The sequence below is a fragment of the Oncorhynchus kisutch genome, unplaced genomic scaffold (genome assembly GCF_002021735.2).
Source record: "Oncorhynchus kisutch isolate 150728-3 unplaced genomic scaffold, Okis_V2 Okis07a-Okis12b_hom, whole genome shotgun sequence".
In the NCBI taxonomy this organism is placed as follows: domain Eukaryota; kingdom Metazoa; phylum Chordata; class Actinopteri; order Salmoniformes; family Salmonidae; genus Oncorhynchus; species Oncorhynchus kisutch.
In genome coordinates, this window is record NW_022261984.1 from 5,313,538 (window position 1) to 5,384,664 (window position 71,127).

General features: G+C 43.9%; 2 protein-coding genes across 3 annotated transcripts; one reads left to right on the forward strand and one right to left on the reverse strand.

The window, feature by feature from the left end:
• Positions 1-10,750: 10,750 nt before the first annotated feature.
• Positions 10,751-39,665, reverse strand: LOC109876204 (von Willebrand factor A domain-containing protein 7). Of its 2 annotated transcripts, XM_031815024.1 has the most exons (19): positions 39,581-39,665; positions 36,161-36,350; positions 35,824-35,960; positions 34,333-34,477; positions 28,327-28,420; positions 25,173-25,304; positions 24,890-25,076; positions 24,514-24,683; positions 24,258-24,370; positions 23,321-23,437; positions 22,912-23,100; positions 21,646-21,745; positions 20,975-21,007; positions 19,967-20,119; positions 18,868-18,960; positions 15,744-16,012; positions 15,426-15,559; positions 15,057-15,216; positions 10,751-13,816 (listed from the first exon to the last, which is right to left on the reverse strand). In XM_031815024.1, exons 2-19 carry the CDS (start codon positions 36,344-36,346, stop codon positions 13,415-13,417), a joined length of 2,814 nt encoding a protein of 937 aa, XP_031670884.1. In that variant the 5' UTR covers positions 36,347-36,350; positions 39,581-39,665; the 3' UTR covers positions 10,751-13,414. The 2 variants fall into 2 exon arrangements, with proteins under 2 accessions (XP_031670884.1, XP_031670885.1); XM_031815025.1 differs by lacking the exon at positions 20,975-21,007 and having other exon boundaries at positions 21,613-21,745.
• Positions 39,666-40,693: 1,028 nt separating this feature from the next.
• LOC116360171 (prostaglandin D2 receptor 2-like) lies at positions 40,694-58,971 on the forward strand. Its single transcript, XM_031814984.1, has 5 exons — positions 40,694-40,916; positions 52,968-53,194; positions 54,922-55,034; positions 56,824-56,972; positions 57,685-58,971. Exons 2-5 carry the CDS (start codon positions 53,016-53,018, stop codon positions 58,615-58,617), a joined length of 1,374 nt encoding a protein of 457 aa, XP_031670844.1. The 5' UTR covers positions 40,694-40,916; positions 52,968-53,015; the 3' UTR covers positions 58,618-58,971.
• The last annotated feature ends 12,156 nt before the right edge of the window (positions 58,972-71,127 follow it).

Consider the following 71,127-nt stretch of genomic DNA (forward strand, 5'->3'; position numbering starts at 1 on the left):
TACAATTGGACCAAACAGAGCAGCATGACCGACACTTAGACGTACACGGAGAGCCAGCATTGATAATACACATGTCCATCTCTCCTGGCACATGGTGGAGTAGAGATGAACTGCACCGCCTTTGTGAGAGGTATTGACAGGATGAAATCATAAGCTGTCTATTTAAGCGACTAGCGCTCAGCTCAAACACCCATACATACCCCACAATACATGCCACCAGAGTTCTCCAAGTCCAAATAATAATGTGTTGTATTATATTATTGCATTTAATTGTGATTGGACCCCAGGAAGAGTAGATGGGGCCTTGGCAACAGCCAATGGGGATCCATAATAAATACAAATACACACACAAAATACTGTATTCAGTCTTTGCTGGAGGGATTATCCAAGCAGAATCATTAAATATCTTTCTTTATTGTAAAATCAGTAATGAGGTTTGAAAGAATTCTGAATGGTTTTATGGTACTAGTTTCACAGGAAGTCTGAAGAGATGACTATTGATGTTAAAGAAGGTGATTACTTTGAAAGGAAACTTATTAAAGATGTTTTTTCATTTTTTCCTCTCAGCTGGTAACATGAATCTTCATGGTTCAGGACAGGCAGTGGTTCAGGACAGGCAGTGGTTCAGGACAGGCAGTGGTTCAGGACAGGCTGTGGTTCAGGACAGGCAGTGGTTCAGGACAGGCAGTGGTTCAGGACAGGCTGTGGTTCAGGACAGGCTGTAGTTCAGGACAGGCTGTGGTTCAGGACAGGCAGTGGTTCAGGACAGGCAGTGGTTCAGGACAGGCTGTGGTTCAGGACAGGCTGTGGTTCAGGACAGGCTGTGGTTCAGGACAGGCAGTGGTTCAGGACAGGCAGTGGTTCAGGACAGGCAGTGGTTCAGGACAGGCTGTGGTTCAGGACAGGCAATGGTTCAGGACAGGCAGTGGTTCAGGACAGGCAGTGGTTCAGGACAGGCAGTGGTTCAGGACAGGCAGTGGTTCAGGACAGGCAGTGGAGACTGATGACTAGAGAGAGGACGGCAGTAACTTTAGGGTGGATACTTTACGGTATGATGATATTATTTCACAAGGCATGCAGACAGGTGATTGCTATTTGGCGTCGATAAAGGTAATCAGTGTTTATTACCGTTCGTCACAGATAACCAACTGGACGCACACTGGTTGAATCAACATGCTTTCCACTTCATTTGTATGAAATTACGTTGAAACAACGTGGAATAGAAGTTGAATTGACATCTGTGTCCAGTGGGTTGTCTGGAATTTTCTGAAGAGTTGTTTTGATAACCAGCGCAAGAAGCGCCTGCCATCAGACTCATTGACCCATTAGCTCACGTAACAGTTTCCATGGCAACATCCTATGTTCACAGGCTACATGTGGGAATATGCTTGTGTTTTAATATGTGTGTGTGTTTTAATATGGGCTATAGTGTATTTACAAGTTCACAGTCTCACAGTTCTGCTTAGCTGGGCAGCTCAGCCCAGTTTTATAACAGTAGTTAGAGGGCGAAGCCCCTTATGACGTCCCTAGGAAACCCTGTCCTGTCACTGCCCTGATCACAGATTACCAACCCATATTCACCTCTTTGACTCTGACCCCAGTCTGCGCACACACACACACACACACACACACACACACACACACACACACACACACACACACACACACACACACACACACACACACACACACACACACACACACACACACACACACACACACACACACACACACAGTACCTGCTGTACCCCTGGGAGTGGAGGGGGCAGGAGACAGAGGGGAGGGGACAGTGACAGTATCAGATGGTTCTGCCAAGGCCCCCTTGGTGAGGTGTGTATCTGTTCTGTTGTCATGGTAACGTGATATGACTCTGAAGGGTTAATAAGGGTTTGTGTTGGACAGGTCACAGAGTCAGTGATAGCAGCTGATAACTGATGTATGTTCAGTTGATACAGTGAAGATCATGAGAATCACCACTAGATGGAGTCAGAGAGGGCGTGTTTCTTAATCATGATAATTGACATTTGTTTGGTAAAAACAGCAGGATAAATACACACGTAGGTAGAGTCCAATCTGTGTTTGTGTTTTGTGTTTGAATTCTTTATTATTTCTAAATGAAACATCTATAAAATATGAATAAAAAAATGACAATGCATTAAACCGATAATAAACACTTCCTGCATGTATCGTGGTGGTGTGGGGGCTGTGCTTTGGCAAAGTGGGTGGGGTTATATCCTTCCTGTTTGGCCCTGTCCGGGGGTGTCCTCGGATGGGGCCACAGTGTCTCCTGACCCCTCCTGTCTCAGCCTCCAGTATTTATGCTGCAGTAGTTTATGTGTCGGGGGGCTGGGGTCAGTTTGTTATATCTGGAGTACTTCTCCTGTCCTATTCGGTGTCCTGTGTGAATCTAAGTGTGCGTTCTCTAATTCTCTCCTTCTCTCTTTCTTTCTCTCTCTCGGAGGACCTGAGCCCTAGGACCATGCCCCAGGACTACCTGACATGATGACTCCTTGCTGTCCCCAGTCCACCTGGCCATGCTGCTGTTCCAGTTTCAACTGACCTGAGCCCTAGGACCATGCCCCAGGACTACCTGACATGATGACTCCTTGCTGTCCCCAGTCTACCTGGCCATGCTGCTGCTCCAGTTTCAACTTCCACCTGACTGTGCTGCTGCTCTAGTTTCAACTGTTCTGCCTTATTATTATTCGACCATGCTGGTCATTTATGAACATTGAACATCTTGACCATGTTCTGTTATAATCTCCACCCGGCACAGCCAGAAGAGGACTGGCCACCCCACATAGCCTGGTTCCTCTCTAGGTTTCTTCCTAGGTATTGGCCTTTCTAGGGAGTTTTTCCTAGCCACCGTGCTTCTCCACCTGCATTGCTTGCTGTTTGGGGTTTTAGGCTGGGTTTCTGTACAGCACTTTGAGATATCAGCTGATGTACGAAGGGCTATATAAATAAATTTGATTTGATTTGATTTGATCGTCATGTGTTTTAATGTTCCATCTCCTTGATCCTCATATAATCTGTTCATTATATTAACCATACATGAGTTCTGCTAATTTCCCATCCTTATTACAATAACAGTGGACGTATGGACTTCGTTACTGTTCACCATAATGTAAAAGCTGGGAACGTTGAAGAGGGGATTAAAAATAAAGTTTGAAGCTACAGTCTGCGATTGGTACATACATTTTTGGACTTGTAAATTAATGACATATGTTTTTTTTATTTTTATCACAGACCCCCCCGGCTGCCCTCATAAACTGGTTATTAACAGCATATAACCGTGTTGTAATGAGAACCATGTTTATATTAAATAACATAATCATACATGCTGTTTAGCAGACACTTTTATCCAAAGCAACTTACAGTCACGTGTGCAAACATTTCACATGTGTCCCAGGATCCTGGCGTTGCAAACACTATGCTCTACAAACCAAGATACAGAGGACCACACTACACTATGTACAGGGCTGTATTCCGTCATCTGTAGTTTACTAAGGCCGACAGGCTAGGATAAGTGCTGCAGACTGGGTGGAATTATAGTAGTCAATCAGGAATTAGAAAATATTTTATGAGGCAAGAATGCTACATTTAGTGAATGTCTATTGGTTAAAGACATTGGTATTTTGGACTCCATGACATGGCCCTTATCAATTAGTGGTGTCCCTTCAGTGGAGCCAGGTGGGGGATTGGCCAGAGTAGTGATGTCATGTTGTTCCAGAGTGGTGATGTCATGTTGTTCCAGAGTGGTGATGTCATGTTGTTCCAGAGTGGTGATGTCATGTTGTTCCAGAGTGGTGATGTCATATTGTACAAGAGTGGTGATGTCATGTTGTTCCAGATGTGTGATGTCATATTGTTCCAGAGTGGTGATGTCATGTTGTTCCAGTGGTGATGTCATGTTGTTCCAGTGGTGATGTCATATTGTACAAGAGTGGTGATGTCATGTTGTTCCAGATGTGTGATGTCATATTGTTCCAGAGTGGTGATGTCATGTTGTTCCAGTGGTGATGTCATGTTGTTCCAGTGGTGATGTCATGTTCTTCCAGTGGTGATGTCATGTTGTTCCAGAGTGGTGATGTCATATTGTTCCAGACTGGTGATGTCATGTTGTTCCAGAGTGGTGATGTCATGTTGTTCCAGAGTGGTGAAGTCATGTTGTTCCAGAGTGGTGATGTCATATTGTTCCAGAGTGGAGATGTCATGTTGTTCCAGAGTGGTGATGTCATGTTGTTCCAGGGTGGTGATGTCATGTTGTTCCAGTGGTGATGTCATGTTGTTCCAGAGTGGTGATGTCATGTTGTTCCAGTGGTGATGTCATGTTGTTCCAGTGTGGTGATGTCATGTTGTTCCAGAGTGGTGATGTCATGTTGTTCCAGAGTGGTGGTGTCATATTGTTCCAGAGTGGTGATGTCATGTTGGTCAAGAGTGGTGATGTCATGTTGTTCCAGAGTGGTGATGTCATGTTGTTCCAGAGTGGTGATGTCATATTGTTCCAGAGTGGTGATGTCATGTTGTTCCAGAGTGGTGATGTCATGTTGTTCCAGAGTGGTGATGTCATGTTGTTCCAGAGTGGTGATGTCATGTTTTTCTAGTGGTGATGTCATGTTGTTCCAGAGTGGTGATGTCATGTTGTTCCAGTGGTGATGTCATGTTGTTCCAGAGTGGTGATGTCATGTTGTTCCAGAGTGGTGATGTCATGTTGTTCCAGAGTGGTGATGTCATATTGTTCAAGAGTGGTGATGTCATGTTGTTCCAGAGTGGTGATGTCATGTTGTTCCAGAGTGGTGATGTCATCTTGTTCCAGATTGGTGATGTCATGTTGTTCCAGAGTGGTGATGTCATGTTGTTCCAGAGTGGTGATGTCATGTTGTTCCAGAGTGGTGATGTCATGTTGTTCCAGAGTGGTGATGTCATGTTGTTCCAGTGGTGATGTCATGTTGTTCCAGAGTGGTGATGTCATGTTGTTCCAGAGTGGTTATGTCATGTTGTTCCAGAGTGGTGATGTCATCTTGTTCAAGAGTGGTGATGTCATGTTGTTCCAGAGTGGTGATGTCATGTTGTTCCAGAGTGGTGATGTCATCTTGTTCCAGATTGGTGATGTCATGTTGTTCCAGAGTGGTGATGTCATGTTGTTCCAGAGTGGTGATGTCATGTTGTTCCAGAGTGGTGATGTCATGTTTTTCCAGTGGCGATGTCATGTTGTTCCAGAGTGGTGATGTCATGTTGTTCCAGAGTGGTGATGTCATGTTGTTCCAGAGTGGTGATGTCATGTTGTTCCAGAGTGGTGATGTCATATTGTACAAGAGTGGTGATGTCATGTTGTTCCAGATGTGTGATGTCATATTGTTCCAGAGTGGTGATGTCATGTTGTTCCAGTGGTGATGTCATGTTGTTCCAGTGGTGATGTCATATTGTACAAGAGTGGTGATGTCATGTTGTTCCAGATGTGTGATGTCATATTGTTCCAGAGTGGTGATGTCATGTTGTTCCAGTGGTGATGTCATGTTGTTCCAGTGGTGATGTCATGTTCTTCCAGTGGTGATGTCATGTTGTTCCAGTGGTGATGTCATGTTGTTCCAGAGTGGTGATGTCATGTTGTTCCAGTGGTGATGTCATGTTGTTCCAGTGTGGTGATGTCATGTTGTTCCAGAGTGGTGATGTCATGTTGTTCCAGAGTGGTGGTGTCATATTGTTCCAGAGTGGTGATGTCATGTTGGTCAAGAGTGGTGATGTCATGTTGTTCCAGAGTGGTGATGTCATGTTGTTCCAGAGTGGTGATGTCATATTGTTCCAGAGTGGTGATGTCATGTTGTTCCAGAGTGGTGATGTCATGTTGTTCCAGAGTGGTGATGTCATGTTGTTCCAGAGTGGTGATGTCATGTTTTTCTAGTGGTGATGTCATGTTGTTCCAGAGTGGTGATGTCATGTTGTTCCAGTGGTGATGTCATGTTGTTCCAGAGTGGTGATGTCATGTTGTTCCAGAGTGGTGATGTCATGTTGTTCCAGAGTGGTGATGTCATGTTGTTCCAGAGTGGTGATGTCATATTGTTCAAGAGTGGTGATGTCATGTTGTTCCAGAGTGGTGATGTCATGTTGTTCCAGAGTGGTGATGTCATCTTGTTCCAGATTGGTGATGTCATGTTGTTCCAGAGTGGTGATGTCATGTTGTTCCAGAGTGGTGATGTCATGTTGTTCCAGAGTGGTGATGTCATGTTGTTCCAGAGTGGTGATGTCATGTTGTTCCAGTGGTGATGTCATGTTGTTCCAGAGTGGTGATGTCATGTTGTTCCAGAGTGGTTATGTCATGTTGTTCCAGAGTGGTGATGTCATCTTGTTCAAGAGTGGTGATGTCATGTTGTTCCAGAGTGGTGATGTCATGTTGTTCCAGAGTGGTGATGTCATCTTGTTCCAGATTGGTGATGTCATGTTGTTCCAGAGTGGTGATGTCATGTTGTTCCAGAGTGGTGATGTCATGTTGTTCCAGAGTGGTGATGTCATGTTTTTCCAGTGGCGATGTCATGTTGTTCCAGAGTGGTGATGTCATCTTGTTCCAGTGGTGATGTCATGTTGTTCCAGAATGGTGATGTCATGTTGTTCCAGAGTGGTGATGTCATCTTGTTCCAGATTGGTGATGTCATGTTGTTCCAGAGTGGTGATGTCATGTTGTTCCAGAGTGGTGATGTCATGTTGTTCCAGAGTGGTGATGTCATATTGTTCCAGAGTGGTGATATCAAGTTGTTCCAGAGTGGTGATGTCATGTTGTTCCAGAGTGGTGATGTCATATTGTTCAAGAGTGGTGATGTCATGTTGTTCCAGAGTGGTGATGTCATTTTGTTCCAGAGTGGTGATGTCATGCTGTTCCAGAGTGGTGATGTCATGTTGTTCCAGAGTGGTGATGTCATGTTGTTCCAGAGTGGTGATGTCATATTGTTCCAGAGTGGTGATGTCATGTTGTTCCAGAGTGGTGATATCATGTTGTTCCAATGGTGATGTCATGTTGTTCCAGAGTGGTGATGTCATGTTGTTCCAGAGTGGTGATGTCATGTTTTTCTAGTGGTGATGTCATGTTGTTCCAGAGTGGTGATGTCATGTTGTTCCAATGGTGATGTCATGTTGTTCCAGAGTGGTGATGTCATGTTGTTCCAGAGTGGTGATGTCATGTTGTTCCAGAGTGGTGATGTCATGTTATTCCAGAGTGGTGATGTCATATTGTTCAAGAGTGGTGATGTCATGTTGTTCCAGAGTGGTGATGTCATGTTGTTCCAGAGTGGTGATGTCATGTTGTTACAGATTGGTGATGTCATGTTGTTCCAGAGTGGTGATGTCATGTTGTTCCAGTGTGGTGATGTCATGTTGTTCCAGAGTGGTGATGTCATGTTGTTCCAGAGTGGCGATGTCATATTGTTCCAGAGTGGTGATGTCATGTTGTTCCAGAGTGGTTATGTCATATTGTTCCAGAGTGGTGATGTCATGTTGTTCCAGAGTGGTGATGTCATGTTGTTCCAGAGTGGTGATGTCATATTGTTCCAGAGTGGTGATGTCATGTTGTTCCAGAGTGGTGATGTCATGTTGTTCCAGAGTGGTGATGTCATGTTGTTCCAGAGTGGTGATGTCATATTGTTCCAGAGTGGAGATGTCATGTTGTTCCAGAGTGGTGATGTCATGTTGTTCCAGGGTGGTGATGTCATGTTGTTCCAGTGGTGATGTCATGTTGTTCCAGAGTGGTGATGTCATGTTGTTCCAGTGGTGATGTCATATTGTTCCAGAGTGGTGATGTCATGTTGGTCAAGAGGGGTGATGTCATGTTGTTCCAGAGTGGTGATGTCATGTTGTTCCAGAGTGGTGATGTCATGTTGTTCCAGAGTGGTGATGTCATGTTGTTCCAGAGTGGTGATGTCATGTTGTTCCAGGGTGGTGATGTCATGTTGTTCCAGAGTGGTGATGTCATATTGTTCAAGAGTGGTGATGTCATGTTGTTCCAGAGTGGTGATGTCATTTTGTTCCAGAGTGGTGATGTCATGCTGTTCCAGAGTGGTGATGTCATGTTGTTCCAGAGTGGTGATGTCATGTTGTTCCAGAGTGGTGATGTCATATTGTTCCAGAGTGGTGATGTCATGTTGTTCCAGAGTGGTGATATCATGTTGTTCCAATGGTGATGTCATGTTGTTCCAGAGTGGTGATGTCATGTTGTTCCAGAGTGGTGATGTCATGTTTTTCTAGTGGTGATGTCATGTTGTTCCAGAGTGGTGATGTCATGTTGTTCCAATGGTGATGTCATGTTGTTCCAGAGTGGTGATGTCATGTTGTTCCAGAGTGGTGATGTCATGTTGTTCCAGAGTGGTGATGTCATGTTATTCCAGAGTGGTGATGTCATATTGTTCAAGAGTGGTGATGTCATGTTGTTCCAGAGTGGTGATGTCATGTTGTTCCAGAGTGGTGATGTCATGTTGTTACAGATTGGTGATGTCATGTTGTTCCAGAGTGGTGATGTCATGTTGTTCCAGTGTGGTGATGTCATGTTGTTCCAGAGTGGTGATGTCATGTTGTTCCAGAGTGGCGATGTCATATTGTTCCAGAGTGGTGATGTGATGTTGTTCCAGAGTGGTTATGTCATATTGTTCCAGAGTGGTGATGTCATGTTGTTCCAGAGTGGTGATGTCATGTTGTTCCAGAGTGGTGATGTCATATTGTTCCAGAGTGGTGATGTCATGTTGTTCCAGAGTGGTGATGTCATGTTGTTCCAGAGTGGTGATGTCATGTTGTTCCAGAGTGGTGATGTCATATTGTTCCAGAGTGGAGATGTCATGTTGTTCCAGAGTGGTGATGTCATGTTGTTCCAGGGTGGTGATGTCATGTTGTTCCAGTGGTGATGTCATGTTGTTCCAGAGTGGTGATGTCATGTTGTTCCAGTGGTGATGTCATGTTGTTCCAGTGTGGTGATGTCATGTTGTTCCAGAGTGGTGATGTCATGTTGTTCCAGAGTGGTGATGTCATATTGTTCCAGAGTGGTGATGTCATGTTGGTCAAGAGGGGTGATGTCATGTTGTTCCAGAGTGGTGATGTCATGTTGTTCCAGAGTGGTGATGTCATGTTGTTCCAGAGTGGTGATGTCATGTTGTTCCAGAGTGGTGATGTCATGTTGTTCCAGAGTGGTGATGTCATGTTGTTCCAGAGTGGTGATGTCATGTTTTTCTAGTGGTGATGTCATGTTGTTCCAGAGTGGTGATGTCATGTTGTTCCAGTGGTGATGTCATGTTGTTCCAGAGTGGTGATGTCATGTTGTTCCAGAGTGGTGATGTCATGTTGTTCCAGAGTGGTGATGTCATATTGTTCAAGAGTGATGATGTCATGTTGTTCCAGAGTGGTGATGTCATGTTGTTCCAGAGTGGTGATGTCATCTTGTTCCAGATTGGTGATGTCATGTTGTTCCAGAGTGGTGATGTCATGTTGTTCCAGTGTGGTGATGTCATGTTGTTCCAGAGTGGTGATGTCATGTTGTTCCAGAGTGGTGATGTCATATTGTTCCAGAGTGGTGATGTCATGTTGTTCCAGAGTGGTGATGTCATGTTGTTCCAGAGTGGTGATGTCATGTTGTTCCAGAGTGGTGATGTCATGTTGTTCCAGAGTGGTGATGTCATCTTGTTCCAGGGTGGTGATGTCATGTTGTTCCAGAGTGGTGATGTCATGTTGTTCCAGAGTGGTGATGTCATCTTGTTCCAGGGTGGTGATGTCATGTTGTTCCAGAGTGGTGATGTCATGTTGTGCCAGACTGGTGATGTCATGTTGTTCCAGAGTTGTGATGTCATATTGTTCCAGAGTGGTGATATCATGTTGTTCCAGAGTGGTGATGTCATGTTGTTCCAGAGTGGTGATGTCATATTGTTCAAGAGTGGTGATGTCATGCTGTTCCAGAGTGGTGATTTCAAGTTGTTCCAGAGTGGTGATGTCATGTTGTTCCAGAGTGGTGATGTCATGTTGTTCCAGAGTGGTGATGTCATATTGTTCCAGAGTGGTGATGTCATATTGTTCCAGAGTGGAGATGTCATGTTGTTCCAGAGTGGTGATGTCATGTTGTTCCAGGGTGGTGATGTCATGTTGTTCCAGCGGGGATGTCATGTTGTTCCAGAGTGGTGATGTCATGTTGTTCCAGTGGTGATGTCATGTTGTTCCAGAGTGGTGATGTCATGTTGTTCCAGAGTGGGGATGTGATGTTACAGATTTGGTACATCGTTGCGCAAGTTAGGCTACACATAATGAAATATGAGACAAATGACAGACAGTAGTGTAGGCTACAAGTATCAAAATAGATTGAACATGAATATATGATTGAAATATGCCTATTACCTAATGTATTTATATTTGAATGCAGTCATCTTTGTATTTGTAGTCAACTTTGTTCTGAAGTTTTCGGCACTCACAGAGAAATTGACAAAACACGTGATTCTATGTTTAGCAGGCATCATCGCTGTATGAAGTGACACGGGAGAGCAACAAAACATTTAACGAAGCACTTAGCTGTTCTACGTGAGGTCCGAGGCAGTGCTTCAGAGTGTTTTCAAGTGCACCGTTAATAACCACGGTTTGGGGAAACAGCTCGGATTTAACGATGTTCCTACAAAGTTTCTGAAGATGAATTTAGCCTTAAGATTACTTTGGGAAACCGGGCCCAGGCTAGTTTCACACGGCTACTAAACTCCCTCCGTATCATAACAAAACAAATAACACGAGTCACCAGTGCAGCAGGACAGCAGAGCTTTTTATTCACGCCAGAGAGTTAAACTGGAGACAAACATTAAAACATCAATATTACAGTGCAAGTAACATGTTGAGAAATTGCCTTGAGAGAAGCTGCTGGCTCTTTTCTACACGAGAAACATTCATTTTCATGGTGGCCTTGGGTACGTTCCCAGATGAAAACTTTGCAGATGCCTGGCCTTGGGTACGTTCCCAGATGAAAACTTTGCAGATGCCTGGCCTTGGGTACGTTCCCAGATGAAAACTTTGCAGATGCCTGGCCTTGGGTACGTTCCCAGATGAAAACTTTGCAGATGCCTGGCCTTGGGTACGTTCCCAGATGAAAACTTTGCAGATGCCTGGCCTTGGGTACGTTCCCAGATGAAAACTTTGCAGATGCCTGCCAGATCTAACAACACCTGGATAGGTGTTAATAAACATATTAGCTTTCCTTATCATATCATACAGTAACCTGATGCCCAATTGCGCCATCACTAGCTATGTTTCCATTAACTTGCCCGGTGATGTTTTGTAGACATTTAGAAAGTGACCTGCTACTGCGCGTTTCCACTGATAAAAACAGATGGACGTAATGACATCACACCTATAGGGTTGAATAAAAACGTTGTGGTTGAAGTGTTTCCATTAACCATTTAGGCAAATTGGCAATTAATACATAGGTGATAGTCTGTCTGCCCTCCAACCGATCTGTTTCACGTCTCAGGCAAAAGCCAGCATGAATAGAATGCAAGACTTGACTGATATTAGTCATATTCTAATAATAATCATCACGTGCCAACGTATCGCCACGGTGCCACAGTGAAACTTGAACTCTAATAGATCTGAAATAATTGGATGTTGAAACTTGTATCCAGCCAATCAGAAAATCAAGGCGAAGCAATTCGGGGATTCTGGAAAGTCAGGACAAGGATCCTGCAAAGAAACATTGTGTTTATAGTTGAGAAATAGCTTTAGCAAGCAGTAGGCATTTAGAATCACGTGTAGAGGGGAGCTTTATGGTTAAGTGATAACATCACGTGTAGAGGGGAGCTTTATGGTTAAGTGATGTCATCACGTGTAAAGGGGAGCTTTATGGTTAAGTGATGACATCACATGGAGAGGGGAACTTTATGGTTAAGTGATGTCATCACGTGTAGAGGGGAGCTTTATGGTTAAGTGATGTCATCACGTGTAGAGGGGAGCTTTATGGTTAAGTGATGTCATCACGTGTAGAGGGGAGCTTTATGGTTAAGTGATGTCATCACGTGTAGAGGGGAGCTTTATGGTTAAGTGATAACATCACGTGTAGAGGGGAGCTTTATAGTTAAGTGATAACATCACGTGTAGAGGGGAGCTTTATGGTTAAGTGATGTCATCACGTGTAGAGGGGAGCTTTATGGTTAAGTGATGTCATCACGCCCCGTATACCGTCAACATTATTCGGCAATCATCATTTATATAAAAAGAAAAAAACATTTTCATCATCGTTTGATAAAATAAAGAAAGTTTAAAGAAAGACAAAATCCCCTCCTGTCGAAAGGATAAAACGTTGTTGATCTTTAGAAAGTTAAGGCAAAGCACCCGATATAGGAGGGGAAACGTCTCGAGTGTCGAAAGGATAAAACGTTGTTGATCTTTAGAAAGTTAAGGCAAAGCACCCGATATAGGAGGGGAAACGTCTCGAGTGTCGAAAGGATAAAACGTTGTTGATCTTTAGAAAGTTAAGGCAAAGCACCCGATATAGGAGGGGAAACGTCTCGAGTGTCGAAAGGATAAAACGTTGTTGATCTTTAGAAAGTTAAGGCAAAGCACCCGATATAGGAGGGGAAACGTCTCGAGTGTCGAAAGGATAAAATGTTGTTGATCTTCAGAAAGTTAAGGCAAAGCACCCGATATAGGAGGGGAAACGTCTCGAGTGGCGAAAGGATAAAACGTTGTTGATCTTTAGAAAGTTAAGGCAAAGCACCCGATATAGGAGGGGAAACGTCTCGAGTGGCGAAAGGATAAAACGTTGTTGATCTTCAGAAAGTTAAGGCAAAGCACCCGATATAGGAGGGGAAACGTCTCGAGTGGCGAAAGGATAAAACGTTGTTGATCTTTAGAAAGTTAAGGCAAAGCACCCGATATAGGAGGGGAAACGTCTCGAGTGGCGAAAGGATAAAACGTTGTTGATCTTCAGAAAGTTAAGGCAAAGCACCCGATATAGGAGGGGAAACGTCTCGAGTGGCGAAAGGATAAAACGTTGTTGATCTTCAGAAAGTTAAGCCAAAGCACCCGATATAGGAGGGGAAACGTCTCGAGTGGCGAAAAAAAGGAATATAATATTGCGGATAAAGTTCTGAAAGGCACAATTTCATGTGTACAACATCTAAAGACCTGCACCACTATACTGAGAGCTTTGCCGTTTCTAAAAGGACATATCTGGGTGTTTTTGGAGCCTAATGTTCATGTTTTTTCAGAGCCTCATACTACACAACGAGGATGAGGAAGTCATTTGCTATTTGGGATAAGTTCTCAAAAACAGGTGAAATCACAAAACAGGTATTCTGAACCCTTCTATAACATGCCATTTACATCAAAAATAGAAATTTGGTTGAGAAATGTATCTTCTTTAAGTTTAAGAGGTAGTATCGGGTTGGCAGTCAGTCCGTCCATGAGGTTAAAATCAGATAAGTAAGTCAGTGAAGGACGTAGTGAAGAGGGCAGAGACCAGCAGACAGACCAACAGTGGGAGGGACAGAGCGATGGAGGGCGGTCCCGCGTTGCGGACGATGGAAAACCGACAGGTGCCGACATTCATGGCTTTGTCCACCGCCACCAGCTCCACTGTCAGAGAGCAGCATGAAGCATTGAACGCTGCTGCAACAACCGTCTGCTTCAGGTCCGTGTGGGTGAGGCTGCCTGCTCCCTGGCGGTGTTTGAGGCTGGTGATGCCCGTGCCATTGACACCGTCGGTCAGGTTGGCAGAGAGCTGCCAGAAGGCGGAGCTGCAGGCTGCTGAGTCAGCTGGGCAGTCGACCGACGAGGCGATAACCATCTCACACTGGGGAGGGGTGAAATCTGTCACCTGTAGAGAAAGAGAGAGAAAGAGAGAGAGAGAGAGAGAGAGAGAGAGAGAGAGAGAGAGAGAGAGACACCGCAATCATCATGATGAAGGAGAAGTGGAGACAGCCAACATAGTGGAGACAGCCAACATAGTGGAGACAGCCCACATAGTGGAGAGAGCCCATATAGTGGAGACAGCTCATATAGTGGAGACAGCTCATATGGTGGACAAAGCTCATATAGTAGAGATAGCCCATAGAGTGGAGACAGCCCATATAGTAGAGACAGCTCACATAGTGGAGACAGCTCATATAGTAGAGATAACCCTTATGGTGGACAAAGCTCATATAGTAGAGATAGCCCATAGAGTGGAGACGGCCCATATAGTAGAGACAGCTCATATAGTGGAGACAGCTCATATAGTGGAGACAGCTCATATAGTGGAGACAGCTCATATAGTGGAGACAGCTCATATAGTAGAGATAGCCCATAGAGTGGAGACGGCCCATATAGTAGAGACAGCTCATATAGTGGAGACAACTCATATAGTGGAGACAGCTCATATAGTGGAGACAGCTCATATAGTAGAGATAGCCCAAAGAGTGGAGACGGCCCATATAGTGGAGATAGCTCATATAGTGGAGACAGCTCATATGGTGGACAAAGCTCATATAGTAGAGATAGCCCATAGAGTGGAGACAGCCCATATAGTAGAGACAGCTCACATAGTGGAGACAGCTCATATAGTAGAGATAACCCTTATGGTGGACAAAGCTCATATAGTAGAGATAGCCCATAGAGTGGAGACGGCCCATATAGTAGAGACAGCTCATATAGTGGAGACAGCTCATATAGTGGAGACAGCTCATATAGTGGAGACAGCTCATATAGTAGAGATAGCCCATAGAGTGGAGACGGCCCATATAGTAGAGACAGCTCATATAGTGGAGACAACTCATATAGTAGAGACAGCTCATATAGTGGAGACAGCTCATACAGTAGAGATAGCCCATAGAGTGGAGGCAGCCCATATGGTGGACAAAGCTCATATAGTGGAGACAGCTCATATAGTAGAGACAGCTCATATAGTAGAGATAGCCCATATAGTGGAGACGGCTCATATAGTGGAGACGACCCATTTAGTGGAGAGAGCCCATATGATGGACAAAGCTCATATAGGCCTCTCAGGTCTCTAGTGTATCTTTATCTATACCTCCACTCTCTAGCATATCTGCTATATCTGTATATATATCTGAGGTTACCTTGGTGACGACAGAGAGGCGCAGGACTGCGTAGTTGGAGTCGGACGCCCCGGGGGCCACAGCCTCGATGGTCACGGTGACGTCTGTTCCTGAGGGGGTGTTGGCGGGCACCGTGATGGTCAGTTCACCGGTGGCATTTCCTCCGGTGGTCACAGCGATGCTGATAAGATAGCATTAATTGTCAATACAAATTATGCCAAGAGAGGACAATATTTATTAAGGTTTTGCCAGCATAGAGCTGATTTTGAACATATCTGTTTTGGTCCCTAATCTGTTTATGCTGAAATTGCTCCTATGGCCAATGTGTACAAACAGATCTGGAATCAGTCTCAGGCTTTGATATTCCAAAGCTTGAAGGGTGATCCCTACCTGCCGGGGACGTTCATTTTGAAGTCTCGGTCATTTCTGGCACTGATTTTGTAGCTGCCTCCAGTGGCATTGGTCATGACGGTGAAGGGAAGGGTGAAGGGTTTACCAGGCTCCATGCTTCTGTCCACCACGGCCTGAGAAGACAAGAACATCAAGAAAGATGAATTGTTGAGGAGCTGTTGTGAGGTCCACTTTTGAAAATGTCTATGACCATGGTTTTTGTCTAACACTATCCCAATATGCAATATGAACTCCTTCACGATTTACAAATGAAATCCGATTTTCAATGTAAACAGGAAGTGTGTCAGCATCACTTACCTTGATGGTAACCTTGGAGACAGACATCTGAGTGGTGGACTGTCTCTGGAACACGGTGGAGGAGACCACGTCTGTCCCGTTCAACAGCACCACAAACTCCCCCGCAGGGACCTTGGTTACCGTAACTAGGAACTTCCCGTTGCCCATGTCTTCCAGGGCCCCGCCTACGACCTCTGACCCTGACACTGTCACCAAGGCAATGTCAGCCACCTTGACAGAGGCTGGGCCCTTTCTGCCCAACACGGATACCAACAACATGGCAGGCATGCCTGAGAGGAGAGGAGGAACGGAGGGAAAGCGAGAGGAGGAAGAGTATAAGGATAGGGAGATAAAAGAGGAAGAGAGAGAGGAGGAAACAGGAAACATGCTCTTGAAGGGTGTGGCTATGTAACTGTTCTAGGGTCAGATACATTATGACAAATTCTAATTAATTACATTTTATGACTGATTATAGGGAGTAATGATGTTTTGTGACTGATAAGTAGTCATGATGTTTTGTAACCGATTAAAGGTAGTAATGATGTTTTGTGACTGATTATAAGTAGTAATGACATTTTGTCACTGATTATAAGTAGTAATGACGTTTTGTGACTGATTATAGGTAGTAATGACGTTTTGTGACTGATTATAAGTAGTAATGACATTTTGTGCCTGATTATAGGTAGTAATGACGTTTTGTGACTGATTATAGGTAGTAATGACGTTTTGTGACTGATTATAGGTAGTAATGACGTTTTGTGACTGATTATAAGTAGTAATGACGTTTTGTGACTGATTATAGGTAGTAATGACGTTTTGTGACTGATTATAAGTAGTAATGACGTTTTGTGACTGATTATAGGTAGTAATGACGTTTTGTGACAGATTATAGGTAGTAATGACGTTTTGTGACTGATTATAAGTAGTAATGACGTTTTGTGACTGATTATAGGTAGTAATGACGTTTTGTGACTGATTATAAGTAGTAATGACGTTTTGTGACTGATTATAGGTAGTAATGACGTTTTGTGACTGATTATAGGTAGTAATGACGTTTTGTGACTGATTATAAGTAGTAATGACGTTTTGTAACCGATTATAAGTAGTAATGACGTTTTGTGACTGATTATAAGTAGTAACGACGTTTTGTGACTGATTATAAGTAGTCATGACGTTTTGTAACCGATTATAAGTAGTAATGACGTTTTGTGACTGATTATATAAGGTAAAGGTCTCTTTTACTACAAGGGATCCCTGCATGACCACAATTGCACAATCAAGGCAGCATGGGAGCATAGGAGATACACTAACAAATACAAAACATGAATCATGAAAAACAACCACTTTGCTCAGTAGAGTTCCTCAACCAACAATCTGAGTTGCCCGAAGGGCACCACTGCATCCATCTGTACAGTGTTCTGAAGATTGAAGGAAGGAATTTCAAGAGTTATCAAGAGCAGGTCGTACAGTACCTGTGATATGTCTATAGGTAAATGCAGTTTTTGCAAATTGACTTTATAAATGAACAGGATCCAATGTTTTGACCTACAAAACATCAAAAAGGACCAGCCTACCTTCCGATAGAGAAAGCAGTGAACCAGAACTTGTGGCCCTGTGGTAAAACCATGTGCGCTTGGGTATAACTGCATCTAACGGCTTTAACACACACACAAAAATCTGTTTGCATCTTCAGCACCATGCATCCCACTGTTGCCATTGGCAGTGACCAGAAGAAGAATACGGAGACATTGACAGATTACAATCGCCAAAGGTTTGTATCTCTTCCATTTACAGATAGCCAAACACCAAATATGATATTACATTCATATTATTGTTATTGTTAGTATAATTATTATAATATAATTCTAACATTTTCTATTCTATTTTATTTAATGCAATAAGTTGGTGTGTATGCACTCGACCAGATGGCAAGACTGTACTCTGTAAAAGGAGGTACCCGACCAGATGGCAAGACTGTACTCTGTAAAAGGAGGTACTCGACCAGATGGCAAGACTGTACTCTGTAAAAGGAGGTACCCGACCAGATGGCAAGACTGTACTCTGTAAAAGGAGGTACTCGACCAGATGGCAAGAGTGTACTCTGTAAAAGGAGGTACTCGACCAGATGGCAAGACTGTACTCTGTAAAAGGAGGTACTCGACCAGATGGCAAGACTGTACTCTGTAAAAGGAGGTACTCGACCAGATGGCAAGACTGTACTCTGTAAAAGGAGGTACTCGACCAGAAGGCAAGACTGTACTCTGTAAAAGGAGGTACTCGACCAGATGGCAAGACTGTACTTTGTAAAAGGAGGTACCCGACCAGATGGCAAGACTGTACTCTGTAAAAGGAGGTACCCGACCAGATGGCAAGACTGTACTCTGTAAAAGGAGGTACCCGACCAGATGGCAAGACTGTACTCTGTAAAAGGAGGTACCCAACCAGAAGGCAAGACTGTACTCTGTAAAAGGAGGTACTCTCCGCTGGCCAGTTGAGGTGTTCTACAACGTGCTCAACATGACCGCTATCAACGCGCACGTGTTGTACAAACAATGCCTGGACAAGACAGTCAGCGAGAGAGATTTCATCATGGATCTGGCACGTGTGCTTCGTGAGAACGACATGAACGCTAAGTAGGAAGCTACAGCCGCCTAGCAGGCTTCCAAGGCCGCAGCGTGTCCTGCTCTCCCTCTTCCCCAAGCACCCCAGCTCCCACTGGGAAAAAGAAGACACGCTGTCAAGGCCGCAGCGTGTCCTGCTCTCCCTCTTCCCCAAGCAACCCAGCTCCCACTGGGAAAAAGAAGACACACTGTCAAGGCCGCAGCGTGTCCTGCTCTCCCTCTTTCCCAAGCACCCCAGCTCCCACTGGGAAAAAGAAGACGCTGTCAAGGCCGCAGCGTGTCCTGCTCTCCCTCAACCCCAAGCACCCCAGCTCCCACTGGGAAAAAGAGGACACACTGTCAAGTCGGCAGGTGCACACAAAACAAGGCCAGGCGATTCTGAAAGGCCAGGCGGTTCTAGTGTTTTAAGTCGCAGCTGCATTCAAGTAGAATATGTTGCCATGACATCGCCATAGTAAAATGATGATTGACAGATTAGCTGCTTGATATGATAATGATTTTAAGAGGATGTTGTAGTGGTTTACCTGCTTGTGGACGGCCAGAGATGAGGGCGTATCCTGGATGAGGTCCCTCGAAGGTCTCCACAAAGTCATAAATGAAGGCAATGGTACTCTGACCTGGAGACAAACACACGGACGCTTGAACACACATCGACCTGGTCTCACAATGTTGTATTATTCTGGAAGTAAATCCGAGACTCTCCATTTAGTGTTATATGTTATGTTTCATATGTTATGCATTAATTAGTGGATGTCCATCATCCATTTCGGATGATATGTTACAAATTGCAATTGGTACAATATGTTACGAATTGTAAATATGTTTACGAATTTGGGAAACAAACAATACATTGACAGAAAACATAGTGCTTTACTTTCTCTTGTACATTAAAGGCCCGGGGAAGAGTCACAGGGGAGATGAGAAGAATGTGTCTATTTGAAAGCTATATAAAAATGTTGTAGCTTGTGACATTTTTTGTTTTTGTTTAAGTAGCTCTCATACTAGAAAAGTTTGGAGACCCCTGGATTAGGGTTAAGGTTAGGAGTTAGGTCAAATAGCTAAGGTTAGGGTTAGGGGAAGAGTTAGTTAAAAGGGTTAAGGTTCGGGTTAGGTTTAGCTAACATGCTAAGTAGTAGCAAAGTTGCTAATTAGCTAAAATGCTAAAGTTTTCCATGGTGAGATTCGAACACATAACATGTGGGTTGTTAGACAATTTGCATTATACACCCACCTATCCACCCTCTTTTTGTTTTGCCTTAAGAAACCTTCTGTCTTATGTAACCATACCAAACATAACATATCATACTAACTTGAGTTTCCAAGATTTACTTTTACTATGTTACATCTAGTCTATGAGACCAGGCTGCAGACAGACACAATGAGTGAGGGCTGTATTCTCTCCCTTCTCTATATGGCTCTTCCAGACCTGGGTTCAAATTGTTAAATCATTTTGACATGGTTTTAAATAGTATTTTAAAGTATTCTAAATGATTTCAAACCGTTTTTGAACCCAGGTCTGGGTGCTGTATGTATCATGGCTGCATTCTAGTGTTGAGCATGAGCGTAACACACATAATTAAAATTAAAATTAAACAGGATATGCGTATCTCTATGGTAACTCACCAGTGACCTTCAGTGTGTAGGGCTGGTTGGAGTTCATGCTGATTTCCCATAATCCTGTCTGTTTGTTGGAGGCCAGACGGACCCGGAAGAGGTTGCCCACCGTCTGGACAGTCCCCAGTTCCCCGTTGACCTCATTCTGTTTCTGGGTCACACCTGTAGGGGCAAGGAGGGTGAAATGGGATTATTGCAGGATGCCAGTCAAACATACCTGGCCACACCTGGTGGAACACATTCAAGCATGGTTGTCTCACACACAGGGGTGTAAAGTACTTAAGTAAGTCGTTTTTTGGGGGGTTTCTGTACTTTACTTTACTATTTATATTTTTGATTACTTTTACTTTTACTCCACTACATTCCTAAAATAAATAATGTACTTTTTACTCCATACCTTTTCCCTGCAGTTAAAAGTACTCGTTACATTTAGAATGCTCAAGCAGGACAGAATTATGGCACCTATCAATATAATGCTTTGCCATCCCTACTGCCTGTGATCTGACGGACACACAAAACACTAACATTGTCTTAGTGTTGGGGTGTGTCCCTGTCTGTCCGTCTGGTTTGCTTAATATCAGGAATTTGATGTATAGCATTTACTTTTACTTTGTACTTTTACTCAAGTATGACTATTGATGACTTTTTCTCCTACTGTCCTTAAGTACATTTAAAAACAGATACTTTTAGACTATTACTCAATTTACTGGATAACTTTCACTTTTAATTGAGTCATTTTCTGGTAAGGTTTCTTTACTTTTACTCAAGTATGACAATTGAGTCATTTTTTCCACCACTGCTCACACATCCCCATCACACCGGCTGGCTATAGGGCAGCAACCAAGATTCTCCACTTCTGACCTTAGATCAGTGTCCAGAGGAAACGTCATCCTACTCTGTGAGGTGAACTCTTACCTAAAACCTTACCTTAGATCTGTCTATGTGTTTAAGGTTCTTACGTGCAGGGTTCATCAAGGTGAAGGTGAGGGACTATCCAGTGATGTTTGAGGTTCTTACCTGCAGGGTTCTTCAGGGTGAAGGTGAGGGACTGTCCAGTGATGTTTGAGGTTCTTACCTGCAGGGATCTTCAGGGTGAAGGTGAGGGTCTTTCCAGTGATGTTTGAGGTTCTTACCTGCAGGGATCTTCAGGGTGAAGGTGAGGGACTATCCATTGATGTTTGAGATTCTTACCTGCAGGGTTCTTCAGGGTGAAGGTGAGGGACTATCCAGTGATGTTTGAGGTCCTTACCTGCAGGGATCTTCAGGGTGAAGGTGAGGGACTATCCAGTGATGTTTGAGGTTCTTACCTGCAGGAATCTTCAGGGTGAAGGTGAGGGACTATCCAGTGATTGTTGATGTTCTTACCTGCAGGGATCTTCAGGGTGAAGGGGAGGGACTATCCAGTGATGTTTGAGATTCTTACCTGCAGGGTTCTTCAGGGTGAAGGTGAGGGACTATCCAGTGATGTTTGAGGTTCTTACCTGCAGGGATCTTCAGGGTGAAGGTGAGGGACTATCCAATGATGTTTGAGGTTCTTACCTGCAGGGATCTTCAGGGTGAAGGTGAGGGACTATCCAGTGATGTTTGAGGTTCTAACCTGCAGGGATCTTCAGGGTGAAGGTGAGGGACTATCCAGTGATGTTTGAGGTTCTTACCTGCAGGGTTCTTCAGGGTGAAGGTGATGGTATTTCCAGTGATGTAGATGGTGATGTTGTTCAGAGACTCGTCCAGCAGGAAGGAGAATGTCTCAGCTCTGCCTGGGTTCCTCGCTCGCTGTAGGACTATCACCTGAGGAGGAGGAGAAATGGACAGAATGAGAAAGGAGAGAAAGTGGAAGTGACATAAATAGTTACCTACTGTTTTTATTTAATGTATTTTATTTAACCTTTTTTCAACCTTTATTTAACTAGGCAAGTCAGTTCAGAACAAATTCTTATTTACAATGACGGCCTACCAAGAAGCAAAAGCCCTCCTGTGGGACGGGGGCTGGGATTACTGGTTTTGTCATGCTATGTTAATTTATGTTATGCTACAGTATGCTATGTTATGCTATGCTATGTTATTTTATGTCATGCTATGTTATTTTATGTTATGCTACAGTATGCTATGTTATGCTATGCTATGTTATTTTATGTTATGCTGTTATTTTATGTTATTTTATGTTATGCTGTGTTATTTGATGTTACGCTGTGTTATTTTATGTTATTTTATGTTATGCTACAGTATGCTATGTTATGCTGTTATTTTATGTTATTTTATGTTATGCTGTGTTATTTTGTTATTTTATGTTATGCTACAGTATGCTATGTTATGCTGTTATTTTATGTTATTTTATGTTATGCTACAGTATGCTATGTTATGCTGTTATTTTATGTTATTTTATGTTATGCTACAGTATGCTATGCTATGCTGTTATTTTATGTTATTTTATGTTATGCTGTGTTATTTTGTTATTTTATGTTATGCTACAGTATGCTATGTTATGCTGTTATTTTATGTTATTTTATGTTATGCTACAGTATGCTATGCTATGTTATGCTGTTATTTTATGTTATTTTATGTTATGCTACAGTATGCTATGCTATGCTGTTATTTTATGTTATTTTATGTTATGCTACAGTATGCTATGCTATGTTATGCTGTTATTTTATGTTATTTTATGTTATGCTGTGTTATTTTGTTATTTTATGTTATGCTGTGTTATTTGATGTTACGCTGTGTTATTTTATGTTATTTTATGTTATGCTACAGTATGCTATGCTATGTTATGCTGTGTTATTTTATGTTATGCTACAGTGTTCTATGTTATGCTATGCTATTATGCTATGTTTTTTTGACATGCCAAGGCATTTTTAAAGTTCATTAAGCATATATTTGTTTTTCATTCATCAAGTTTTGATTGATTTTAAATAAAAAACTGATCCAAAACAAAATGGCCACCAGTGTCGACTCACCAGAGCGGAGGTGGAGGAGTCGATGATGACGTCAGTGGCCTGGGGCAGATTTTCCTTGGTGACCCTGATTGCCTGACCACCAGACGCCAGCGCCAGGTCCTTGTAGGTCTCGAATGTAGCTTCGCTGGACTCTACTCCACGCCTCCTCCTTCTAGCACCAGCACCATCATCAGTCATGAAGAAAGACACCTGGAGAGACACATAGGTATGTTTGAGAGAGGTCGGGTGGTTTGCCGTGTCGTATTCATTAGGCACCAAACGAAGAAAGAAAGAAAAAAGGCAATGACTACTTGTCCAATAAGAATTGCGCATTTTGCTGCGTTTTGGTACTGTGTGGCCTAATGAATACAACCCTGAACTGCAGGAAATGTTTTCTTCTAAAACAGGAAGTGTTTGAGGAAGTGCTCACGGTTGACTTGGTGCTCCTGATCAGGGCCACGATCGTTTCCTTTAATTCAATGTCCTTAGCAACGGCATCTGTGAAAACATAGATGTAGGACGACGCAGGGGCACCGGTCAGCGCCAACTAGAGAGAGAGAGTTATCAAAATCCAGAAAAGAGCTGTTAAATTCAACAACCACCTAAAAGGAACGATTCCCAAACCTTCCATAACAAAGCCATCACCTACAGAGAGATGAACCTGGAGAAGAGTCCCCTAAGCAAGCTGGTCCTGGAGCTCTGTTCACAAACACAAACAGACCCCACAGAGCCCCAGGACAGCAACACAATTAGACCCAACCAAATCATGAGAAAACAACAAGATAATTACTTGACACAATGGAAAGAATTAACAGAAAAACACAGCAAACTAGAATGCCATTTGGCCCTAAACAGAGAGTGCACAGTGGTAGAATAACTGAACACTGTGACTGACCCAAAGTTAAGGAAAGCTTTGACTATGTACAGACTCAGTGAGCATAGCTTTGCTATTGAGAAAGGTCACCGTAGGCAGACCTGTTCTCAAGAGAAGACCAGCTATGTAAACACTGCCCACAAAATGAAGTGGAAACTGAGCTGCACTTCCTAACCTCCTGCCAAATATATGACCATATTAGAGACACACATTTCTCTCCGATTACACAGATCCACAAAGAATTCGGAAAAAAATCATATTTTGATCAACTCCTGTATCTACTGGGTGAAATACCACAGTGTGTCATCACAGCAGCAATATTTGTGACTTGTTGCCACAAGAAAAGGACAACCAGTGAAGAACAAACCATTGTAAATAGAACCCATAGAGAGAGAGATATATATTTTGTATCTTTATTTATTGTCAGGTGCACTATAAAGAAAGGGGTTATATCTGAAACCTGATTGGAAGATAGTCATGCAAATCACTGTACCTGGAGCCCTGATAGGCACATCTCAGGGAGGTCTCCACCTCCTTCAGCCGTGAGGTTAGCGATCTCTGCTTTCATAACATTAGGGTTTGTCGTTTTTATCAGGGGTCCAAACTCTAAACCCACACACAAACACACAGTGATCACTAACCACTTCCTGACTTAACCACACATCACACAGGCATTTCGGTGACTGCCCGAGTTTGTCAGTGATGTTTTGCTAAGGAGAATGCTTGGTGGAGTGTAAAGCCAGCTTTACTTGGGTCATTGAATGGGACCAGGATGTACTGGGAGGGCTCATCCTGCGTTCCCTTCTTGCTGTCGATGATCTCATAGACGACTCTCTTGGCTTCAAGGATATCATCACTCATGCTCCCCGTGGTGTCGATCACAAAAACAACCACTGACGAACGCGCTATGCCCATGAAGCTGTGGGAGAGAGAGAGAGATAAAGAGATAGAGAGTGTGAGTAACGTCAACATGGGTATTTCCCTCTTCCCCCCTCTACCCCTCTCCTCTCCTCTCCTTCACCCCTCTACCCCACTCCTCCCCTTCACCCCCCTCTACCCCTCTCCTCTCCTTCACCCCCCTCTACCCCTCTCCTCCCCTTCACCCTCCTCTACCCCTCTCCGTACCGTAGGTAGTTGTTGTCACCGGCGGCGCCCCGGATGTCATCCAGCAGCTGGAGGGTTGCGGTCGTTGCCACGGTGACAGCAGCGGTGTGCAGGGCCACGTTGTCAGAGCGACGCTCATCCTTGCTGATGCCCCCGCGAGGAGCCTTGGAGCTGGTTAGGTCAGCTGCACCGCCATGACTACACTTACCTGGGGGAGGAGAGGTGATGATGGGTGTTATTTAGAGAGTGTGTGGGTATGTGGGGAGGGTAGTGTGTGTGTTGGTGTGTGCGTGTGTGTGTGTACCTTTAGGCTTAGCTGAGGACAAGATCCCCATGTACCCAGAGGTGAGTTTCTTCTCATTAAGGATGTTAGGCAGGATGGAGTTGGAACAGAACCCTCCATTGGCACAGTCACTGCAGGTCGGGGTTTTAACATCTACAAAACCAAAACACAACTTTCAAGGGTCGTTGTTGAATTACGGTGACATAAAACAAATGCAGATTTATTGTTATATGAATGCATTTGGGTACATCTTCCCATTCTAAATGAACCAATATGGTAGCTTAATAACTTTAAATAGTCTTTACCATTATAATAACATTGTACCACCTGTAGGAGTAGTAATATCAATGATGGTAACAACAATGAGACATTTTAAGTAAAGTCGGATTTTCTGAAATGGAGGCCACAAATGCTCAAATCTGAGGTCATCAAGCCTATAAAATGATTTACTAGTGATGTGAATCATGATTTTGCTCAATTGTTATTTCCCTTCATTTAAATTGACTAACACCAAGTGACACATTGGATTGAGACACACCAAATGATTCACGGAATCCTCAAATGTATGACATACTGATAGGGTGTGATTAGCTAATCATTTTCTTTAACAGAAACCCTCCCCAGATAACCCTTGGAAAGGGGGATACCTAGTCAGTTGTACAACTGAAGGCATTCAACTGAAATGAATCTTCCGCATTTAACCCAACCCCTCTGAGTCAGAGAGGTGCGGATGGGCTGCCTTAATCGACATCCACGTCTTCGGGGCCCGGGGAACAATGGGTTAACTGCCTTGCTCAGGGGAACAGTGGGTTAACTGCCTTGCTCAGGGGAACAGTGGGTTAACTGCCTTGCTCAGGGGTAGAATGATAGATTTTTACCTTGTCAGCTCGGGGATTCAACCCTGCAACTTTTTGGTTACTGGCCCAAGGCTCTAACCACTAGGCTCGAATGCTCAAGGTCATTGTATATCTTTTTCATCTGTGATTTTCAAGGGGGTAACACAAATGACATAAAACTGAGGGACACACCTTATCTTCATAGTAAAATAAGTATTTTATTCAACTTCTTTGTTTTTTTTTGTCTATACAATATATGAAATACTTTTGTTCACTGTCATTCAAAATAATTGAAAGATATCTCTAAATTCCCCAAATGTGTCACTACACCTCTACACATCACCAGTGAGACAAGCCAATATGCTAGCCCCCAGTAGTTTCTTCAACACATACAAATACACTACATGACCAAAAGTATGTGGACACCTGTTTGTCTCATTCCAAAATCATGGGCATTAATATGGAGTTGGTCCCCCCTTTTCTGCTATAACATCCTCCACTCTTCTGGGAAGGCATTCTAATAGATATTTGAATATTGCTGTGGGGACTTCCATTCAGCCACAAGAGAGCATTAGTGAGGTCGGGCACTGATGTTGGGTGATTAGGCCTGGCTCGCAGTCGGCGTTGCAATTCATCCCAAAGATGTTTGATGGGGTTGAGGTCAGGGCTCTGTGCAGGCCTGTCAAGTTCTTCCTCACCGATTTCAACAAAACATTTCTCCATGGACCTCGCTTTGTGCATGGGGTCATTGTCAAGCTGATACAGGAAAGGACCTTCCCCAAACTGTTGCCACAAACTCAGAAGTACTGAATTGTCTAGAATGTCATTGTGTGCTGTAACGTCAAGATTTCCCTTCACTGGAACTAAGGGGCCCAAACCATGAAAAACAGCCCCAGACCATTAATCCTCCTCCAGGAAACAGTTGGCACTATGCATTGAGGCAGGGAGTGTTCTCCTGGCATCTGCCAAACCCATATTAGTCCATTGGACAACCAGATGATGAAGAGTGATTCATCTCTCCAGAGAATGCATTTTCACTGCTCCAGAGTCCCATGGACTCTTGGCATTGCACATGGTGATCTTAGGCTTGTGTGAGGCTGCTCGGCCATGGAACCCCATTTCATGAAGCTCCCTACGAAAAGTTATTGTGCAGTTGTCCTTCCAGAGGCAGTTTGGAACTCGGTAGTGAGTGTTGCATCCGAGGTCCCATTCTGTGAGCTTGTGTGGCCTAAAAGTTTGCATTGTTGCTCCTAGACATTTCCACTTCACAATAACTGCTCTTACAGTTATCCGAGCAGCTCTAGCGGGGTAGAAAATATGCTGGAAATATGGCATCCTATGACGGTGCCACGTTCAAAGTCAGTGAAGTCTTCAGTAAGGCCATTCTACTGCCAATGTTTGTCTATGGAGATTGCATGGCGGTGTGCTCGATTTTATACACCTGTCAGCAATAGGTGTGGGTGAAACAGCCAAATCCACTAATTTAAAGGGGTGTCAACATACTTTTGTATATATAGTGTAGATATGTTGTAGTATAAAGGACTTAATTTGGTATATTTTTTTGCATTTACATTTTTTAAAATATATAACATTTTTGTATTTCTCCCCCTTTTTTCTCCCCAAATTCCTGATATCCAATTGCGTTCCAATTACATTCTTGTCTCATCGCTGCAACTCCCCAATGGGCTCGGAGAGGCGAAGGTCGAGTCATGTGTCTTCCGATTGATCTCTTTATCTCGTCTCCTGTTTTTATCTGCTATCATTCTTTTTCTTCACATTCCATACCACTCTCCCTCCTTCCTTCCTTCCATCCTTGCCTACCACCCTCCTTCCTTCCCTTCCCTATAACATTCCCTCCTTCCTTCCCTTCCCTATAACCTTCCTTCCCTCCTTCCTTCTTCCTTCCCTGCTCTGCCACCTCCCTCCCTCCTTCCCTGCCCTACCACCCTCCATCCTTCCCTGCCCTACCACCCTCCCTCCATCCTTCCTTCCCTGCCCAACCTCCCTCCCTCCCTCCTTCCTTCTCTCCCCTACCACCCTCCCTCCCTCCCTTCCCTACCACCCTCCTTCCCTCCCTCCCTGTCCTACCACCCTCCCTCCTTCCTTCCCTGCCCAACCTCCCTCCCTCCCTCCTTCCTTCCTTCCCTCCCCTACCACCCTCCCTCCCTGCCCTCCCTGCCCAACCTCCCTCCTTCCTTCCTTCCCTCCCCTACCACCCTCCCTCCCTCCCTGCCCTACCACCCTCCCTCCCTCCCTGCCCTACCACCAATCCTCCCTCCCTCCAGTTGGTGCCCATGCCTAGCTGTCCTCGTTGCTGCATTAACTCAAGCCCTCCCTACCTGCCAGGTTTTCCAGTGGGAGATCGGGGCGGATCAGGTTGGCGTAGGGTTCAGTGTATCCCAGATCCACCCAGTTACTGTGGCTGTAGAAGTCCTGACAAAAGACAAGCATGTATTATATACCAAGTCTGTTTCTGAGGGAAAGCCATCTATCTAATTCCCTATTACAGACACCTCTAGACAGAAGATAACTTGGTTCAGATGGTAACACTTGAGCCAAGGTGAAATATGAAATGATGAGGTGAGATGTTTTCTTCCCCCCTCCTTCTCCCTCTACCCTTTAATTCCTTATGTTTTTTATTCATTTTCATTTTATTTATCCTTTATTTTATCAGGGAGTCATACTGAGACCAATGTCACTTTTACAGATCAGCCCTAAATTACAGAAATTACAGAAAATCCACACATCAAAAACAGGGGCGCAACTTTTACTGGAGATGGGGGGACATGTCCCTCCCACATTCTGAAATTATATTTTCCAGTTTTATCACTGGAATGTGATACAAAAACGTGGCAAGGGTGTACTTTAGGACCATGCGGACACCTCCGAGAGGTCAGGTAGGTTGTTTGGAGTGTTGATCCCACAAAAAATGTAAATAAAATAATAATATGATACCCCCCCCACCCCCCCACTTCTAAAACCACTTCTATATGCTCCCCTAAATCAAAAACATGGTCATAAAAAACACATTCATTATTAATAAGGTCCTCAATCAGCTTTCTGAATTGACCTAGAGGCACCAAAACATCACATTTAAGAACATTTAGAGAAAAACGAAAAGGCTGATTAACCTAACTCAGTAGAGACCAAAGGAATTTCCATCCCTGAGACCGGGTGTGGTAACTCGTATGTCTAAAGTTTAGTAATGATGTTTGTAAATGAAATCATAGCAATGTATCAACCTATGTGACATCCAAGAGGCCAAGCCAACTTCCTGGTAGAGAATGCTGTGCTGAACAGTAAAATGATCAGCGGTAATAAAGCGGTAATAAAGCTGTGACAAACTGCATCTAATGGCTTTAATGAGGTGGCATCTACATTCATATAGATGATGTCACCATAGTCTAGGACCGATAGGAACATCAGTTCAATAATCTGCTTTAGCACGGCCCGCGAGACATAAACATATATTTTTTTTTTACCCCCAATTTCGTGGTATCCAATTGGTAGTTACAGTCTTGTCCCATCGCTGCAAATCCTTTACGGACTCGGGAGAGGCAAATATTGAGAGCCGTGTGTCCTCCGAAACACGACCCAGCCAAGCTGCACTGCTTCTTGACACAATGCCCACTTAACCCGGAAGCCAGCCATGTGGGCTACAAACAAATGTGACCCCATGTGTCACAGGACTCGTTACCGGTTAAAATAGAAAATGTCAGTATGGAGGTAGTTTTGTGCATACCCCCATACCCCTGTGACTGATCAAAAGCCTTTGACAGGTTGATGACAGAGAGCAGCACAGTGTTGCCTTTTATCCATACAATTAACCACATCATTTAGAACCATGGATGCAGCAGAGATAGTGCTACGGCCTGGTCTACAACCTGACCGATGTACATTTAGAACCATGGATGCAGCAGAGATAGTGCTACGACCTGGTCTACAACCTGACCGATGTACATTTAGAATCATGGATGCAGCAGAGATAGTGCTACGACCTGGTCTACAACCTGACCGATGGATGCAGCAGAGATAGTGCTACGACCTGGTCTACAACCTGACCGATGGATGCAGCAGAGATAGTGCTACGACCTGGTCTACAACCTGACCGATGGATGCAGCAGAGATAGTGCTACGACCTGGTCTACAACCTGACCGATGGATGCAGCAGAGATAGTGCTACGACCTGGTCTACAACCTGACCGATGGATGCAGCAGAGATAGTTCTACGACCTGGTCTACAACCTGACCGATGGATGCAGCAGAGATAGTGCTACGACCTGGTCTACAACCTGACCGATGGATGCAGCAGAGATAGTGCTACGACCTGGTCTACAACCTGACCGATGGATGCAGCAGAGATAGTGCTACGACCTGGTCTACAACCTGACCGATGGATGCAGCAGAGATAGTGCTACGACCTGGTCTACAACCTGACCGATGGATGCAGCAGAGATAGTGCTACGACCTGGTCTACAACCTGACCGATGGATGCAGCAGAGATAGTGCTACGACCTGGTCTACAACCTGACCGATGGATGCAGCAGAGATAGTGCTACGACCTGGTCTACTACCTGACCGATGGATGCAGCAGAGATAGTGCTACGACCTGGTCTACAACCTGACCGATGGATGCAGCAGAGATAGTGCTACGACCTGGTCTACAACCTGACCGATGGATGCAGCAGAGATAGTGCTACGACCTGGTCTACAACCTGACCGATGGATGCAGCAGAGATAGTGCTACGACCTGGTCTACAACCTGACCGATGGATGCAGCAGAGATAGTGCTACGACCTGGTCTACAACCTGACCGATGGATGCAGCAGAGATAGTGCTACGACCTGGTCTACTACCTGACCGATGGATGCAGCAGAGATAGTGCTACGACCTGGTCTACAACCTGACCGATGTACATTTCAAAGATAAGAAAGATCTTAGCTTGAGAATGAATCAAGGATTCTAATATTTTTAGCTAGTCAAGAACATTTAGAGATTCATTATTTAGGTCACAAGGGTCATCACTTTTGTGAAAGGGGAGCACATGGGCCGCCTTCCAAACCTTGGAGGATAGTATCATATATAATCTTTCATTTTTAACCTTTATTTAACCAGGCAAGTCAGTTAAGAACAAATTCTTATTTAGAATGACAGCCTACCCCGGCCAAACCCGGACGACGCTGCGCCAATTGTGAGCCGCCCTATGGGACTACCAATCATGGCCGGATTGTGATACAACCTGGAATCAAACCAGGGTGACACCTGTAGCACTGAGATGCAGTGCCTTAGACCGCTGCACCACTCGGGAGTCCATCAGATTAAAAATATTGGTTAATGATTCAACAATCAGGGGGGCAGAGAGCTGCAGCCAAAATGGATCAAGCATATCAGCCCCAGTGGATTATTTGACATGAATCTTAAGCAAGGCATCGAGCACATCACAGTGAACTGTTGCAATGACAACAAAAGATTCACTAGAAGTTGAAGGGTAAACAGTCAAGTCAGCTAGAGGCTGGAAGAGGGAAAGGCAGTCGATTGATTGACCAGTGTAAATTAAACCCGTTTCTCTCAAAATAAAAAGCCAACCGAGATAAAATGATGATAAAAAAAAACTCCACGTGTCCCAGTGTTCTCCGTTATGATGCCAGAGTCAGATAGAACTTGCTTAGGCAGGAAAGAAGAGGAATTTGTATGCTTCAGTACATTTACTGTTTTCCCCCCAAAAATGTACGATCACCAGCAGAGTCAGAGATAGAGCTTAAAAAGCTTTCTTAACGTAGATTGTACGTCTCTTTCTCAGTTGTCTGAAAGATTGCCAGACAACTACACAGGCAGTTTTCCTTGCTTTGGCCCAGGCCGGATTTCTTATCTAAATGAGCTCAGATAGTTCAGAAGAAAACCAAGGGTTAGATTTATCTTGCTGGCTGTCCTCCAGTCTGTGAGGCACCATCAGATGCAGGTCTAAAGAAGTGTCTGATTTATCTCAGGTCTGCAACTCCTGATCTTATATCCCTTGATTCTTGAAAGTGTTGGACTCCCCCCCCCTTTCTCCCCCCCCCCCCCCCCCCTCTCTCTCTCTCTCTCCCTCTCTCTCTCTCTCTCTCTCTCTCTCCTCTCTCTCTCTCTCTCTCTCTCTCTCCTCTCTCTCTCTCTCTCTCTCTCTCTCTCTCTCCTCTCTCTCTCTCTCTCTCTCTCTCCTCTCTCTCTCTCTCTCTCTCCTCTCTCTCTCTCTCTCTCAGCTCTCCTCTCTCTCTCGCTCTCGCTCTCGCTCTACCTCTCCTCTCTCTCTCTCTCTCTCTCTCTCTCTCTCTCTCTCTCTCTCTCTCTCTCTCTCTCTCTTTCTCTCCGCTCTCTCTCTCATCTCTCGCTCTTCTCTCTTCTCTCTCTCTCTCTCTCTCTCTCTCTCTCTCTCTCTCTCTCTCTCTCCCTCTCTCTCTCTCCTCACTCTCGCTTCGCTCTCGCTCTCGCTCTCGCTCTCTCCCTCTCTCTCTCTCTCTCTCTCTCTCTCTCTCTCTCTCTCTCTCTCTCTCTCTCTTCTCTCTCTCTCTCTCTTTCTCTCGCTCTCTCTCTCGCTCTCTCTCTCTCTCTCACTCTCTCTCTCTCTCTCTCTCTCTCCTCTCTCTCTCTCTCACTCTCTCTCTCTCTCGCTCTCGCTCTCTCCTCTCTCCTCTCTCTCTCTCTCTCTCTCTCTCTCCCTCTCTCTCTCTCTCTCTCACTCTCTCTCTCTCTCTCTCTCGCTCTCTCTCTCTCTCTTCTCTCTCTCTCTCTCTCTCACTCTCTCTCCCTCTCTCTCTCTCTCTCTCTCTCTCTCTTTTATCCTGGATACTGAAATGAACACAATGAGCATATATTCCATTTGGTATGGTTACATGAGTCAGAAGTTTTACTTAAGGCAACAATGAACAGAGAGAGAGTGGTTGGCCAGGCATATAACGCAAACATCTAGTCACCCAAATGTTGTGCGTTCGAATCTCATCACGGACAACTTTAACATTTTTGCTAATTAGCAACTTTTGAACTACTTACTACTTTGCAGCTACTTTGCAACTACTTAGCATGTTAGCTAACCTAATAACCCTAACCTTAACCCTTTTAGCTAACCCTTCCCTTATCCATGACCCTTACCTTAACCCTTTGACATAACTCCTAACCTTAACCCTAACCTTAACCCTAACCTCTAGCCTAGCTAACATTACCCCACTAGCTAACGTTAGCAATAACAAATTGAAATTTGTAAAATATCATATGAATTGTAATTTGTAACACATCATACCAAATGGATGAAGGACATCCACAAATTAATAAATAACATATGAAACATAATATATCATGCTAAAAGGACTGTATACAATGTATCCTGCAGATATACATTTCATAAGAATGAAACATTTATGGCATTTTTATGGTATAGTTTTCTCTTTATTCAACCCGCCCGTCAATCATAGAATATTTCATAACCCTTAACACCCCCCTCCCCCTCTCTGTCCTCTTACCTGTAGTGTGTACAGTCCTCTCCCCAGTGTCTCTCTAGCTACCTGTACTGTTTACAGTCCTCTCCCCAGTGTCTCTCTAGCTACCTGTAGTGTGTACAGTCCTCTCCCCAGTGTCTCTCTAGATACCTGTACTGTGTACAGTCCTCTCCCCAGTGTCTCTCTAGCTACCTGTACTGTGTAAAGTCCTCTCCCCAGTGTCTCTCTAGCTACCTGTAGTGTGTACAGTCCTCTCCCCAGTGTCTCTCTAGCTACCTGTACTGTGTACAGTCCTCTCCCCAGTGTCTCTCTAGCTACCTGTACTGTGTACAGTCCTCTCCCCAGTGTCTCTCTAGCTACCTGTACTGTGTACAGTACTCTCCCAAATGTCTCTCTAGCTACCTGTACTGTGTACAGTCCTCTCCCCAGTGTCTCTCTAGCTACCTGTAGTGTGTACAGTCCTCTCCCCAGTGTCTCTCTAGCTACCTGTACTGTGTACAGTCCTCTCCCCAGTGTCTCTCTAGCTACCTGTAGTGTGTAAAGTCCTCTCCCCAGTGTCTCTCTAGCTACCTGTACTGTGTAAAGTCCTCTCCCAAATGTCTCTCTAGCTACCTGTACTGTGTACAGTCCTCTCCCCAGTGTCTCTCTAGCTACCTGTACTGTGTAAAGTCCTCTCCCCAGTATCTCTCTAGCTACCTGTACTGTGTAAAGTCCTCTCCCCAGTGTCTCTCTAGCTACCTGTACTGTGTACAGTCCTCTCCCCACTGTCTCTCTAGCTACCTGTAGTGTGTACAGTCCTCTCCCCAGTGTCTCTTTAGCTACTGGAAATGTTTGCATATCCCCTCTTTCACCCCCTCCCTCTCTCTCTCCTCTTACCTGTAGTGTGTGTAGTACTCTCCCCAGTGTCTCTCTGGCAGCCAGGAAGTTCTCCTTTTGTACGTTGGCCTTGATGCTGGCCACCCCATCAGTTATAAGGCGCCGGCCCAGAGCAAACGCCTCTGAGTTGAAGTGATGGGCTGGGCTGTTATAATAAAGATTATGATCAATGGTTGTATATAGAAAACGGCTGTAGGAGTGATATACCAAATGTTCACTTGGCCTGGAACAATAATGACAATGATTAGTTATTTAAATAGTTCATATTTTAGACATGCTAGAAGAAGGGTGTAGGAGGGATGCACATCCTAAATGTTTACAATAATGAGTTTAGGAATACTAGTTAAAACTAGTTAAATTAAGATTAAAAAACGTAAACCCAGCAAAAATGAAACATCCCTTTTTCAGGACCCTGTCTTTCAAAGATAATTCGTAAAAATCCAAATAACTTCACATATCTTCATTGTAAAGGGTTTAAAACGCTGTTTCCCATGATTGTTCAATAAACCATAAACAATTCATGAACATGCACCTGTGGAACGGTCGTTAAGACGCTAACAGCTTACAGATGGTAAGCAATTAAGGTCACAGTTATGAAAACTTAGGACACTAAAGAGGCCTTTCTACTGACTCTGAAAAACACCAAAAGAAAGATACCCAGGGTCCCTGCTCATCTGCGTGATCTGCGTGAATGAACCTCATCCTCTGTCAATGGAGCACCAACCTGTTGACATGATAAGGGAACCTCATTCTCTATCAATGGAGCACCAACCTGTTGACATGATAAGGGCACCTCATTCTCTATCAATGGAGCACCAACCTGTTGACATAATAAGGGAACCTCGTTCTCTATCAATGGAGCACCAACCTGTTAACATAATAAGTGAACCTCATTCTCTATCAATGGAGCACCAACCTGTTGACATGATAAGTGAACCTCATTCTCTATCAATGGAGCACCAACCTGTTAACATAATAAGTGAACCTCATTCTCTATCAATGGAGCACCAACCTGTTGACATAATAAGGGAACCTCATCCTCTATCAATGGAGCACCAACCTGTTGACATAATAAGGGAACCTCATTCTCTATCAATGGAGCACCAACCTGTTGACATGATAAGGGAACCTCATCTCTATCAATGGAGCACCAACCTGTTGACATAATAAGTTAACCTCATTCTCTATCAATGGAGCACCAACCTGTTGACATGATAAGGGAACCTCATTCTCTATCAATGGAGCACCAACCTGTTGACATAATAAGTTAACCTCATTCTCTATCAATGGAGCACCAACCTGTTGACATGATAAGGGAACCTCATTCTCTATCAATGGAGCACCAACCTGTTGACATAATAAGGTAACCTCATTCTCTATCAATGGAGCACCAACCTGTTGACATGATAAGGGAACCTCGTTCTCTATCAATGGAGCACCAACCTGTTGACATAATAAGGGAACCTCATTCTCTATCAATGGAGCACCAACCTGTTGACAAAGTCTCTGTCCACCTGTCCGTTCTGTATGTAGATCTCATTCAGGGCTGATTTGAACTTAGCTGCTGACACTTCACCTGTTGCTTTGGGTCCCAGGCAGGCCTGGACCAGCTCCTCAGCAGAGTTACCCTACAGGTCAAGGTCATAGGTCAAAGGGTAGAGGTTAGAAATCAGCAAATCAGAATTGAGGGAAGGGTAGATAAAGATAATAAAATTTTGATTAAAGAAAATCTTAACACTCATTCTGACACACAACTCTTTCCTCTCTCTCTCTCTCTCTCTCTCTCTCTCTCTCTCACGCACGCACACCCACACACACACACACTTACCGTGGGGGTGAAGTCTCGTCCCTCTGACTCTGCAATGGCTTGGCACACCTCTGTGACCTTCTGTAGCACGGCTTTTTCTGTGATGCTGACATGGGTGGAGGCTCCGTCCCCAATGGGAGGAAATGCCCAGGCTCCTCCTGATAGGACTAGGGCCAAGAAGGACATGCACAGCACTGGTGACATCATCAGTCTGTGGGAATGGGTGGTGGGGGGTGGGGGGGGGGGGGGTGAGTGAGAGTGAGAGAGAGAGCAAGAGACAGAGAAAAAGAGAGAGAGTGAGACTGCCATCATCATCATCATCATCATCATGAAGTGGGATTTCATTATCAACAACTGTAAGGAAATCCCCGACCCAGCCCCTGTTGTTAAATCTCTTGGCCACATCCCAACATGCCCTATAATAAAGTTAGTAGACAGAAGCATCTTCACGAAACATGATTAAAATATAACAAGACATTGACACCTAATTAGAGACGGGATTTTAGCCCCTGTCCTGGCACATAATACATTCCCTGTTACCCCACTTCAATCAGTGTAGAGGAAGGGGAGGAGACAGGTTGAAGAAGCCTTGAGACAATTGAGACATGGACTGTGTATGTGTGTCATTCAGAGGGTGAATGGGCAAGACAAACAAAAGGGTATGGTAGTAGATTCCAGGTGCACCGGCTTGATTCAAGAACTGCAAAGCTGCTGGATTCTTCACGCTCAACAGTTTCCAGTGTGTATGAAGAATGGTCCAACACCCACAGGACACACCTTGACTTATTAAGGCTGTTCTGAGGGCATCTCATTATCAGTGTTCCTAATGTTTTGGTAAACTCTGTGAATATCCTTTAGCTGAAGAGCTATTTATTGAACACCTTTAGTTCCTCAAGGACTTGAACCCGATCGAACATCTCTGGAGAGACCTGCAAATTGCTGTGCAGCGACACTCCCCATTCAACATGACAGAGCTTGAGAGGATCTGCAGAGAAGAATGGGAGAAACTCCGCAAATACAGGTTTGCCAAGCTTGTAGTGTCATACCCAGGAAGACTCGAGGCTGTAATCGCTGCCAAAGGTGCTTCAACAAAATACTGAGTAAAGTGTCTGAATACTTATGTAAATGTAATATTTAAGTATTTTATTTTTAATAGAAACAGTTTTTGCTTTGCCATTATGGGATATTGTGTTTGGATTGATTGGGGTGAGGGGGACTATTTAATACATTTTAGAATAAGGCTGTAACGTAACATAATGTGGAAAAAGTCAAGAGGTCTGAATACTTCCTGAATGCACTGTATGTATGTATGTATGTATATAGATACAGTACCAGTCAAAAGTTTGGAAACACCTACTCATTTATTATTTATTTTTTACTGTTTTCTACATTGTAGAATAATGGTGAAGACATCAAAACTATGAAATGACACATATGGAATCATGTAGAATAATGGTGAAGACATCAAAACTATGAAATGACACATATGGAATCATGTAGAATAATGGTGAAGACATCAAAACTATGAAATGACACATATGGAATCATGTAGAATAATGGTGAAGACATCACAACTATGAAATAACACATATGGAATCATGTAGAATAATGGTGAAGACATCACAACTATGAAATAACACATATGGAATCATGTAGAATAATGGTGAAGACATCAAAACTATGAAATGACACATATGGAATCATGTAGAATAATGGTGAAGACATCAAAACTATGAAATGACACATATGGAATCATGTAGAATAATGGTGAAGACATCAAAACTATGAAATGACACATATGGAATCATGTAGAATAATGGTGAAGACATCAAAACTATGAAATGACACATATGGAATCATGTAGAATAATGGTGAAGACATCACAACTATGAAATAACACATATGGAATCATGTAGAATAATGGTGAAGACATCACAACTATGAAATAACACATATGGAATCATGTAGAATAATGGTGAAGACATCACAACTATGAAATAACACATATGGAATCATGTAGAATAATGGTGAAGACATCACAACTATGAAATAACACATATGGAATCATGTAGAATAATGGTGAAGACATCACAACTATGAAATAACACATATGGAATCATGTAGAATAATGGTGAAGACATCACAACTATGAAATAACACATATGGAATCATGTAGAATAATGGTGAAGACATCACAACTATGAAATAACACATATGGAATCATGTAGTAACCAAAGAAGTGTTGAACAAATCATTTCATTTGTGAGATTCTTCAAAGAAGCCACCCTTTGCCTTCATGACAGCTTTGCACACTGTTACTCAACTGTAAATCCACAGCAAGGTATATTTATGGTTTTAGTTTCACAGGAAGTCTGATGAGATTACATCGATTATGGTGGGTATACATGTTTTTTGTCACGATGGTGACAAAACTAACTCTGGATGGTAACATCATTCTTCAACCAGGGAGTGGATGGTTCCAACTTTATGGTGTAATATATCCTTTACTTCACAAGGTAGACGGTGACAGTATCAGAGGGTTCTGCCCCCTGAGTGAGGTGTATCTGTTATGTTGTCATGGTAACATAGTGGGACTCAAAGGGGATTTTATAAGGGATGGTGTTGGGCAGGTCACAGGGTCAGAGGTCACAGGGTCAGGGATAGCAGTTGATAACTGATAACAGTATATTCAGTTGATACAGTGAAGCTACTAATCACCACCACTAGATGGAGGCAGAGAGCACATTTTTCTGTATCATTATAATGGGCGTGGTGGTGCATGTTTTTGGTTGTTTTTTGGGGGGGGGGATTTTCTGCTTCTTTCTAAATGACACATATATACATAATATGTTTAATTCATAATGCATCCTTTTAAACTCTTAAACTGTTGATGAACATATGTCTTCCTGTGTATTGATTTTCAAATCTCCTGACCCTCATACTATCTGGTCTTGCATCAAATAAACATTTGTTCTGATAATTTTCCATGCTTAGTACAACAACAGTGTGTGGTACACATCACTGTTCCCATAATGTAAAGATGAGGACATTGAAAAGGGGACAAAATTGAAGTTTAAAGCTAAATTTAAACTTGCGATTGATACATCATCATGAGAATTACTTTAAATACGTTTGTTTTGTTTTTACAATGGCAGACTGCCCCTTTAATCTCATGAAACTGTCCCAGTATTTTGTTTCTGTACTGCAACAGGACTTAAGCCATATGACTGCAGTGCACTTTGGCATTCATATACAACATTGATTTTGGCATTTGCAAAGACGCGTGACGAGCATCATCTAACACAATTAAAATGAAATGATTCACATGGTCCTTATTTCTCCCTGAAAACCCTCCTTCACACATGTGCACGTTACACACCATCTGTCAGAATTAAAACATGTTCATTTTCCATCTTAAAATGCACAAATATTCATCCTTACCTTGTTTTTCGCGCTTTTACTTCCTCTAGTCCCTTCAATCTCTACCCATCCCCATCCCCACACACACAGACCACACCCCCTCTTTCACACATACCACATCCCCTCTTTCACACACCCACCCCTCACCCCTCTTTCACACACCCACCCCTCACCCCTTTTTCACACATCCACCCCCTCATTCTCTCATTGGTCTCTCTCCCTCCTTTCCTCTCTCGCTCCACCCCTTATGGTGACGAGCCCTGAGAAGAGGAGTAGAAAGAGATAGAGGAGTAGAAAGAGACAGAGGAGTAGAAAGAGACAGAGGAGTAGACAGAGACAGAGGAGTAGAAAGAGACAGAGGAGTAGACAGAGACAGAGGAGTAGAAAGAGACAGAGGAGTAGAAAGAGACAGAGGAGTAGAAACAGACAGAGGAGTAGAAAGAGACAGAAAGAGACAGAGGAGTAGACAGAGGAGTAGAAAGAGACAGAAAGAGACAGAGGAGTAGAAAGAGACAGAGGAGTAGAAAGAGACAGAGGAGTAGACAGAGCCAGAGGAGTAGAAAGAGACAGAGGAGTAGACAGAGACAGAGGAGTAGAAAGAGACAGAGGAGTAGAAAGAGACAGAGGAGTAGAAAGAGACAGAGGAGTAGAAAGAGACAGAGGAGTAGACAGAGCCAGAGGAGTAGAAAGAGACAGAGGAGTAGACAGAGACAGAGGAGTAGAAAGAGACAGAGGAGTAGAAAGAGACAGAGGAGTAGAAAGAGACAGAGGAGTAGAAAGAGACAGAGGAGTAGAAAGAGACAGAGGAGTAGACAGAGACAGAGGAGTAGAAAGAGACAGAGGAGTAGAAAGAGACAGAGGAGTAGAAACAGACAGAGGAGTAGAAAGAGACAGAAAGAGACAGAGGAGTAGACAGAGGAGTAGAAAGAGACAGAAAGAGACAGAGGAGTAGAAAGAGACAGAGGAGTAGACAGAGCCAGAGGAGTAGAAAGAGACAGAGGAGTAGAAAGAGACAGAGGAGTAGACAGAGACAGAGGAGTAGAAAGAGACAGAGGAGTAGAACGAGACAGAGGTGTAGAAAGAGACAGAGGAGTAGACAGAGACAGAGGAGTAGAAAGAGACAGAGGAGTAGAAAGAGACAGAGGTGTAGAAAGAGACAGAGGAGTAGACAGAGACAGAGGAGTAGAAAGAGACAGAGGAGTAGAAAGAGACAGAGCAGGAACCGTAGATGTCTGTGACAGAGCGAGCAGGATCACCTTGCACTGAGGAGGGGGACGACTTTAATCAAACCACCTGAATACTGGAATGACTGAAAGAACAGAACACTCCTACAACTGAGAATACTACAGTTTACTTGGTGAGTGTAACCAGAGCTAACTCACCATCAGTAGCTACAGGTACAGAGAGATAGTCTCAGTATCAACAGTAGTTAGTATGACTACACTAGTTTTTATTCCAGGTCTCAGTATCAACAGTAGTTAGTATGACTACACTAGTTATTATTCCAGGTCTCAGTATCAACAGTAGTTAGTATGACTACACTAGTTATTATTCCAGGTGTCAGTATCAACAGTAGTTAGTTGCCAGAGAGCAGTATTATGGCTAGCAGTGTTAAGGTGTTGTTAATAAGCAACTTTTAATCTGAATTGTACCACTTCCATTCTACCTATTTAGAACAACATATAAACAAACTGTAGATATCGAAAACACAAAGATGTAATATCAATCTGGTAGCATTTCCACCCTGGTCCGTTAGACACCCGGCTGCTCTTCTATAAACTGGTTGATGAACTACTGATGACGGAATGTAACTCCATTGTAATGAGAACCATGATGTTAAGTAATAACTGTTACATGATGCAATAATATCTGCCACTCAGCAGATGCTTTTATCCAAGGCGTACGTGTGGGTGGCCGTAGGAATCAAACTCACAATCCTGCCACTCAGCAGATGGTTTTATCCAAGGCGTACGTATGGGTGGCCGTGGGAATCAAACTCACAATCCTGCCACTCAGCAGATGCTTTTATCCAAGGCGTACGTGTGGGTGGCCATGGGAATCAAACTCACAATCCTGCCACTCAGCAGATGGTTTTATCCAAGGCGTATGGGTGGCCATGGGAATCAAACTCACAATCCTGCCACTCAGCAGATGGTTTTATCCAAGGCGTACGTATGGGTGGCCATGGGAATCAAACTCACAATCCTGCCACTCAGCAGATGGTTTTATCCAAGGCGTACGTATGGGTGGCCATGGGAATCAAACTCACAATCCTGCCACTCAGCAGATGGTTTTATCCAAGGCGTACGTATGGGTGGCCATGGGAATCAAACTCACAATCCTGCCACTCAGCAGATGGTTTTATCCAAGGCGTACGTGTGGGTGGCCATGGGAATCAAACTCACAATCCTGCCACTGTAAACTCACTACACCATGTACAGTGCTGTGTTCCGTCATCTGAACTTCATTGCCAGGCATTGTACATTTTGCAGTAGCTTGGTGGTAGTTGAAATAGTAAATTAAAATCTAGTTAGTGTTTTCAGTAGTTAATTGCTTTATGGGTGAAGTAGGCAAGAATTTATTTTCAGACCTGGCAAATTCTAACTCGAATCATAGTTTTTTAGTTAAATAGGTTAAATTACATGTTCTGTTAACAGAGGACCTCAAAGGGTTCTGTTCTTGCAGTTTGTATAGTATGACATTTCAGATTTACATATGATAATCTTTCACTGAGTATTTAGGATGTAGTTAACTACTTTTTCAGTGTAACTTTAGTTAAGGAAACTATACTGAACAAAAATATAAACGCAACATGTAAAGTGTTGGTCTCATGTTTCATGAGCTGAAATAAAAGATACCAGAAATGTTCCAAAGGAACAAAAAAGCTTCCGTCCCTGTTAGTGAGCATATCTCTTTTATCAAGATCATCCATCCACCTGACAGGTGTGGCATATCAAGAAGCTGATTCAACAGCATGAGCATTACACCGGTGCAACTTGGGTGCATTGAAAGACAGCAGCATACCACCCTGCATCCCACTGTTGGCTTTCCTCTGAAGCTAAGCATTGTTGGTCCTGGTCAGTCCCTGGATGGGAGACCAGATGCAGCTGGAAGTGGTGTTGGGGGTCTGGTAGGAGCCACCCTTTCCCCTATTCTAAAATGAATATTCCAATTCCCCGGGACATTGCAGGGTGCTGTCTTTTGAATGGGACTTTAAACAGGTGTCATGACTCTCTGTGGTCACTAAAGATCCCATGGCACTTATTGTAAGAGTCGGGGTATTAACCCTGGTGTCCTGGCTAAATTATCACCCCCAGCTTATGACTGGCTCATTCATCCCTCTCCCCTGTAACTATTCCCCAGGTTGTTGCTGTAAATGAGAATGTGTTCTCAGTCAACTTACCTGGTAAAATAAGGAATAAAAAAGTGGCTTATGGTAGAGAAATGAACATTCAAATCCGTGGCAACAATGTTGTTTTAGAGAATTTGGGAGTACGTCCAACCGACCTCACAACCGCAGACCACGTGTAACCATGCCAGCCTAGGACCTCCACATCCGGCTTCGTCACCTGTTGGATCATCTGAGACCAGCCACCCGGACAGCTGATGAAACAGAAGTATTTCTGTCCGTAATAAAGCCCTTTTGTGGGTAGAAACTCATTCTGGTTGGCTGGGTCTGGCTCCCTTGCCCAGTCATGAAGTCTATAGATCAGGGCTTATGAATTTATTTCAATTGGCTGATTTCCTTATATGAACTGCAACTCATTAAAATTGTTATAATTGTTTCATGTTGCATTTATATTTTTGTTCAGTATACATTTTTCTAAAGGGTAGCTTTAGTGTAGCTTAACCTCTTCCAGTGTGAATAAATTGGTAGCTTGGTAAAACTATACTTTCAGAGTAGCTTCTCCAACACTGCTGCCAGGTTAGGAGAAGTGTGGATGATGGGATGTTACTCCCGAGTGGTGATGTCATGTTGTTCCCGAGTGGTGATGTCATGTTGTTCCAGAGTGGTGATGGGATGTTGTTCCAGATTAGTGATGTGATGTTGTTCCAGAGTGGTGATGTCATGTTGTTCCAGAGTGGTGATGTCATGTTGTTCCAGAGTGGTGATGTCATGTTGTTCCCGAGTGGTGATGTCATGTTGTTCCAGAGTGGTGATGGGATGTTGTTCCAGATTAGTGATGTGATGTTGTTCCCGAGTGGTGATGTCATGTTGTTCCAGAGTGGTGATGTCATGTTGTTCCAGAGTGGTGATGTCATGTTGTTCCAGAGTGGTGATGTTGTTCCAGAGTGGTGATGTCATGTTGTTCCAGAGTGGTGATGTTGGTCCAGAGTGGTGATGTTGTTCCATAGTGGTGATGTCATGTTGTTCCAGAGTGGTGATGTCATGTTGTTCCAGAGTTGGTGATGTTGTTCTAGAATGGTGATGTCATGTTGTTCCAGAGTGGTGATTTCATGTTGTTCCAGAGTGGTGATGTGATGTTGTTCCAGAGTGGTGATGTCATGTTGTTCCAGAGTTGGTGATGTTGTTCCAGAATGGTGATGTCATGTTGTTCCATAGTGGTGATGTCATGTTGTTCCATAGTGGTGATATCATGTTGTTCCAGAGTGGTCATGTTGTTGTTTCAGAGTGGTGATGTCATGTTGTTGTTGTTCCAGAGTGGTGATGTCATGTTGTTCCAGAGTGGTGATGTCATGTTGTTGTTGTTCCAGAGTGGTGATGGGATGTTGTTCCAGAGTGGTGATGTCATGTTGTTCTAGAGTGGTGATGTCATGTTGTTCCAGAGTGGTGATGTCATGTTGTTCCAGAGTGGTGATGTCATGTTGTTCCAGAGTGTTGATGTCATGTTGTTGTTGTTCCAGAGTGGTGATGTCAAATCAAATCAAATCAAATCAAATGTATTTATATAGCCCTTCGTACATCAGCTGATATCTCAAAGTGCTGTACAGAAACCCAGCCTAAAACCCCAAACAGCAAGCAATGCAGGTGTAGAAGCACGGTGGCTAGGAAAAACTCCCTAGAAAGGCCAATACCTAGGAAGAAACCTAGAGAGGAACCAGGCTATGTGGGGTGGCCAGTCCTCTTCTGGCTGTGCCGGGTGGAGATTATAACAGAACATGGCCAAGATGTTCAAATGTTCATAAATGACCAGCATGGTCGAATAATAATAAGGCAGAACAGTTGAAACTGGAGCAGCAGCACAGTCAGGTGGAAGTTGAAACTGGAGCAGCAGCATGGCCAGGTGGACTGGGGACAGCAAGGAGTCATCATGTCAGGTAGTCCTGGGGCATGGTCCTAGGGCTCAGGTCCTCCGAGAGAGAGAAAGAAAGAGAGAAGGAGAGAATTAGAGAACGCACACTTAGATTCACACAGGACACCGAATAGGACAGGAGAAGTACTCCAGATATAACAAACTGACCCCAGCCCCCCGACACATAAACTACTGCAGCATAAATACTGGAGGCTGAGACAGGAGGGGTCAGGAGACACTGTGGCCCCATCCGAGGACACCCCCGGACAGGGCCAAACAGGAAGGATATAACCCCACCCACTTTGCCAAAGCACAGCCCCCACACCACTAGAGGGATGTCATGTTGTTCCAGAGTGGTGATGTCATGTTGTTCCAGAGTGGTGGCATGTTGTTGTTGTTCCAGAGTGGTGATGTTGTTCCATAGTGGTGATGTCATGTTGTTCCAGAGTTGGTGATGTTGTTCTAGAATGGTGATGTCATGTTGTTCCAGAGTGGTGATGTCATGTTGTTCCAGAGTGGTGATGTCATGTTGTTCCATAGTGGTGATATCATGTTATTCCATAGTGGTGATATCATGTTGTTCCAGAGTGGGGATGTGATGTTGTTCCAGAGTGGTGATGTCATGTTGTTCCAGAGTGGTGATGTCATGTTGTTCCAGAGTTGGTGATGTTGTCCCAGAATGGTGATGTCATGTTGTTCCATAGTGGTGATGTCATGTTGTTCCATAGTGGTGATATCATGTTGTTCCAGAGTGGGGATGTGATGTTGTTCCAGAGTAGGGATGTGATGTTGTTCCAGAGTGGTGATGTCATGTTGTTCCAGAGTGGTGATGTCATGCTGCTGCAGAGTGGGTGGATTTATTTAAGTCAACTAACCAGGATGTCTAGCTGTTCATGTACAGGCATGGCATACTAACATGTATTTATTTTGGGTTCTTTACACCGCAATTTGACAGGAGTGTGTGTGTGGGGGGGGGGGTCTAAATATGCTGACATCTAACCTGTAACTGCATGCGGCACCCCCCCATTCCATCCCCACCTCACCCCAAATGAACGTGCCATGACTCAGTTCTACTGTTGTTATGTTAAATGGCCTCTTTAAACCATTGGCTTTCACCCCCTGACTCTGTCTTTGGCATGCCTGAGTGTTTTGAACACGCCCTGTCTGTCAGAATTGCACAAGTGCTCAGTCATACCAAGACCTGGTCTGGTATGCAGCCAGTAGATATACTACAGCAACAAGATCTGACATGTTGCTGCCACAGGAGGGAAAACCAAATGTTTTGACAGAGATCAGATCATCCACTGATATTCTACTCCTAATGAAGTGCTAGAGAAAACATGAGGAGGATATAGAGACAGGATGTGGCGCTTCAACAGTAGTAGGAGGCTATATATAGTAGAGGGGTGGGATTCATATTCACACACTCATGTTTTCTCTACTTCTACATCATCAGAGTAAACAGATACCTAACAGCCAGGGAGAGTTAACAGAGACCTAACAGCTGGGGAGAGTTAACAGAGACCTAACAGCTGGGGAAGTTAACAGAGACCTAACAGCCGGGGAGAGTTAACAGAGACCTAACAGCTGGGGAAGTTAACAGAGACCTAACAGCTGGGGAAGTTAACAGAGACCTAACAGCCGGGGAGAGTTAACAGAGACCCAACAGATGGGGAGAGTTAACAAAGACCTAACAGCTGGGGAGAGTTAACAGCACATGTTTCATTTGCAGTGGGCATTACTGTCAGTCCTCAAAGATGAAATGACTTTACCGTTTGAGATTGGTTGACATTTTCATCACGTTTTCTCATCAAAGGAGATACAAAACACCCACAATCAGATGGATGATCTGATCTCTGTCAAAACAGACCATTTTTAAGGAGTTTTTGAAAATATTTGGTTTTCCCCACTGTGACAACATGTCAAAACATGTCACACAAACATGCGGTGCGCATCAGGAGAGGGGCGGCAACTCATTCGGCCGCACACCGACCCTGTCACGAACGGTCCTTCCCTGCTTCCTCGGTAGCCAACAGTAAGAAGTCACGTCATAGAGAGAGATACAGAGTAAGAAAAAGACTCACCTTTTACTGTCAAACTGCAGTTCATTTCTTTGTCTGAGTAGATCTTTTTCCAGTTTGCATATTTCATGTTTCAGGTTATTATATGATTTACATATTCAGGTTACTTGGTACAGTTGCAGACAGTTAGATGGGTCATTATTTACATATTCAGGTTACTTGGTAAAGTTGCAGACAGTTAGATGGGTCATGATTTACATATTCAGGTTACTTGGTACAGTTGCAGACAGTTAGATGGGTCATGATTTACATATTCAGGTTACTTGGTACAGTTGCAGACAGTTAGATGGGTCATGATTTGCATATTCAGGTTACTTGGTATAGTAGTAGACAGTTAGATGGGTCATGGATACTCAAGGTCATGGACATTTTTACATTGTACAAAGGTAGTGTTTCTCAATCCTGGTCCCGGGGACCAAAAGGGGGGCGCACCTCTGCCTCCGTCCCACCACACACCCAACCTCAATGAAAGGCTTTATTATTAGTAGAATAGAGAGTGTGAGATGTGTAAATATAATCAATTTGTCAAATGTTTTCAAAGACAGAATAAAACAAATGTTTTGACAGAGATCAGAGATCAGATCACTGACTGTGGGTGTTTTGTTTTTACTTTGATGAGAAAACATGATGAAAATTTCAAACGGTAAAGTCATTTCATCTTTGAGGACTGACAGTAATGCCCACTGCAAATGAAACATGTGCTGTTAACTCTCCACAGCTGTTAGGTCTCTGTTAACTCTCCCCAGCTGTTAGGTCTCTGTTAACTCTCCCCAGCTGTTAGGTCTCTGTTAACTCTCCCCAGCTGTTAGGTCTCTGTTAACTCTCCCCAGCTGTTAGGTCTCTGTTAACTCTCCCCAACTGTTAGGTCTCTGGGTGCCACTAAAATTCTAAACTCCGGAGCATAAAAAAAAACATCTGTCCAAAAGAATGGTGAGATCATGGATCTTGTGGATTTCTCCTTGGAAATTCAATTGTGTCATAGTGTAGGACAACTCCAATCACCACCACCATCTACTGTATCTATCATAGTGTAGGACAACTCCAATCACCACCACCATCTACTGTATCTATCATAGTGTAGGACAACTCCAATCACCACCACCATCTACTGTATCTATCATAGTGTTCGACAACTCCAATCACCACCACCATCTACTGTATCTATCATAGTGTAGGACAACTGCAATCACCACCACCATATATCTATCTATCTATCTATCTATCTATCTATCTATCTATCTATCTATCTATCTATCTATCTATCTATCTATCTATCTATCTATCTATCTATCTATCTATCTATCTATCTATCTATCTATCTATCTATCTATCTATCTATCTATCTATCTATCTATCTATCTATCTATCTATCTATCTATCTATCTATCTATCTATCTATCTATCTATCATAGTGTAGAACCACTCCACCATCTATCTATCTATCATAGTGTAGGACAACTCCAATCACCACCACCATCTATCTATCTATCTATCATAGTGTAGGACAACTCCAATCACCACCACGATCTACTGTATCTATCATAGTGTAGGACAACTCCAATCACCACCACCATCTATCTATCATAGTGTAGAACCACTCCAATCACCATCTATCTATCATAGTGTAGGACAACTCCAATCACCACCACCATCTATCTATCATAGTGTAGAACCACTCCAATCACCATCTATCTATCATAGTGTAGAACCACTCCAATCACCATCTATCTATCATAGTGTAGGACCACTCCAATCACCACCACCATCTATCTATCATAGTGTAGGACCACTCCAACCACCACCACCATCTATCTATCATAGTGTAGGACCACTCCAACCACCACCATCTATCTATCATAGTGTAGAACCACTCCAATCACCACCACCATCTATCTATCATAGTGTAGGACCACTCCAACCACCACCACCATCTATCTATCATAGTGTAGGACCACTCCAACCACCACCATCTTTCTATCATAGTGTAGGACCACTCCAACCACCACCACCATCTATCTATCATAGTGTAGGACCACTCCAACCACCACCACCACCATCTATCTATCATAGTGTAGGACCACTCCAATCACCACCATCTATCTATCTATCATAGTGTAGGACCACTCCAACCACCACCATCTATCTATCTATCATAGTGTAGGACCACTCCAACCACCACCACCACCATCTATCTATCATAGTGTAGGACCACTCCAATCACCACCATCTATCTATCATAGTGTAGGACCACTCCAACCACCACCACCATCTATCTATCATAGTGTAGGACCACTCCAATCACCACCACCATCTATCTATCATAGTGTAGGACCACTCCAACCACCACCACCATCTATCTATCATAGTGTAGGACCACTCCAACCACCACCATCTATCTATCATAGTGTAGGACAACTCCAACCACCACCACCATCTATCTATCATAGTGTAGGACCACTCCAATCACCACCACCATCTATCTATCATAGTGTAGGACCACTCCAATCACCACCACCATCTATCTATCATAGTGTAGGACCACTCCAATCACCACCATCTATCTATCATAGTGTAGGACCACTCCAACCACCACCATCTATCTATCATAGTGTAGGACCACTCCAATCACCACCACCATCTATCTATCATAGTGTAGAACCACTCCACCATCTATCTATCTATCATAGTGTAGGACAACTCCAATCACCACCACCATCTATCTATCTATCTATCTATCATAGTGTAGGACAACTCCAATCACCACCACGATCTACTGTATCTATCATAGTGTAGGACCACTCCAATCACCACCACCATCTATCTATCATAGTGTAGGACCACTCCAACCACCACCACCATCTATCTATCATAGTGTAGGACCACTCCAACCACCACCATCTATCTATCATAGTGTAGGACAACTCCAACCACCACCACCATCTATCTATCATAGTGTAGGACCACTCCAACCACCACCACCATCTATCTATCATAGTGTAGGACAACTCCAACCACCACCACCATCTATCTATCATAGTGTAGGACCACTCCAACCACCACCACCATCTATCTATCATAGTGTAGGACAACTCCAACCACCATCTATCTATCATAGTGTAGGACCACTCCAACCACCATCTATCTATCATAGTGTAGGACCACTCCAATCACCACCATCTATCTATCTATCATAGTGTAGGACCACTCCAACCACCACCACCATCTATCTATCATAGTGTAGGACCACTCCAACCACCACCACCATCTATCTATCATAGTGTAGGACCACTCCAATCACCACCACCATCTATCTATCTATCATAGTGTAGGACCACTCCAACCACCACCATCTATCTATCATAGTGTAGGACCACTCTAACCACCACCATCTATCTATCATAGTGTAGGACAACTCCAACCACCACCACCATCTATCTATCATAGTGTAGGACCACTCCAACCACCACCATCTATCTATCATAGTGTAGGACCACTCCAACCACCACCACCATCTATCTATCATAGTGTAGGACCACTCCAATCACCACCACCATCTATCTATCATAGTGTAGGACAACTCCAACCACCACCACCACCATCTATCTATCATAGTGTAGGACCACTCCAACCACCACCATCTATCTATCATAGTGTAGGACCACTCCAACCATCAATCTATCATAGTGTAGGACCACTCCAACCACCACCATCTATCTATCATAGTGTAGGACCACTCCAACCACCACCACCATCTATCTATCATAGTGTAGGACCACTCCAATCACCACCACCATCTATCTATCATAGTGTAGGACCACTCCAACCAGCACCACCATCTATCTATCATAGTGTAGGACCACTCCAACCACCACCATCTATCTATCATAGTGTAGGACCACTCCAATCACCACCATCTATCTATCATAGTGTAGGACCACTCCAACCACCACCACCACCACCACCATATGTCTATCCATCACTGTCATTCATAGACACAAGTTTATCTACCTTTAGCGTCTATTCAAGAAGGTATCTTCTGTCCGGGGGAGTTTTGTTAATGAAGAGCCCTGATGCTCGTTCTGAACATTAAAATGCATAGCTTGCGGTATGGTTTTGGAAACATAAGGAACGTACAACATATTTCATATCAGGGGGAGAAGAAAAGGAAAAAAACTCCACAGGGTTACGGTTAGTGTTCCCACACTGCCTGTGTGCTAACCTGCTATCTGTGCTAACCTGCTATCTGTGCTAATCTGCTATCTGTGCTAACCTGCTATCTGTGCTAACCTGCTATCTGTGCTAACCTGCTATCTGTGCTAACCTGCTATCTGTGCTAACCTGCTATGTTAAGTGTCTCTTCCTTAATTGAAGGATTATTTATTGCTGATATGGAACATGAGTTTCATATGTTTCGAAAACCGTATTGCAACCAATGATTATGGACGTTTCTATAGTTTAAACCGTATTGCAACCAATGATTATGGACGTTTCTATAGTTAAAACCGTATTGCAACCAATGATTATGGACGTTTCTATAGTTCAAACCGATAAGCAGAGCTCACAGCTGACAACCCTTGGGATAAAGCAGAATGCCTCGTTAGTGCCATGGGTTCTCGAGAGCAAAGTGTGATCATGCTCATCTCTGTCTTCTTCTCTGACTATCAGTCTGTCTCTGAGCGTGCGGACGTGCAGATGTGCATGACTGTGTCTGTCTCACTGACTCACTAAATTAAATCAACTCACTGGTGCAATTAGGCAACAATCTCTGTCTTCCAATGAATTCAAATGTTACATTCAATTCCGTTCAAAATCCGTCAAGACAGAAATTCCAATGATTCCAGCAGCAAATCATTTGTAAAAGTTTGGATGTCACCAGTTCTGGTCAGTCAGTATACAGTTGTCCAAAATAAATCATCCCCATGATAAAACCACAAATATATTCCAGTAGGACTAAATGTGTCCACATACATATGTTCTGTTTGCTCCTAGCAGAACTTGGCTAGGAGAAGAGACTGTCTCATACTCCCTAAAGACCTTCGCATTGTAAAATTTGAAAAAAGCAGCAATATTACTGTTGTTTGTCCCTCTTGAGCCACCATAGCAACAGCATAGCCAGAAATAGCCGGAAACAGCATGGCCAGAAACACTTCCTCAAAATTAATCTAAGCTAAATCAAGAAATCTGTCATTCATTTCGACATTTTTACTGAAAAGGTCCCCCACTCCTACTAGGAGAAGTACTGCTGACCAATCACCAAGACTTCAGTTACCTAATCCTAACCCTAACCCTAACCCTAACCCTAATCCTAACCCTAACCCTAATCCTAACAAAAACAAATGGACGTGCACGAACAGCCGAAGACCAAAACTAACAAAAACGTCACAAAATGTTATCATAATACATGGCCAAACTGTTTCAAATGTAAAGCATACGGTAAGCTGAAGAAACAGCCATCCAAACTTGCAGTAACAGGTGTGAGCAATCAGATGGCACAGTCATTTTGGTGTTTTTCCCAGTAAGGTTTTGCAAGCAGGATAATGAGGGTTCCAAGCTTTCCAAAACACATGAACAGGAAAAGACTTGGTCCACCCCATCATCAGTGATGAGGATCTTAAAGTTGTTAATACTGTAGATGAATGTAATCACAGTTAATGTCATGAGTCAAGAGTACCCTATTTACAGGCCATAAGTGGATCATTTCATGTAATGGAAAAAATATAGGCCCAGTAGTGGATTTCTGCCCACTACAGTAATGTATGGTACCTGTCTGTCTGCCTGCACATGGAAAAGACTCATGGTTAATGTCACCATATGTCACAATGACATTACATGTCACTCATCTAATTTCCCCCTCCCACCTCTTTCTCTCTCTCTCTCTCTCTCTCACGCTCACTATTTCTCTCTTTCTGTCACCCTTTATCCTTATCTGTGTCTCTCTGTCTCTCTCTCCCCTCCCCCCCCCTCTCTCTCTCTTTCTCTCCAGAGCCATAATGTCTAACTCCTCCTCCTCTGTGGTCTGCCCTTTCTACAACAGCATATATACCACCCATTCATCCCTCTCTTTCCCTCCAGATCCAAGACCTACAACTGTCCTCCACTTCCTCATCACTCTCCTCCAGGATGTTCAACTCCTCCTCCTCTGCGTTCTGTCCTCTCCTCCAGACCATGCTGGACCACTCTCTGAACAACAACACGGGGGTCAACCTGGTGGTGGTGTGGGTCCACGGCCTGGTCTCCTGTCTGGGTATCCTGGAGAACGCTCTGGTCCTCTGGGTGGTCGGCTTCCGCCTGCGCCGCCGGTAGGTTGGCTGGTGGTGTGTGGTTGGTGTGTGTGTGGTGGGGGGGTTGCTGTGTGTGTGGTGGGTGTGGGGGGGTTGCTGTGTGTGTGGTGGGTGTGGGGGGGTTGCTGTGTGTGTGGTGGGGGGGGGTTGCTGTGTGTGTGTGGTGGGTGTGGAGGGGTTGCTGTGTGTGTGGTGGGGGGGTTGCTGTGTGTGTGTGTGTGGTGGGTGTGGGGGGTTGCTGTGTCTGTGGTGGGGGTGGGGGGGTTGCTGTGTGTGTGTGGTGTGGGGTTTATTTGTGTGTGTGGTGGGTGTGGGGGGGTTGCTGTGTGTGTGGTGGGGGGTTTCTTTGTGTGTGGGGGGGTTGCTGTGTGTGTGTGGTGGGTGTGGGGGGGTTGCTGTGTGTGTGGTGGGGGGATCCTTTGTGTGTGTGGTGGGGGGTTTCTTTGTGTGTGTGGTGGGTGTGGGGGGGTTGCTGTGTGTGTGTGGTGGGTGTGGGGGGTTGCTGTGTGTGTGTGGTGGGTGTGGGGGGGTTGCTGTGTGTGTGGTGGGGGGTTTCTTTGTGTGTGTGGTGGGGGGTTTCTTTGTGTGTGTGGTGGGTGTGGGGGGGTTGCTGTGTGTGTGTGGTGGGGGGGGGTCCTTTGTGTGTGTGGTGGGTGTGGGGGGGTTGCTGTGTGTGTGTGGTGGGTGTGGGGGGGTTGCTGTGTGTGTGTGGTGGGGGGTTTATTTGTGTGTGTGGTGGGTGTGGAGGGGTTGCTGTGTGTGTGGTGGGGGGGTTGCTGTGTGTGTGTGTGTGGTGGGTGTGGGGGGTTGCTGTGTGTGTGTGTGGTGGGGGGTTTAATTGTGTGTGTGGTGGGTGTGGGGGGGTTGCTGTGTGTGTGTGGTGGGGGGTTTAATTGTGTGTGTGTGGTGGGTGTGGGGGGGGGTTGCTGTGTGTGTGTGTGTGCGTGTGTGTGTGTGGTGGGTGTGGGGGGGGTTGCTGTGTGCGTGTGGTGGGGTGTTTAATTGTGTGTGTGGTGGGTGTGGGGGGGGGGGGGGGTTGCTGTGTGTGTGTGGTGGGGGGATTAATTGTGTGTGTGTGGTGGGTGTGGGGGGGGTTGCTGTGTGTGTGTGTGTGCGTGTGTGTGTGTGGTGGGGGTTGCTGTGTGCTTGTGGTGGGGTGTTTAATTGTGTGTGTGGTGGGTGTGGGGGGGGGTTGCTGTGTGTGTGTGTGGTGGGTGTGGGGGGGGGTTGCTGTGTGTATGTGTGTGTGGTGGGTGTGGGTGTGGGGGGGGGGGTTGCTGTGTGTGTGGTGTGTGTGGGGGGGGGGGGGTTGCTGTGTGTGTGTGTGTGTGTGTGTGGTGGGTGTGGGGGGGGGTTGCTGTGTGTGTGTGTGTGTGTGTGTGTGTGTGTGCGTGTGTGTGTGTGGTGGGTGTGGGGGGGGGGTTGCTGTGTGTGTGTGCGTGTGTGTTCACAGCAGGGTTTGGCTCATATCTACATGAAGCGATTTGAATAAACAATGCAGACATGTAAAACTTTTGAAAGAAAATGGCTTCTGCTTTTCACTTTATTGAGAAGTTACTGAAAATAAATGTCATTATTTTATACTATTGAATTGCAACATGAGTTTATTTCCTGAATTGGCTGCTTTCAATTCTACCCTGGTTCACAGGTTGTGTCAGTGTTTTCTGCTTAGACAGTGTGTGTGGCGTCCGGAGGGACCAGAATAAGTTGGGAATAAAGTGAATTCCCTTCTTTTTTCTTCACAGGACCGTGGCCTCTGTCTGGGTTCTCAACCTGGCCCTGTCAGACTTCCTGGCTACGCTGACCCTCCCTCTCTTTACACACTACCTGCACTCCTCACACAGCTGGGAGCTGGGAGGTACGCCCATAGACCATATATCAGTCACCGTTAGTGGAGTTGCCAACAACCAGATGCATCCGGTTTTCCGGGATATAGCTAACTCAACCTAACTTCCTTTCCTGCTCAACTCCAGAGGTGGGAACTCCACTCAGGCATTTTATTTTATAACCGCTGGGTAGATGTGAATTCTACTTCTATTCTATTCTACTTCTACATCTATGGTTAGCAGATTAACATCTGCTAACCATGTGTATGTGACAAATTTGATTTGATTTGATTTAATAATAGAGGGTCCCAGATAAAATGGCTGACAAATTCTGCCATTCTGATGACTAGGGGCTTTATGACAACAGCCTCTCCATTGTCGTGTCTATAGGTACGCCTACATTGAAATACATTAATAGCAATACGTAGGAGCTAAACTAGTAAGCCACTGACAGTGTGCATTAAATATATATATATGTATACTGTATGTACAAGATATGTACAACATGGGTATTGGTAATCTACACTACATACACAAAAGTATGTGGACACCCTTTCAAATGAGTGGATTTGGCTATTTCAGCCACACCTGTTGCAGACAGGTGTATAAATTCAAGCACACAGCCATGCAGTCTCCATAGACATTTGCAGTAGAACGGCCTTACTGAAGAGCTCAACGTGGCAACGTCATAGGATGCCACCGTTCCAACAAGTCAGTGTAAAATTTCTGCCCTGCTAGAGCTGCCCCGGTCCACTGCAAGTGCTGTTATTGTGAAGTGGAAACGTCTTGGAGCAACAACGGCTCAGCCACAAAGTGGTAGGCCACACAAACTCACGGAAAGGGACCGCTGAAGTGTGTAGCGCATAAAAATCGCCTCTGAAAGCCACTTCAGCACAAGAACAGTTCGTCAGGAGCTTCATGAAATGCGTTTCCATGGCAGAGCAGCCACACACAAGCCTAAGATCACCATGCGCAATGCCAAGCATCGGTTGGAGTCGAGTAATGCTCGCCGCCATTGGACTCTGAAGCAGTGGAAATGCTTTCTCTAGCCTGATGAATCGTGATTCAACATCTGGCAGTCTGACGGGCGAATCCGGGTTTGGCAGATGCAAGGAGAACACTACCTTTCCCAATGCATAGTGCAATCTTTAAAGTTGTTGGTGGATGAGGAATAACAGTCTGAAGCTGTTTTTCATGGTTCTGGCTAGGCCCCTTAGTTCCAGTGAAGGGAAATCTTACCGCTACAGCATTAAATTACATTCTAGACAATTCTGTGCTTCCGACTTTGTGGCAAAAGTTTGGGGAAGGCCCTTGCCTGTATCAGCATGACAATGCCGCCATTGCCGCCATGAGAGAGGAGGATGTTATAGCAGCAAATAGGGAACCAACTCCATATTGATGCCCATGATTTTGGAATGAGATGTTTGATGAGCAGGTATCCACATACTGTTGGTCATGTAGTGTATAGAGAGATATGTTAGATTAATAGTGTATGTGTCACATTTTTCATTGAACCTTTATTTAACTAGGCAAGTCAGTTAACAACTAATCTTATTTACAATGATGGCAAACACCAGCCAAACCCTCCCTTAACCCGGACAACACAGGGCCAATTGTGTGGAGCCCGATGGGACTCCTGATCACGGCTGGTTGTGATACAGCCCGTAATCGAACCCAGGTCTGTAGTGACGCCTCTAGCACTGCGATGCAGTACCTTAGACCACTGCGCCACTCAGTCCCACATGAGTTAGACCATTGTTGTTTACTATACAGCAGCACTGTTTTCCCTTCGGGAACAATAAAGTTGATCCTATCCTCTAGGTCTGCTGTGTACGGCCCAGTCCTCAGTCTTCTTCCTCAACATGTTTGTGTCAGCCTTCCTCCTGGCGGCCATTTCTCTGGACCGCTGTCTCCTGGTGGCGCGGCCCGTCTGGAGCCAGAACCACCGCTCCATCAGCACCGCCTGGAAGGTTTTACTTTCTGTTTTGTTACGTCATTAGTTCTGTTGCGTCATTAGTTCTGTTACATCATTAGTTCTGTTGCGTCATTAGTTCTGTTGCGTCATTAGTTCTGTTGCGTCATTAGTTCTGTTACGTCATTAGTTCTGTTACGTCATTAGTTCTGTTACGTCATTCGTTCTGTTACGTCATTAGTTCTGTTACGTCAGTTACGTCATTAGTTCTGTTACGTCATTAGTTATGTTACGTCATTAGTTCTGTTACGTCATTAGTTCTGTTACGTCATTAGTTCTGTTACGTCATTAGTTCTGTTACGTCATTAGTTCTGTTGCGTCATTAGTTCTGTTACGTCATTAGTTCTGTTACGTCATTAGTTCTGTTACGTCATTAGTTCTGTTACGTCATTAGTTCTGTTACGTCATTAGTTCTTTTACGTCATTAGTTCTGTTACATCATTAGTTCTGTTACGTCATTAGTTCTGTTACATCATTAGTTCTGTTTTCGTACATTGATGATGTGATTATATAATGTATTATGATGACCTGTGAGTGTTTCCAGTGTCTCTGTGTTTAATCATCAATAGGGTGTTGCCCGTTGTTATAATATTGTAGACACTTTAATAATAACTATGTCTAAAGTGCATAAGGCAGAAGACACGTTTCTGTTAGACATCCATGCACTGGACAATGAAGTCATCTTCTAATCTCCTTTCTCTTCTTCCAAGGTGTGTGCTTTGGGCTGGTTGTGGGCGGCGGCCAACACCTTCCCTTACTTCCTGTTCCGGGCGGTGACGGAGAAGACGGACGGAAGGAAGCTCTGCTACCACCATTTTGGATTGTACTCGTCGCCAGGGATGCTGGAGAGGGACTGTAGGGTACGGCAGGCGGCGACCGCAGTGTCCAAGACGTTCCTGGCGTTCCTACTCCCCCTAGTGGTGATTGCAGGGAGCTACGCCCTCTTTGGCATCAGTCTGAGCCAGAGGAGGAAGAGGAGGAGGAATAACAGCAGTAGTAGACTCACTGGGGCTTTGATTGTTACCAACGTGGAACGTAGAGAGTCAAAACCCAACACAAACACCAAAAGCTCCACCCCCAACCCAAAAGGCTCCACCCCTACCTCCACCTCCATCAAATTGTCTTCTAGACGGACCGAGCCCGGCCTATCCCGTGGCTTCACCAAAATGGTGACATCAGTCATCGCGACGTTTGCCCTCTGCTGGGCGCCTTATCACGTGTTCTGCCTCATTGAGGTTGCCGCCCAGTACTGGCCAACCAAGGTCGTGTTGGTGGAGGTGGGGTTGCCAATAGCGACGACCTTTGCCTTCCTAAACCCGGTGTTAAACCCGGTGCTATACGCGTTCAGCTGTCCCAACTTCTGCGTCCGGATCAGACAGAGTCTGGGGGCGCTGATGGAGGGACTGGTGGAGGAGGGAGGGATGGGTGGAGTAGGAGAGGGGGGGCTGGGGTTGAGTATCAGGAAGGGGTGGAGGAAGGGAAGGGGGAGCCTGGGAGGGAACTCATTATCGTCACCAAGCTGTCTGGGAACTCCAGGGTCTCCGCATCTCCAGGAAGACCATCTGCCCTCCTCTGCCTCCATCAACCACAACTTCAAAGCCAGTTGTGGAGACCTGGAGCAAGGAGAGGACCCTCTGAACTGACTATATACTGAGAATGAGAAAATGTCGTTGACATCAACTGAGACAATAAGAATCACCTCTGTTGTTCTGCTGGCCTCCAGGAGTCCTTCCTGTGCTGTATATTACTACATCCTGTCCTATTCTTTAACTGTTCCTCAATAACTGTCCATGTTTAACTAGTTGTTTCTCTTTAACTTGAATTCAATGTTTTTTGTGACCGTTTGTAGAATATTAATATGATAACAAAATGATCTGGCACTTCACAAAGAGTTCATTCTCTGACATCGTTTTGGTGGAAATTGTGTGTGTGTGTGTTCTTGAAAGCAGTTGTCTATCAATATGTGTGTTGACTGTGTGTCTGTATTCTGTCTGTGCATTGTCTGTTGTCTGTATTTATACTGTGTATGACGCTGTTGACTATGTTGACTGTGTGTCTGTATTCTGTCTGTGCATTGTCTGTTGTCTGTATTTATACTGTGTATGACGCTGTTGACTATGTTGACTGTGTGTCTGTATTCTGTCTGTGCATTGTCTGTTGCTGGCTGCACCTGGCCACTAAGTCACATTCTGGGTTTGTGTTAATGCTCTTGGCAAATAAAGTGATTGTGATTGTATCACATCCAGAGAGCAGTAGATACATAAAAGTAGGACCTGTCACATCCCAGACCTCTACTTTCAGTTCAAAAGGCTGACCCTTTCATCACATTTCAGCACCATTGGTTTTGATGCATTAAATGTATGATCCTCTTTAGCTTCTACCTAATTGCTTTCTGCTTAACCTCTAGGTAATGTAAAATAATGTAAAAACCTGTTTTGATAAGGTATTGAATTTGGCCTTTACTACTAAAGCCCATGGAAACACATTGAATAATACATTCATTGCGTCAAAACAGAAGGTTTTAATGTGTCTGTCCTATAACTAGGAGATATAAGAACGCTCAGGAAATACAGGACCAGCCACATGTTTGGACACACCTACTCATTCCAGGATTTTATTTATTTTTACTATTTTCTACATTGTAGAATAATAGTGAAGACATGAAAACTATGAAACACATATGGAATCATGTAGTAACCAAAAAAGTGTTAAACAAATCAATATATATTTTATATTTGAGATTCTTCAAAGTAGCCACCCTTTGCCTTGATGACAGCTTTAGACACTTGGCAAAGAGTCCAGTTTTTGGGATGTCTTCTAGTCTGATAAACAACGCTGTAGCTCTGCTATTTTCCACCTCAGATGTGAAAGGCCGGTACAGGATTGAGACGTATTCCAAACCCCCGATATGTCTAGTTTAAACTGAAAGATTTTGATGGGGATTTTTGCATTATGTTCAATAGATACTTCATCAATACTATCGCTTCTCCGCCTCTCTGTCTCTCTCTGCCTCTCTCTGCCTCTCTCTGCCTCTCTCTCCACCTCTCTGCCTTTCTCTTTCCCTCTACAATAGTGCACCATTGAGGGAATAGGGCCATTTAGGACACAGGCAGACAGAGAGTGGAATCTCTAATCCCTGTGGAGTCGAGCCAGGTCAACACGACACAGAACCATGTTCACTCCACTCTGCTTTCACCCAGTATGGACAGATTATATCTCTCTCTCTGTCTCTCTCTTTCTCTCTTTATTTTTCTCACTCTCTCTCTCTGTCTCTCTCTCTCTCTCTCTTTATTTTTCTAACTCTCTCTCTCTCTCTCTCTCTCACCATGATCACTCGTTCAAGGAAAGAAGGAATTTCTAGTCCATATCAGCCGGTGTCAAAAAGGCTGTTTATTTCTGGGTTCCAGGAAAGAGCTGGGAATGACCGAGGAGGATGTTCTTACGAAGCCAGTCTCTCGTGACAGAGGAAAACACACAGAGATGATTAAAACAACGGTATTAAAACTCTTCCAGACCCTGGGGGTTTCTGTTCCTAGGGGTGTGAGGTTGACTGAACCTAGCATTACTATGTCTACATCTTAGTATTGGACAAAAAATAAACACTTTCATTGGAGAATCTGCCTTGAACATGCTTTTTAGTCTAGGATTAGGTTTAAATCTGGGAGACCGGCCCTAGGTATCCTAGCCCTTAGTGGTCCACGACTTGATATGAATGTCAAAGCATGCATCAACATGACAACAAGTAAGGCAGTTAGATGTAAGTGTCCTCTATAGGACAGACATCCTCGCTAGGGTCCAGGCTGAGCTCTGTTCAGACTCCTGAGGCGGCCAGCTCAAGCAGGTCATCAACGTGTCGGGTCAGTACGCCACTAGCGGTTAGAGCATTGGGACCGTAACCGAAAGATTGCTTGTTTGAATCCCAGAGCCGGCAAGGTGGAAACATCTGCCGTTCTGCCCTTTAGCAAGGCAGTTAACCTCCCCAACAACATCTGCTTCCCGGGCGCTGATGACGTGGACATCGATTAAGGGAGCCCCTTGCACCTCTCTGATTCAGAAGTGTTGGGTTAAATGCAGAAGACACACTTCAGTTGAATGCATTCAGTATTGCAACTAAATAGATATCTCCTTTCACATTCCACCTTCTGCTCCACAATCACCCATCAATCCAACACACCTGGGAGCAATCACACCTCCTTGAAGACCCAGTGCGCCAGGCACCGATCTGACCTGTCTGCTGCTGCCCCCTGGTGGTGGGATGTGTTAATCATAACTAAGAAGAAGTTAACTAGTTATGCGTTCTAGTTAGTTAACTAGTTCTGAACTCTTGTTAGTTAACTAGTTGGGAGTTCTAGTTAGTTAACTCGTTATGAACTCTAGTATGATAACTAACTAGACTTCATAACTAGTTAACTAGTTAGGAGTTATTGTTTGTTAACTAGCTATGAGCTTTAGTTAGTCAACTAGCTATGAGCTCTAGTTAGTTAACTAGTTATGTGTTCTAGTTAGTCAACTAGTTCTGAACTCTTGTTAGTTAATTAGTTGGGAGTTCTAGTTAGTTAACTAGTTATGAGCTCTAGTTAGTTAACTAGTTATGCGTTCTAGTTAGTTAACTAGTTCTGAACTCTTGTTAGTTAACTAGTTGGGAGTTCTAGTTAGTTAACTCGTTATGAACTCTAGTTTGATAACTAGTTATGAAGTCTAGTTAGTTAACTAGTTAGGAGTTATTGTTAGTTAACTAGCTATGAGCTTTAGTTAGTCAACTAGCTATGAGCTCTAGTTAGTTAACTAGTTATGTGTTCTAGTTAGTCAACTAGTTCTGAACTCTTGTTAGTTAATTAGTTGGGAGTTCTAGTTAGTTAACTAGTTATGAACTCTAGTTAGTTAACTAGTAATGAAGTCTAGTTAGTTAACTAGTTATGAGTTCTAGTTAGTTAACTAGCTATGAGCTCTAGTTAGTTAACTAGCTACGAGCTCTAGTTAGTTAACTAGCTATGCGCTCTAAAGTAGTTAAGTAGTTATGAGCTCTAGTTATGCATAGGCTACAACTAGGAGCAAGATTTTCTTTAAATGAACAAGTCACATGGAAAAACTCCTGGCCTGGTGTTTAGTTGGTTTGTTTTCACTGTATTATTGACTTGACTGTATTTGTTAACCAGCTAAGTGTGGTCACTGACGTGGAGCTAAGGTGGATTGAGACAGAAAACCACATGACGAAAGAAATGGAATGGGGGCAATCAGAGATATATATCTATATAGAGCGAGAGAGAGCGAGAGAGAGCGAGAGAGAGAGAGAGAGAGAGAGAGAGAGAGAGAGAGAGAGAGAGAGAGAGAGAGAGAGAGAGAGAGAGAGAGAGAGAGAGAGAGAGAGAGAGAGAGAGAGAGAGAGAGAGGGAAATAGATATATGTAGAGAGAGGTAAAGGGAGGCAGAGATAGAAAAAAGGGAGTGAGAGAGAGACCTGGACCTGCTAGAGCAGTACTGCCTGACCTAGACCCTGGCAGTAAACCCCAAAAATACTAAAATAAAGATTTTGCGGAGAAGATCTAGATCTCAGGGAATTAGACCAAAGTTCTCAATTGGTACAAAATATATAGAATACTACACACACTACAATTACTTAGGTTTAAAAATAAGCTCAACTGGACACCTTCATGATGCAGTGAATGAACTGAGAGAGAAAGCACGCAGGGCATTCTACGCCATTAAAAAAAACTAATTGAAATTAAAATTTGGCTAAAACTAATTGAATGTGTCATTGAACCAATTGCACTTTATGGCAGCGAAGTGTGGGGTCCACTTGCAAAACAAGATTTCACCAAATGGGACAATCACCCCAGTAAACCCCTGCATGCAGAGTTCTGTAAGATTCTCCTACAGGAAAACTACAAGCAAGGCATGCAGGGCAGAATTAGGCCAATATCCACTAATAATAAAAACTTAAAAAGAGCTATTCAGTTTTGGAAACGTCTAAAATACAGTGACCCCTCTCATATTATTGTTATTGTTCAATGTATGGTTATTTTGACCCTTGGTTGTTGTTGTTACTGTTGTTACTGTTGTGCCGTTGACTATTTTGATTCTTATTATTTGAATATTGTAAATATCAAGTCGGCCTTGGCGATATGAACATTGTTACATCATGCCAATAAAGCAAATTGAATTGAATTGATAGAGAGAGAGACAGAGAGACAGAGAGAGAGAGAGAGAGAGAGAGAGAGAGAAAAAAAAAGTGTGAGAGAGAGAGAGAGAGAGAGAGAGAGAGAGAGAGAGAGAAAAGGGAGAGAGAACGACAGAAAAAGAGAGGAAGGAAAGTGATATAGTGAGGGAAACAGAGAAAGAGAGGAGAGAGAGTAAAGGGAGACAGAGAACAGAGGGAGAAGGAATGAGATATGGATGGATGGAGGGAGGGAGTGATCTGAAGTGCTTTTTAAATAGGGGTTAATGCAGAGGGTTCACTTACTTACAGACAGATGCACATGTGGCATTAAGGCTGAGTCGTCTGCTTAGATCACACACACACACACAAGAGAGAATAAAGTAGATGTCACGGGTCAAAATTTTGATTGATGACCCTATGTGAACTCTATGTGAACCCTATGTAGTGATGACGTGTGCATGTCTTCTGGTCAGGCAAGCCTGGTTAGGTGGGGGCTATGGGGTGAGTAAGGGTCCATTTGACAGGCCGTTAATGATTGATGACCCAAGCCTGATAGACAAGCCTGGTTAGGTGGGGGCTATGGGGTGAGTAAGGGTCCCTTTGACAGGCCGTTAATGATTGATGACCCAAGCCTGATTTATGACCCTATGTAATGATTTATGACCCTATGTCATGTAGAAGGGTGCATGCCCTGGGTTGAGTAAGTGACCATGTGTCAGGTCAACCTGTTACTGTTTCTCACGGTTTGGGTTGGTTAAGGCCCCTTATAAAGCCGCTGAACAATACCTGTTTAAGACTGTACATGATAACCCCCCTGAATATTAAACAAAAATGACACCTATGCCAATTTTAGGGATGTTATGCTCGGCTTGTCATGAACCCAGTGACCAAAGCCTTGAAGAAGTTCTGTGTGAAGCTCCAGAATGTTTTAAAGGATTTTTGGGTACGAGTGAGGGCCACATGTCTTACATATTCCACCCGGAGGATTCTACGGTAAAGATATTCACAGACCGTGGACCCAAACCCCTTTATCCTGCAAAACCTGGGAGTTTTCCCCCGGCTCTGGGGATGAGAGAATGGCTAAACATCAGGCTGGCTCTTTGTAAAATTGAACAGGTCCTAAGTGTTACAAATGTGCCAGGATATGCGTTGGAAGAACAGGTCTGCGGCCGCAGTGATCTCAAGGCTCTAAGAATTGCTTCAATGGACTATAGCCCTGACAACAAAGTGACAATTTTAGCCTGTGACCTTTATGATAAGGCTAATGCTACAAAGTCTGTCAATTCTCCGGTAGCTTCCAGAGCCCGCAAACATGTAAACTTTTTTATTCCTGTGTTTAGTTTTAAATGGGTGGATTATCCAATTTTCATAACACTTATGAATAAGCTGGACATTCTCTTCCAAAATGGGGAACAGTTAAAGCGCTGGGCGAGGCTTTCCTTGAGACAGAGTCAAGACCAAAAGGCCCGACGGCGGATCTACCCCTGGAGTGAAAACTTACCATGTGTTGATGGACATAGCAAGAGAGCCTTGCCTTTTGAGGTTGAACTCGACACGGACAATTGCGGTTGGTTGCATAAGCTCCCAGGATCTGTAAGAAAGGCATCGTAAAATACCTTAAGAATGTAACGATATAAAATGTATGTACTAAATATTTTGAATGAAATAAATGGTTTTAAAATCAGAATCTCACCACGTTATGAACTCTCGCGTTTGTTCACTCTTAGCGCAGTCTGTCCCTGAGAAAAATCTTGCGGAAAAAGCCATGTGCGCGCGCATGTGCGTGAGGGAGTTTTCTGTAGTGGCTGTGTGTGTGTGTGTGTGTGTGTGTGTTTCAAAAACAGAAAAAGGGGGGCGGGTTGTTTGTTAAAAAAATACCCATGCATGCCTGGTGGGTCGTTTGAAACCAAGGTTTACACTAGCCTGCAAAACAGATGCCTACCCCCCAACAATAATATTGTGTCTTACGACTCCTAATCTTAAAGGCCTTTCATAAAACTATTTTTTTTAGGTGGGCTAAAAAGTCATTCATCCCAGCGATGTCGAGAACAACACACCCCCATGCATCTAGGTGCTAGCACCCCGGAGATTTTAGAAGCTCCAAAAGGATCCTAATGTTTAGACACACCCAATACCATGTGTTTGAAATGTGTCAAATATACCATGGGCGGGGGTATAGCCCAAAAAAAACGACAAACCCCAAATGCTATGTAAAAAAATCATTCAGGGGTTTTTCTCTAGGTCGTAGGGTACAAAAGCGCTAGAAACCATGGGCAATGTTAGCAGCGTTTTAGTTCCGATGCAAACAGCACCTCCAGAAACTCCAAGAATCGTTATCGGACTGAAGCGTTAAAAAAGATAATCGGGGAAAACAGTCTAATGGATCTATCGCAAGGTGAGTTCTTGAAATAAATCTTTATTAGATTTGATTGTTGTGGGGAATTGTTTGAAAAGCGTGGGATGTTATAGAAATATTAAACAATCATTAGGATCAGTATGCTTACCGTATAACAAGGCAATATTAGCTAAAGTGATTATAGCTTTAATATTGTCGAATGTTTTATAGATTCTGAAGCATTCACGCAGATACTCCGAGGTATAACTGAGCTCGAATCATCCCATGGGGCTCCGAAACAAACGCCTGCCCTGAATTGTCAACGTAAGTAAGCTCCAAGAATTCCATACATAAAAATATTTATACCTTAAAAACAAAAAGTGTGGGCATCTTATATTAAAAGTTATTTTATATGTTTACAGAGGACCTAAAGCCTAGAAGGTTAAACGATGCCCTATGGAGCCTGAACGGTTTCTGCGAAGCATATGACTACGAGACAATTCTGCCCTACTCCCAGGATGTATTTACCCAAAAGCAGCGAACAGAGACTTTAAACGGCAGGTCAACTCCCCTTGGCCAGGACAACGTTGTCCCCCATATTTCTAAACACCAAAGGATAATTAGTGCTCAGATCCACAGTTCCGCTTCACCCGAACAATTCTACTTGGCCGATATTCACGAGACGTCGTTCCAAGGACTAGGTATGAATCAATTATATATTATTATTTATATATATTATTATTTTAATATTTATATATTTTTTTTTATGCCGGAATATGTTAAAACAAGGCCTAATGCTGTTTTTTTTGTTTGTTTTTTCAGGCTCCCCATCTACCGGACCTGCAGATGTTGTAATACAGGTTGAACAAACACAACAGCCCCTGGTTTCAGAGCTTCTTCAGAACAGCCCTCGTCAAAAAAGCCGAGGTATTTAATTAATGTATTGTTAATATATAGGCTTATATCTGAAATGTATTTGGCATTTTTAACATATTTTAGGGTTAATAACCTATTTGTGTATGTATTATTTTTATTTCAGACTCCTCACCGGCTTATGAACACAACGCACAAACATCGGAGGATGCCCAGACAAGCATCCCCGAGGAGGCTCCAAAGACACCAGCGAAACCTGATGATGTCAAAGATTTAAATGACATTTCTGAGGTAGACGATTTGATGTTCTGTGAAGCTGCCAACCTTCTTGAATCGGCCAATTCTGTGGGGGAAACAGCAGATTCTGAAATAGACCAAGAACGTTTTTTCAAAGCGTTTACCCTGGGTTTAAAATCACGAAAGGCTCTACTCCAGAGGCGCATGTGTATTCTACTCGAGCATCAATACAATCAGGATGTGTCATTCTGGCGTAGCGAGCTACCCCGTATGTTAAAAAACATTAGGGCTAAAACAAGCAAATACCGCCGTTAAAAAAAACACATGTAAACACACACACACACACACACACACATCCTTAATTAGACAGATGGCGCCCCCTATAGACCAAAGTGAGACAATTGAAACACTCTTAGCCAGGATCCCTACAGAGCTCCAAGATATAGTTAACCATATGAATGATTCGGGGGTAATTGACATAATGACAATAGATGAAAATCTATTATCCCAGATTCCCTCCGAACTCATAGACATTATTACACGTATGAATGAGTCAGGGCCTTCCGAGGAAAACATGTTAACACAGATTCCCGAAACCATCATATCTCTAATTACCCAGCTTAACGCGAGCCCTAGGTTTAATTCGGCCCCACAGACACCTCTAAGACAGCCTTTAACAACATTGTCCGAAGAGTCTGAAAGTCAATATGATGTTTTTGAACAGTTGGACAAATGTCTAGCAAATCTGGAGGGGGGCGGTCTTGAGATCAGTGTACAGAACGAGAGCGCTAGGTTTAATTCGGCACCCCAGACACCTATAAATCAGCCTTTAACACCAATGTCCGAAGAGTCTGAAACCCAATACGATGTTTTTGAACAGTTGGACAATTGCCTAGTAAATCTGGAGGGGGGAGGTCTTGATCGAAGTGTACATGTTTTGCGTCGAAATAAATTCAACAATATTGAGGTTCGCCAGTTTTTCAATTTCGCATGGGGGGGTCAGATTCGGGAATATGCTGTGTTTTACGTAATGCTTATGGACACTTTGAATGAACTGTTAGCTAGGATCAGAGATTATAGCGAACCTAGGGATCTCTTACAGTTGGAAATTTGTGGAGACAGTCTACAGAGCAAGGTATCGCTTATTTTACAGAATGGTGAAGCAGAGCTTGAACAATTTGTTAAACTGCTAGAACGCCTTGTACAGTCAAATTTAAACGTGCTAGCAGATAGGACCCTCGAACTTGTAGTACAATTAGTACGACAACCACAAGGGGGCGGGGGTCAGAGACGAAAGCTCGAGAGTTTAATGCAGTCCGAAATCATAAGCAATAAAAGGGCCTATCTCATAAACGTTCACAATCCAGGTAATAAGCTATGTTTTGCCATAGGTTTGGCCCACTTACTCAGCCCCGGATGTACGGATCAAGCCGCGTTACATAAAGCTCTCGAGCTACAAACTGCGGTGGGTCTCGGTATACAGGATGCTGTGGCTTTCTCAGACATAGTCAAATTTGAAAACTTTCTGAACATCAAGATTGTGGTTTTGTACCACAGTAGGGCTAATGACGCTCTCCTCAAGTTCCAAAATATACCCGAACCACATCCTAAGACTATGTACTTTTATGTGCAAAATGAGCATTACTATGCCGTAACTAACATCACAGCCTTTTTAGGCGCGCCATATGTCTGTCCAGCCTGTCATACTGGCTACACACGCATGGGGGGGCACTCGTGCCGTTACAACTGTTCAGTATGTCTGGATAAACATTGCCCTATGCAGCCGCTAAACTTGACCCCCTGTGCGGATTGTCACCGCACATGTCGTTCGGCCTACTGTTACGAAAAACACAAAACTGAAACATGGCATCCCAAGGCATGTAAATCTGTAAGCAGTTGTGACATTAACAAGAAATGTCCAAAATGTCATTGCAATTACACCCTTAAAATAGATAGCCCTAAACCTCATGTTTGTGGAATTATACACTGCCCAATCTGTAAAGGTCCTTTGAAAAGCAGAGACGCGGAAGCAGTTCAAGAAGTAACACATGAGTGTTACATTCAGCCCTTGGCTGAAGATGAACATACAGAGAAATATGTGTTTTATGATTTTGAGACAACTCAGCAATCAGGGGTTCATTTGCCTATTTTTGTGTCAACCATGACTTTCAAGGGTGAAAAATGGTCGGCCGAGGGACCCGATTGTGCCCGACTCTTTCTAAAACATTTTAGAAAAGCCCAGTACAGAAACTTCACGTTTATAGCTCACAATGCTAGGGCCTATGACTCCTATCTGCTTCTGAACCCTTTGATACAGCAAGGCGTGGCACCCAGTGTCATAGCTCAAGGGAGTAAAATATTATGCTTTGTTGACCCCGCCTTCAAACAGAGATACATTGACAGCTTAAGCTTCTTACCCATGAGATTGGCTCAAATGCCAGAGGCCTTGGGTTTTGAAAACTCTGTCAAAGGCTATTTCCCTCATTTCTTCACATCTGAGGAGAATCTACATTATATAGGATCTTATCCAGCCCCCGAAATGTACGGGTGTGATCAAATGTCTCCCAAAGAGCGTGAGAGATTCATGACATGGTACGAGACCGTAAGACATGGCACTTTTGATTTCCATAAAGAGATGGAATCATACTGTGACAATGACGTTGTTATACTTCGTGAAGGATGCCTCAGATTCAGAGAAGAGGTAATCAAAGATGCGGGCATTGACCCCTGGAGCTGTACAACTATTGCATCAGCGTGCATGAAAACCTATCGTACACACTATCTAACTCCTGAATCTATAGCTATCCCATCGCCAGACAACTACCGACGCCAATTCAAGGCCTACTCTAGTGGTTCCATTCAATGGTTGGAGTACTTGGCCCAGGATAAAGATATTTTTATCCAACATGCTTTGAATCGGGGGGAGAAGGCTTTTGGGCCTTACCATGTAGATGGATACACACAGATTGACGGGGTTGAGACAGTGTATGAGTACAACGGTTGTTTCTTCCACGGTTGTAAATTATGCTTTGTCCCCCACACCTTGTGTGTCCTAACCCAAAAGACTTTTGGGGAAATGTACCAAGAGTTTCAAGACAAACTGAATTCTTTAAAGGCTACTTACGGGTTAAAAGTTGTGGTTTTGTGGGAGCACGAATGGACAGCCCTCAAAAAGGCAGATCCTAGTGTTAAGGCCTTCCTTACCCATTATGACCCTCCAGAGCCCCTGGAACCGCGACAGGCCTTGTTTGGAGGCCGGACCAATGCTTTGACATTGCGTTATGTAGCTCAACCCGACGAGACAATAGGCTATGTAGATTTTACATCCCTATATCCTCATGTAATGAGTTCCTCATTCTATCCTATAGGGCATCCTGAAATTATTCACAGCGACTTTGACGAACCCCAAAATTATTTTGGTTTAATCAAAGCGACTGTCTACCCTCCTAGGGGGCTGTTTATACCTGTGTTGCCTTACAAGGGTCCTAAAGGAAAACTTTTCTTTCCCCTTTGTCGCACATGCTGTGAAAACCACAACCAGGAAAACCCCTGTGATCACACAGATCAAGAAAGAGCCCTGACCGGTGTATGGGTCACTGTAGAATTCTCTAAGGCTTTAGAGAAGGGGTATCGTGTGGCCAAAATCTTTGAAGTGTGGAACTTTTCCAGGAAATCAGACACACTTTTTAAAGAGTACATCAAAACCTTCTTGAGATGCAAGCAGATGGCTTCAGGCTATCCTGCATCGGTCACAGATCAAGAAAGTAAAGACCAGTACATTCAAGACTACCATGACAGAGAAGGCATACTTCTTGACCCTGACAGAATAGAGGTCAACAAAACCAAAAGAAATGTGTCGAAATTGTACTTGAACTCCCTTTGGGGGAAATTAGCGCAGAGATGCAATATGCTAACAACTTCGATCATTAAAGACCCCGAAGAATTTTTGGAATTTGTTTTTTCGGACCAATACGAAATTTCACATTTTTCCTTCTTGAGTCAAGACATTGCCTTGGTGCAATGGAGGCGCCACCAAAAGTGGGTTCTACCCCCGGGTAATGTAAATGTGTTTCTTGCAGCATTTACCACAGCCTATGGCCGCCTTGAACTGTACACCCTCATGGAACAGCTTCAGAGGCGGGTTCTTTACCACGACACAGACTCTGTGGTCTATGTAAGCAAACCGGGGGATTGGACCCCCCCACTTAGCAACTATCTTGGGGGTTTAACGAGTGAACTCGAAGAGGGTGACCATATTACAGAATGGTCCTCATGTGGTCCAAAAAGCTATGCTTTTAGGACTAAAGCCAATCACGTGGTGTTGAAAGCCAAAGGCGTGACTCAAAACTATGAAAATGCACCGCGTGTAAACTTGGAATCAATCACGCGCTTGGTCGAGGGGTTCGTAAAGGACAAGAATAGTGACTTGGAGATTTTGAGCTCCTACAACAAAATAGTGAGGGATAAAAAGGGGTTCCATCTAAGAAACGCACCACTCACTAAAAGATTCAGGGTAGTCTATGACAAAGACAGCTATTGCCTGACGGTACCC

What these genes read in the sequence shown, in the direction of transcription:
- LOC109876204 (XM_031815024.1), bottom strand. Translation starts at nt 36,346, where the DNA reads ATGATGTCACCAGTGCTGTGCATGTCCTTCTTGGCCCTAGTCCTATCA. An exon ending in GTCCTCAGCTAAGCCTAAAG is followed by an intron (nt 25,077 to 25,172) that starts GTACACACACAC and finishes CTCCTCCCCCAG; the next exon opens with GTAAGTGTAGTCATGGCGGT. An exon ending in TGTGCCTATCAGGGCTCCAG is followed by an intron (nt 23,438 to 24,257) that starts GTACAGTGATTT and finishes CTCTCTCTCTAG; the next exon opens with TTGGCGCTGACCGGTGCCCC.
- LOC116360171 (XM_031814984.1), top strand. Translation starts at nt 53,016, where the DNA reads ATGTTCAACTCCTCCTCCTCTGCGTTCTGTCCTCTCCTCCAGACCATG. An exon ending in ACACAGCTGGGAGCTGGGAG is followed by an intron (nt 55,035 to 56,823) that starts GTACGCCCATAG and finishes CCTATCCTCTAG; the next exon opens with GTCTGCTGTGTACGGCCCAG. An exon ending in CCATCAGCACCGCCTGGAAG is followed by an intron (nt 56,973 to 57,684) that starts GTTTTACTTTCT and finishes TCTTCTTCCAAG; the next exon opens with GTGTGTGCTTTGGGCTGGTT.